The sequence below is a fragment of the Solanum dulcamara genome, chromosome 4 (assembly GCF_947179165.1).
Source record: "Solanum dulcamara chromosome 4, daSolDulc1.2, whole genome shotgun sequence".
Classification (NCBI taxonomy): Eukaryota; Viridiplantae; Streptophyta; class Magnoliopsida; order Solanales; family Solanaceae; genus Solanum; species Solanum dulcamara.
In genome coordinates, this window is record NC_077240.1 from 61,980,909 (window position 1) to 62,052,997 (window position 72,089).

A 72,089-nucleotide genomic window follows, 5' to 3' on the forward strand; every position below is an offset into this window, starting at 1 on the left:
ATCAAAAAAATAAAATCAAGTGTAAGCAATTTGCTAAAAATTGAACTGATCAGAGTGGAATATATGAATGAGGGTCCGTTATTTCCAAGGCCATTAATAGTGTAAAATAAAAATCGTAATCATTAAAACTGGGCAACATTGTTCTGTATTGTCATGCTGACCTGCTTAGCATCGTCTCTGAATTTGTCTTTTCCAACAGCCATCCCAACCAAGCTTATGCACTCCATGGCTTTGGCTCGAAGCATACGATTAGATTTATCATTCGCACTTACCAGGATGGTTTTCAAATATGGCATTACAGCGTCATAGTACTTCTGGAAGTGCTCCTGTTGTATGTAATTTATTAGCAATTCTAGTCCCAAATGGAAGTCAAAAAATAAATGGAATCAGAAAAGCTGTAACAAGTTAATACCTGTGATGAATCAGCCACTGAAGCCAAAGCAGTTAATGCTCCTTCTTGCACCATTTGTTTTCCGTTCTGCATTTCAGACAATAGCAAAGAGAAGAAAGAAATCATGAGCATCGTTTGCCAGTAGTAATTGATATGTGACACCATATATCTCGTGGGGATTACCTGTAGAAGAACAAGTAGTTTGCTAACTATTCCATCTAAATAAGGTGTCAAAATTTCTGGTGTGCAGTTCTCACTGAAGTTGAGGACAGCTGACGCAGCATGTGCCTGTGAATTAAGGAAAAGAAAAAGGCAAAACCATAATTAGCTGCATTGACAACAAAACCAAGCAATCACATGCAAAAGCACCATAACCAACAGTAATGCATAATGATATGTTAAGTAAGTTAAGACGAATTCCCAGATAAGTAGAAGCAGAAGAGAAGTTTTGGAGCTATGAAAATTAACCATCAGCAATGATTAAACAGGTACTGAAAACATTTGGTTTCAACAACGATTGATCAACTATAGTTGGATATAAAATAATAAAGAATTTATCATTCTCTCCACAAGTGACAACAATCAGTTGCAGCTGCCTAAGTGCCCCTGTTTCTTTCATCACTGGATAACCTGTCCTTAAGGCAAATTAAGGGTTTTCCAGAAACTAGAGGTGCCTTTAAGAATCACTCTATCAGTACAAGGGGAAAAAAGTGGCTAACCAGAAATTTTTAGGAAGAAAAAAAGGGAAAATAAACTTTTGATCCAGTGCAAGTGTAACAAATAAAAACAGCTATATCATAAAAAAAGGGCAGCCCGGTGCACTTAAAAACAGCTATATAATAATCTCAATTAATTGGTGTCATCTATTAGATCCTTTATTCCCATTGTGTTCTTGCTTTAGATGGCAACAATCAATAATAAATAATCCAAAAGGGATGAAAGCAATACTTTAAACAGTTAATACACTTTCTGCTCTCGTTATTAAGCATTATCTTGCAGCGCTGTTCAGGAGGGGAGGGGCATTTGACAAAGATATAGAAACTATAATGGGTTCACAAACCACTAGGACACACCTGTACTCGTGGATTTTGGAAATCATCCATAGCTGTTGCCAATGCTGGCAGTACTCTGCTGTGGTATTGTACTTGCAAATCTGGCCCCAAGTCAGTAGACAACTGGCCAATTGCGTTGATAGCTGCCCATCTCACTCGAGGATGAGGATCTTGGAAACAGCTCAAAACCATGTTTACGACTTGCTCCAAATTCTTAATCATTACCTATTAAAGACAAAAAAAGAAAACCCACTGAATTAAAAATCAACAAACAATATTTAAATTGACAAACAGACAGATTCGGACAGATGGCTGAATGAAGTGTCTTCAACTAATAAATAAATACTTGCATGATTGGCACCAATGAGCAGTTCACAATCAAACTCTAGTCCAATAACCCAGTTAAGCTAGTTGACTCTTGTAAAATTTACCAAAATGGCCAATGAGCAGAAATAATAAATTAGATAAGTAACCATTCAGCTGTGATAACAGAAACAAGTAATAAATGAACCGGCAAAAAGCACCAAACCTTTGCTACAATGTTCAATATAGATAAGTCGTCATCAAAATTCGCTCCCAATAAATACTACCTCCACCGTATTCTATAAGACACAAGTATAGAACATCTCAAAATGTTTGACACAATTCCATTTCTATACAATTTCAGCAATACATATTAATTATACTATTCAAAATTTAACTTTGACACTATCAGACTAATATTTACTTTACCATGTTCTTCCTCTGTCACTGTATGATGTAAACACAAAAGAATAAACATCGTTTCTCTTCCAAGGTGGGGAGTTTGATTTTCCCCATCAGTCTATTTGCAGAATTTAGTTAAAACTTATTTTTAAAAAAAAAACTATTTTTCCATAACAAACTAAACTTTCACATAACATTGAATCAAGAGAGTACAAAGACAAAAATGGAACTTTCATTAGTACCTTTGTGCAGCCTTCAGCAATCTGAGCAAGCGCAATGAGCGCAGCATGGTGCTTTTGCCATTCGGGAGCCGCCAAGTAAGGAGGCAACTGCTCTGACGCAACAGGAACAATTGTACTACCACCCAATGCAATGGACAAACGATCCAAACACTCCTGGCCAACACTGTAGTTACTTGTTTCCCCTGCATCCTCGTGCTCAACTTCAGCACTATGCCAATCAGGTTCGTCATCAATATCCAGCAACATTTTCATCAAAATGGCAAACAACCTACTGATAAACTGCGGCAGTTTCCTCATCATTCCAGGAGCCCTTTCCCTAGCCTCGGCCAATGTAATAACAAATTCAATAGCCAAATGTCTCGTTCCTTCTTCTAAACTCTCGGCCTCAGCTATTTGCAACATTGCACCCACCACATCAACAAGCTGCCTCCTCAAAAACCTAGGCTCAGTACCCGCCAATTCAATCAACAGTTCCAAAGCTTCTTGTGCGGTCGCCTCTTGTCCACTATTCAATGCCTCGGTCAAGGTCTTCATCATTGCAGGCAATAGATCCTGAAACCTATCCCTGTCATTTGAGCTTGATAAACACTGAATAAAATTAATCACAGCACTTAAACCAGCAATCCTCACATCAGGATTGGGCGAGTTATTCAATGTCTGCATAAACACTGAATGCAAGTCCTTAATGTAAGGAACTAACATCTCCCCTACATATTGAGCTAATAAAGCGAAGATCAAGAAGGCAGATTCTTGTAACTTAGGTATGTCTGAAGTAACACACTGAAACATAAACGGTAACAACTCAGGCCATTTGTTTTCGGGGAGAATTGAAGAAGCAAGTTCGGAAATGGTGTCGCAAATCTTCTTGATGATGGATTTTGATTCTTCACGTTGAATAGATGCGAGAAGCACTGATTTGATACCGGACTGAGTAGACTCGGTGAGGCGCGGCCAGATGAATGAGTCATCTCTGGTGAGCAACTTTCTGAGGAGGATTGTGGACATGGCACGGGCTTCGTGGTGAGGTGAAGAGGTGAGAATATTGGCGAGCTTGAGAGCGAGTGAATTGGGATCGTTTTGCTTGATGAGATTGAAGATTGACTCGGCCTGAGATCGTTGTTCGTTGGAAGCAGACATGAGATGGGAAATTAGGGTTTCGAATGGTGCTGAATCAGGTCCGAGGATTGCAGCCAGTTGAGCTTGCTCGGCAGCCATGGCGAAGGAGTAAGAGAGATGGATGTGTGGATATGGCTGTAGAGAAAGTGGCTGCAGAGAGGAGAAGGTGGCTGGCTGTGTGCTGTGTTTTGCGAAATTGGGGTTTCTCTTACACAGGGAATTGTGTGTCGCTATGAATATATAGAGGCGTGAAATACACACTGCCGCACTCCTTACGCGGAAATAGAGAGAGAGTGGGAATTGGGAGGGTTTTTGGTTTTTGAACTTTTTATTCATTAAATAAAAAAGAAAGAAAAAATATGTATATTATTGAATTATTGAATTAATGATTTTCTAATAATTTTATAAAAAAATTATTGGTTATTGATTCGATATTGATTTTTAATATTGGGTTATTGGGTAAATCGATAACACATTAAAACAATAGTATTTTACTACTTTACACCTAAATAAATATTAAATATTAATATTAATACCTTATTAATTGCTAGATTTACCCTTTAGCCCTCAATTCACATTATTGTGTTAGTTCTTTTATTTGTATTGCACTTGTAGAATTCTTTTCATGTTAGTTAGTATTGTTTCTATTTTATGAGCATTCCGTAAAGTTATATTATTCTTTTGTCGCACCAAATTGTTGAAGAAGTCATATCATTATTTTATGAGTATTTTCTTATTGGTTAAACCGAAAACCTAGCCGTTAAGGACCAAATTCGATAAATCAAAAATCGATAAAAAAAATATCTTATTGGTTTGTTATTAGTTTAGCATAATTCAAAATTGAAAATCGATAAACCAAATCGATAATACATAAAACCGAACTTAATCGACCGATGCACACCCCTAGTACTCGCTCTGTCCATCTTTACTTGTCCACTATATTAAAAGTAGATGTTCAACAATACTTGTCTAATTTATGAAATCAGGAGATAATTTACACTTAGTTCCTAATTTAGTCTTATCATTAATTAGTAATTATTTTCTTATTACTTTTGTCAAGATATTATATTTATTATATTTAAATGGTGATATGGTAATATTGCTCTTTTATTTACAGTTTCTTAAGAATTGTGCATAGTCAATAATAAACAAGTATTGTTGGACGGAGGAAGTATTACTTAAATATGTTTTTTTAACTTACTTCAATTAAATATTCATGCCCTCCAACTAAGAGCGTATATAAGTGGAGTTGGTTCGGTTTAAAATATTTCTATAATTACCTAAAGACTCCAAATTTATTTTAATAAGATTCATAAATCTTTCTAAACAACACAACATACCCGATGTAATTCTACAAATAAGTCTGAGGAAGATAGCATATACGCAGATATTGCCCTATCTCATAGAGACAATTTTTTCTAAAATACCGTTAATATATTTATGTATGTTACAATAATATTTTGATCTATAAACCAATCAAACTAACATAAAGTCAATTATAGTCAGTTTTTTTAATTTTTCTAAAATCACATGAGCATAGAAAAAGAGATCAAATATATTTTCACTTGTGATAGACTAGAACATAAAAAATCGTTAACTTAATAGAAATTTTTAAAAAGATTGTAAAATTCACATGAGTATAAAATACTTCTATTGAAATATCAATATTTAAAACACTACATTTATAAGATTAAAGATTACAATCAAATTGAATACAAAACAAAATATCTACAAAGTAGATTGTTAACTTTCGAACTGAAATTTATAACAATGTAATTGTAACTTACGATATGAATACAGAATAGAATATTTATAAGCCCAAATATATATTGGTTTTTCTATTAATACCAAAATAAAAAGAAGTAGGTTATTTTTTCAACGTCAAATCAAACCATAAGTCAGATTTTTTTCTTCGATTTGACTTGATGTCATGGTTCAAGCAAGGCCCTAAGCGTGACATGGTGATTAGAATTTCGAAAGACTTCAACCAAGCCTCTTAGCATATCCTACATGAGCATACATAAAGGTAAGTAAGAACAATAAGAGCAAATCATAACTGAGGAATAAAAGTCTCAACGTGAATATCTCGATAAAGGATAAATCAAACTCCGAGTGAACATGACAACATAGACATAGCCAAAATCTAACATGCCTCTACTAGATTAGATGGGGAATAGGACAAGCTCCTAGCTCACCAACATAAGAAATGAAGTCATGGGAAATATAGAGAAAACATAAATGTCACATCCTCAAAACATGAAGACTTACCGACGATAGAAACATAACACATACTTTTTCCTACATATCATAATATAGGATCCGACGATCATCATGCACTAAGTATGTGAGAAGCATGCATGAACAATGATAATCAGACATAGTCATATGAACGTGTGATGCATGACCAACATCTTGAAAACATGAGTAAAACTTGAAAACACTTGAAAATCATAATAATGTGGTCAATACATCGTAAAACATCATAAGAGCTTATAACAGCATACATATATATGGGATATTAACCTTAACCGGAATGTAAGACCATTTGAGCTATATCATAGAATTCGATGTAACTCTCACACAAAGAAGAGAGAGGCTACTTGCTAAGGTAGACTCCGTATCATAAATATAAACATGAGCTATATGTGGATCCACTAACTAAGCCATTAAGGCACCTATAGTGGCACGTAGTTTTGGAACTAAGGGTTGCTACTAAGATTCCCTCATGGATCCCCACCACAAAGTTCGCTCGGTGCTAAGTTAATCCTAATGGAATACGTAAAACAGAGTCATTATCCTAATGCTAAAAACTTTATCCTTCTACCTAATTTCTAAATGTATCGAAAAAGGTAAATCAACCAATCCAACATCATGAAAATACATCATAAGAATAGGTCCTTAAAAACTATGATCATAACTTGAACTTGTGGATACTTACCTTTCTATGCTCATATCTTACATATTGTGAGAAAGCCTTTCATAATTCATGGTTTTATACTTCAAAACATTCTTGAATCATAATACATAACTTTCATAAATCATACATGGTAGTTCATAAACTTCATGATCATATATTCATAAATTATACTTGAAATTGATAGCATAATGCATGGGTCCTTGTAAAACTTATTGAAACATGCAACTTCACTCAAATCATACATGAATAGACTATTGGAATTAAGTAGAAGCATAATTGAATTGATCCAATGCAATTTGATCAAAACCCTAGAATTTGTAGAATTGAAATTGATAGAGAAGAGAGAAAACTTTGGGACTCCATGGATGGAAAGGATCCATGGATGAATTCCCAACATACCTTGATAATCAAAGTCTTACAATAGTGGATCTTGAAGAACTTGAAGATTAAAACCCTAGCTTTACTTCCTTTGAACTTGAGAGAGGATTTGGAGAATATGAGTTGAGGAAATTTTGAGAGAATGGTGGAAAATAAGGAAAGATGGTATATTTCAAGGCAAAAAATGGTTATGGGTTAGTTATAGGTCCAAAACAAATAAGTATACATAGATTGAGAAATACCCAAAACTGTCGAAGTTGATCTACGATTGGGACCTACGGGTCGTAGGTCCTTCTACGGATTATAGGGAAGGGGTCGTAGAATCAGTGCTCCAAAAGTTGAGCTACTGAAAATTTTATATGGACCCTACGATCAGAGTCTATGGGTCATCACAAGTCTTACGGGTCGTAGAAAAGATTCGTCAAATGCCCCAACACCAAGCCAAAACCTTAAAACTTAGGACCCATCCTATGAGTGGGGTCTATGGGTCGTAAGACCCTCTCATCCTACTAACATTTCTAATTCCCAAATACTGAATTTCTGAACTTACTCTACGAGTCTATCCTACGGATCATAGGAACTCCTACGGTCCGTAAGAACCCCTTGTAGAGTGGGTTCACACTTAGTGAAATTTTCATTCCTCAGGACCTTTCCTACGGCTTGTCAAACCCTTACGGATTGTTAACTTCAATCATCTCAGAACTCAAGATTTTCCCAAGTGCTAGGCCTTCTACGAGTGCCTTCCTATGGCTCGTAGGACTTTTTACAGATCGTAGGTTAGCTCGTAGAAGCCTGCACCAGATCAGATTTCTGCAACATTTTTCTTTATTTTCCCTTCCAACTTAGGTCTTACAATATCTCCCCCCTTGGGAACATTCGTCCTCAAATAAAACTCAAGCTAGCATGAATAGAGTATGGAAAGAGACATAGCAATCAACATGAGCGTAAAATACATCAAAATGCATAAAAACATGAAACATTTTATCCTAAGCTAAAATATGACTTTAAAACTCATTTCATGAATATGTATGCATAGACAAATATGAAAAATGCTTCCAACGTATGAATTCGAAGGAGTGAATCATGAAGGAACTTAATACCTCAACTTGAAATGAAAAGAAATATATGAGGATATCGTGTTATCATACCGGCTTTGGCCTTCTATGTAGCACCTTCGACCTCTTGGTTCTTCCATAACACCTTAACGGAAGCTACTTCCTTATTCTCCAGCCTTCTAACTTACCGGTCTAGAATTTCAACCGAAATATCCTCATAGGATAAGCTCTCCTTCACACTAACATTGTCCAAAGGTACAATAGAGATAGGATCACCAACACACTTCTTCAACAATGACGCATAAAACACCGGATGCACCAATGCCAATTTCGAGGGTAAATCCAACTCATATGCCACCTTGCCAATCTGTCTCAAAGTTTGATATGTGCCTACAAATCGGGGACTAAGCTTCCCCTTTTTGCCAAAGTGAATCACACCCTTCATGAGTGAGATTTTAAAGTAAACCCAATCATTGACCTCAAATTCAAGTTCCTTTCTTCTCACATCCGAATAGGACTTTTATCGACTTTGGACAGTCTTCAATCTTCTTTAATGAGTCTAACTTTATCCATGGCCTAAATATTAAGAAGGGGGTGAATTAAAAATTAATTCCTTAATCGATTGCTCGAGCCTAAAGAGTCGATTATCTTGTAGGTTAGTCACAATAATAATAAACAAAAGATAAGTGCCGAAAAATAAAAGAGACAGAGATTTTATTCTGGTTCAGATCACCGATGTGGTGCCTAGTCTAGTCTCCTTAGGTTACAAGGGTTTCCCTTAGAGCTTGTGGTAGTATGAATGCGTACAATTGTGAAACTGAGTAACTTTGTCTAATTTGCATGACTTGATGTCACCTCTACCCGTATAACCTATGCTAGAGATAGTTCTTTCTCTTTTCTGTTACAATTATAAACTTAGACAAAATTCAAAGCTTTCTAAAAGATGAGAGAAAATAATAGTACAAGTTCAAGTGAAGTGCATGACTATCTAGCTAGATGAGGATGACTTTATATGGCCGAGGTGAGATTGCCATATCTGCTCTAAAAGGAAAACCCAAGGGATTTTTTATCAATCAAGGTTTTGTATTAATTCCTTGATTGATTTCGTGCAATATCTTCTTTCCTTCTTTGATTGGTTCTCTGCCTTATACAGAGGGCTTCTTGATTCTGGCTATCATCTTGATTGGCATCTCAGTCGATCTTCAATCAGTGAGTCTTGATTCTAGCGATCATCTTGATTGGCATCTCTCGTTGATCTCCAATCAGTAAGTCTTCTTTCCTTTCTGATCGTTAATTGATATCTTCAATCAGTGAGTTGTTTGGCTCCTCCTTAGTAGGCGATATTTTCTTTCTATTCTGGTCTTCAATTAGTGACTTTGTTTAGGTAAGTTATAATTAATTTCCACACATCTTCTTCCATGTATAGTTGTCATCTTTCATTTTTGATTTCCATGAGCTAATTTCCTTTGTGAGATTTTGTCCTGCAAAAGGTGGATCATTATTAAAATAACTTAGTGCTAACAATCTCCCCCTTTTTGATAATGACAACTAACTATGCAAGTTTTGCTTTTTAACTTCGTTGTTAACTTGCTCCCCCTGAGTTGTAGGTGGCTCCCTTGTGTTGTGGTAAAACTGTCTCCTCTGAATCGTAACTGGATCCCCCTGTCATAGTTATCTAATTTTTTTTCTTTGGCATAATCAAAAAGGAAAGTGCCGAGCATAGAGAGGCAAGTAGCACAGATATATGCACGTATATATGCAAGCAAAAATAATAGCAATCCAAAGTATGATGAGGCACACTCAATATTACAGGCCAAAAGTACGGAGGGACATATCCCTCTCAAAGAAAGTCTTAGCAAAAAAAAAAAGAAACAGAAATAGAATGACCAAGGAAGTACCTAAGGGTGTTGAGAACATTTATATAGAAGGTATTGTAGGAATCTTCAATATTTTTTAAGAAATTTGAGTTAGAGGTCTGGACAGAGATGGCAAGATCATTGTTGGAGGAGTCGGCTCCATCTCTGACTGAGTCAACTTGTTTGATCAACCTGTTGACAGTCCTGACCCCATCCTTCTTTAGATTGTCCAGTGACAGCCGCATCTTACTAACATCAGTACTCGTTTTCTTACTTAGCAGCAAAATTTTACCAACATATTTCTATATAGATTTCATACCAGATTCTAGAGTAGCCATGCATAGTTTCAGTTCCTCAGCTTTTTGGAGAAGAAGGGCGACCGAATCAGCAGTCACCCGAGAAACTCTGGGTGCATCCGTCCTTACCTTCATGGACTCTTTCTTGTGCCGTTTGTTGTCAACGAGAACATATCCCATGCTCAAGAAAGTTCTGGTATCATAGGTGGCTACAACCTCAATGGGCTTAAACTGAGAAAGATCAACCAGGGAGTCGACTATGATGCAAGAAACAAGTAACCAATATGATAGATTAGTAGTAGAATTAGGATCGTTGGTACTTTCCCACATGTACTCCTTAATTCAGATGGCCCAGTTGATTTTGTAATTTTTTAGAAGACAGTAGAGCATAAACACATCCTTGTTGGATATGCTACTGAGAGAACCTTTTCTGGAACCAGAGTAATAGCAATAATATGAGCCAAGATTCAATTTTCAAAATACAGAAATAGGGGACCAAAATCAAATAAGTCAGTATTTGTCTAAGAAACAGTTGATTTTGCTTCTTCCAGAGTAACCTTAAATTTATCAGGCCAGACACCATTCATAAAAGGAATATCACCAGAAAATTTAGATACAAACACTTCGTTAAATAACAGTTCATTGATGACAATGTGATTTCCCAAGACTAGGATTTCAAGATCCCCACTTTCTTCACAGACACAAAGATTAGCATAGAACAAATTAATAGGTTCCTTTTAGTATTCAAGACTACACAGCCTCAATAACAGAGAAAGCTTTTGAGTTCCAAAGAAGGAACCTCCCAAACAACGAGAATCTTCTAGTTATTCCAAGTTAACTACTTGTACAGGAACTACATGTCTTTTCTTGAAAGCCTCGAACTTTTGCTTCTGCTCTACACCCCAGAACTTACGCATGTCTTTAGAAACAAAAGATACTTTAGGATCAGGTCGCAACTCTTTGGATTACTTCTTTTTGATGGAAGAAGTTCTCTTCTTGGAAGTGGATGAAGGACTCTGCTTCAGAAGAATCAGAGGAAAGAGAAAGAAAATAGATCTTGAATGACCCAAATTTTCAGTGGAGGGTTCCTAGGAGGCCAAGGACCTTGTTCGAGTCATTGTGTGAGAGAAGAAGCTTGACGAGAGATGAAAAGAGGAGTTCTATTTAAGAAGAGGGAGAGGCAACAAAGAGTTTTTGAATAAAATGAAATGACAGCTTGATAGAAAGGACGGGAGTGGGAAGAGTTACTCTGAAAAAAGACAACAAATATCGAGGCCATAATTAAACATGAAGAAAAGGAAATATTAAATTTTAAAAAAACTCAATTTGGAAAAATAATAATGCCAAGACTTTTTCTAAGGAAATAAAATTTATCTTCAAGTAAAGGCTTAGTAAAAATATCAACAAGTTGATTTTCAGAATCAACAAATTCTAGTAAAAAACCACCATTTTCAACACGATTTCTGATAAAATGATGTTTAATATCTATATGCTTGGCTCTAGAATGATGCATCTTTTGATAAACTAATAGCACTTGTGTTATCAGAAAATTGGAACAACTTCATAATATAAATCATAATCAAGTAATTGATACTTCATCCATAATATTTGAGTGTCATAACTTCCGACAGCAAAATATTTAGATTCTATGGTTGACAAGGCCATTAAAGTTTGTTTTTGTTGTGCCAAGAGATTAAGGATAGTCCCAACAGTTGACATGTTCCACTAGTACTCCTTTTGTCATTCTTATCACCTGCATAATTAGCATCTGGACAACATATTAAATCAAAGTTTAATGAGTGAGGATACCATAGTCCTATCTCTGAGTTTCCGATAAGATATTGTATAATCCTTTTCACGGCAGTGAGATGTGATTCTCTTGGAGCGGATTGAAATCTTGCACATTTGCACACACTAAACATTATATCTGGTTGACTAGCTGTTAAGTATAATAATGAGTTAGTCATTCGGTGATATAGTTTTTTATCCATGTCTTTTTCAGTATTGATGGTTTCGAGATAAGTTGCTGGACTCATAGGCATTCCAAAGGATTTTCCTTTCTCCATACTGAACCTTTTGATTAGATTTTTTTCATACTTACCTTGAGTGATAAAGGTTCCTTTTAATGTTTGCTTGATTTGTAATCTGAGAAAGAATGTAAGTTCTCTCATAAGACTCATTTCGAATTCTCCTTTCATAAGATTTGCAAAATTCTCAAACAAAGAGGGGTTAGAACTTCCAAAAATAATATCATCAACATAAATTGAACAATGAGAAGACTTGAATCATGCTTTTTAGTAAACATGGTGGTATTAATTTTTGCTCGTTGGAAATTTTTGAGAAGTAAAAAGGAGCTTAATCATTCCTACCAAGCTTTAGGGGCTTGTTTAAGACCATAGAGAGTTTAAAAACGTAGTCAGGACAAGAGGGATTTTCAAATCCAAGAGGCTGTTTAACAAAGACTTCTTCATTTATAAAATCATTTAAAAGAGCACTTTTAACGTCCATTTGAAATAATTTGAATTTATTAAAAGAATCATAGGCAAGAAGGATGCGAATAGATTTTAACCTTGCAACAGGAGAAAACATTTTGTCATAAACAATATCTTCTTGTTGTGAGTATCCTTGAGCAACCAATTTGGCTTTATTCCTGATCACGTTTTCTTCATCGTTCAATTTATTTTGAAATACCCATTTGGTTCCTATTATAGAACAATTCTTTGGTCTTTTAGTAAGGACCCAAACTTGATTTCTTTCAAATTGATCATGTTTTTCCTTCATGTCTTGTAACCATGATTCATCTATTTAAGCTTCATCAACTTGTTTTGGCTTTATTTGAGATATTAGTGCCACCGATGCTTCATTCTTTAATGAGGCTCTGGTATGCATTTTCTCATTTGGATCACCAATGATAAACTCATTTGGAAAGCTTACATTGTACCTCCATTCTCTAGGAATAGTGATTTTATCTGTGTTGATAGTTGACTCATCTTTGGTGTTAGTTGACTCTATCTGAGTATTGTTATCAGTAACTGTAGAAGCATTTTGATATGATGAAATTTGTGAAGAAACTTCCTCTTCAGAGGTTAGTATATTAGAGACATGCATACTGGGGTTAGTATCATCGAAAATAACATGGATAAATTCCTCAACACTTAAGGTTCATTTATTAAAGACCTTAAAAGCATGGCTGGAGGGAGAGTATCCAAAAAATATTCGTTCATCACTTATGGGATCAAATTTTTCCAGATTGTTCTTACCATTATTATGGACATAACATTTGCATTCGAAAGGATGAAAGTAACTAATGTTTGCTCTCTTTCCTTTCCAAAGTTCATATGGGATCTTCTTTAATATGGGTATGATCAAGCACCTGTTCAAAATGTGACAAGAAGTACTTACAGCTTCAGCCCAGAACTGATCTAGGAAACTTCGATCGAGCAAGAGAGTTCTTGCAGTATCCTGGAGGGATTGATTTTTTCTCTCTACAATTCCATTTTGTTGTGGTGAGCAAGGAGGTGCGAAATTCTGAGTAATCCCATGTTTATTGCAAAATTCCTCAAAATATTTATTTTCAAATTTTCCTCCATGATCACTGTGAATGGTAGAAATAAAATAACATGATTCTCTTTGAATTTTTTTACAAAACACTTCAAAATTAGTAAAAGCTTCATGTTTATGTGACAAAAAAATAACTCAAGTAAATCGAGAATAATAATCGGCAATTACAAAAGCATATCATTTACCAGCAATGCTTGCAGTTTTATAGGTCCAAACAAATCCATGTGCAAGAGTTGAAGAGGTTTAGTAGTATTTACGATGTCTTTAACCTTAAACAAGGCACAAATCTGTTTGCCAAGCTGACAAGCATCATAGATGTGACTTTTTTCAAACTTGAGCTTTGGTAATCCAAGGACTAGTTCCAGCCATGACAGTTTTTCCATAGCATGCATACTTGCATGTCCGAGCTTTCTATGCTAAATCCAAGGATCCCTGAGCATGGCTGTAAGACATGTAAGTGTCGGCAAGTCTACATTATTCAACATATAGATGTTTTCTACTCTGTCTCCAATTCTACAATATTTAGCACATAGATGTTTTCTATACTGTCTCTAATGATTCTGATGTTCTTTTTTGTGTTACTAGTGATGCATTTAACAGCATTGAAACAAACGTCAAAACCTACATCACATAGCTGATTGATACTCAGTAGATTGTGTTTTAGTCCTTCAATAAGATAAACTTCAACTAAGTCACATGAAGGACTTATAGTAATTGAATCAATTCCAGTGACTTCTCCTTTAGTAGCACTGTCACCAAATCTAACATAACCTCCATCGATTTTCTCAACTTTATTAAAATTTTATTTCTTTCCTGTCATATGTCTGGAACATCCACTGTCGATTACCCACATTCTCTTTTTGTAGGTCTTCTTTGGACGTTCCTACAAAATAATGATTCAGTTTCTTTAGGTGCCCAAGTCTTCTTGGGTCCTGAAGGTTAGGATCAATATCTTTTGGGCGCCAGACCCATTTACTAGAAGAGTAGTTCTTATAGTTAAAGGATTTGTGTCCAATCTTTCCACAAGTAAAATATCGAGGTTTAAAAGAAGATTTAGCACTATAAAAAGATGAGTTTTGAGAAAGGTTTTGGGAAGATCTATTTTATCAAACTGGCTATGACTTGGTGACTTCTTACTGCTATTTAATAACATCTTGAGCTCACCAATTTCTTCATGGAGTAAGTCGGCTTCCACTTGACTTACTTCTAGAAGAATTTGCCAGTCTTTCTTTCCTTTAGCAAGTTTGTTATACTCTTCAATAACCTTTTGAAGTTCGTCAGTAATCATGTCTAAAGAATATTGTAAATTAATACAGTTTTGACAAATGAAATTTCTTACCTGACTTTGCTCATCTATTGCCATCAAATAGATGTTGGCTTTCTCTACGGGATCTTCTTTTCATATATCTTCATCGCTCCAGGCTCCAAGAGATTTTGGATTTTCATTTCTTCGATAGTTTTTCTTCTTTAACCTTGGACAATTTTGCCTGATGTGTCCTATTTTACCATAATGATAACATCTGTCATCGTTTCTTGGATAGTTGTTATTTCTAGAATCATGTTGAGGTCTTTGCCTTTTTTTGCCTCAACATTTGTTTGACTCCTTGATTTATGAGAGTCATTCCTTCGTTGTTTGTTTCATCAACTTCTTATTCAGTCTCATGAACCTCTGCATGGAAGGCAATTGTTTTCTTCTTTTTGTCCTTGTTTAATCTGTTGATATGGTTTTGTTCACATGCGATGAGATTTCCTCTAAGTTCATCATAGGTCATGTTCTGTAGATCTCCATCTTCAAGAATTGTAGACCGTTTGAGTATACCATACCTAGAGATTTGAGTTCACATACACTTTTGCTGAATCTGGAGAACATGCTTTCAACATTTTCATCTTCTGCCATTTTGAACAATTCATATTCATTCACTAGGGAGTTGATGCGTGCTTCCTTTACTTTGCTAGTTCCCTCGTATGTTACTTCGAGTTTGTCCCACTCTATAGTAGTCTTGTATATTGAGATCTTATCATATTTAGCTCCGCTAACTACACAATACAATAAACTTATAGCTCTATCATTAGTTTGAATTGCCTCTTGTTATTTTGTTATGTCAAAGGATTCAAGATATAGTTCCTTTCCAGCAATTTCCTTCTTCTTTAGACTTGGAATAGGTTTTGGTCCTTTCTTGATTACCGCATATGCTTAAAATTCATTTCATTGAACAAAGATTCTGAATCTATCCTTCCAGTGAGAGTAGTGTTGACCGTTGAAGTAGGGAGGGGCAATTTTATGAGCGCCTGTCTGGAAGGATTGCGCCAGGAATTTGGTAATTTTCCATGGATCTTTTCTCACTTATGGTTAAACACTTTAAAGTGTGAGACCTGCATTGATACCAATTGAAGATTAAGAGGGGGTGAATTAAAAATTAATTCCTTAGTTGACTGCTCGAGCCTAAGAGTTGATTCTCCAGCAGGTTAGTCATAGTAATAATAAGCAAAAGACAAGTGTGGAAAAATAAAAGAGACAAAGATTTTATCCTGGTTGGGATCACCGATGTGGTGCCTAGTCCAATCGCCTTAGGTTAAAAGGGTTTCTTTTAGAGCTTGTAGTGGTATGAATAAGCACAATTGTGCAACTGGGTAACTTTGTCTGATATGCAAATCAGACCTCTTGATTTGATGTCACCTCTACTCATATAACCTATGCTAGAGATAGTTCTTTTTTTTTTTTTATTACAATTGTAGACTTAGATAGACTACAAAGCTTTCTAAAAGATGAGAGAAAAAAATAGTATAAGTTCAAGTGAATATCTTCTTTCCTTCTTTGATTGGTTCTCTACCTTGTACAAAAGGCTTCTTGATTCTGGCTATCATCTTGATTGGCATTTCAGTCGATCTTCAATCAGTGAGTCTTAATTTGGGCTATCATATTTATTGGCATCTGTTGTTGATCTTCAATCAGTGAGCCTTCTTTCCTTTTTGATCTTTAATTTGTATCTTTAATCAGTGCGTTGTTTGGCTCCTCCTTGGTAGGTGATATTTTCCTTCTATTTCGGTCTTCAATCAGTGACTTTGGTTAGGTAAGTTATCACTAATTTTCGCACATTTTCTTTCATATGTAGTTGTCATCTTTCCTTTTTGATTCCATGAGCTAATTTCCTTTGTGAGCTTTTGTCCTGCAAAAGGTGTATCATTATCAAAATAACTTAGTGCTAACATGGCCTCACGCACCAACTCAGTTCCAATAAATTCAACTTCACCAACTTCTAACCAACCAATAGGAGACCTACATCTCCTACAATATAAGGCCTCAAATGGAGTCTTATGGATTATAGAATGGTAACTATTATTGTAAGCAAACTTGATTAATGGCAAATAATCATCCCAATTACCCTTAAAGTCAATGACACAAGCTCTCAACATGTCCTCTAAGGTCTAAATGGTATACTCGTCTTGACTATCGGTTTGATGGTGAAAATCAATACTAAGCTTAACTTGAGTACGAAGACCTTTTGGAAAGATATCTAAAATTGAGATGTGAATTGAGTATCTCAATTTGAAATGATGGATAATGGAACACCATGAAGCTTAACCAACTCTCTAATGTAAATTCTAGCATAATCTTCAGCTGAATAAGAAGTCTTAACAAGAAGAAAATGTGTCGACTTAGTTATTTGGTCAACAACCACCCAAATCGAATCATGCTGCCTATGGGTATGAGGAAACCCCATAATAAAGTCCATATTTAATTCTTCCCACTTCCAAGTAAGAATCTCAATATCTTGGGGTAAACCTCCCGGATTTTGATGCTTAACCTTCACTTATTGGCAATTAGGACATTTAGCCACAAACTCCACAATATCCTTTTTCATGTCATTCCATAAATACATTTCCCTCAAATCTCGATACATCATTGTAGAACTCGGATAAATAGAATATCGTGAACTATGAGCTTCGGACAAGGTCATTTCCCTCAAGCCATTAACATCAGGAACACATAAATGACCTTGATATTTAAGTACACCATCATCCCATTGGGATGGCTTTTTCGACAACCGCTTTCTTTAACTCAACCAAAGTTGGGTCATTATCTTGGTTTACCTTAACATCCGCTACAAGAGGTGATTCAGAATCATTTGGTATAATAATACTACCATCCTCTGAATCAACCAAGCGAACACCCAAACGAGCTAGCCTATGTACATCATGAACTAACTTTTTCTTTTCATCCTCAATATGGGCAACACTATTCATGGTCAATCTACTAAGAGCATCGGTAACCATATTCTCTTTATCCAGATGGTATAGCACACTCAGATCATAATCCTTCAATAATTCAAGTCATCTTCATTGCCGAAGGTTTAAGTCATTTTGGTTGAATACATATTGCAAACTCATATGGTCGGTGAATACATCAACATGGACACCATAGAGATAGTGTCTCCAAATCTTCAATGCAAAAACAACTACCGCTAACTCTAACTCATGAGTCGGATAATTCTTTCATGCATCTTAAATTACCTAGAAACATAGGCTATCACCTTACCATTTTGCATCAAAACATAACCAAGACCAACCCTTGAAGTATCACAATACACAACAAACCTATCGGACCCTTTTGACAAAGTCAACATCACAGTGGAGGTAACCCTATCTTTTAACTCTTGGAAGCTTTTTTCGCATGCCTCAGACTATTGGAATTTTACCTTGTTTTGAGCCAAAGTAGTCAAGGGCAATGCAATAGAATATTATCCCTCCACAAACCATCTATAATAATCGGCTAAACTCAAGAAACTTCGAATATCGTAAGGAGACAAAGGTCTAAGCCAATTCTTAACTGATTTGGTTTTCTTAGGATCCATAATAATATCTTCATCAGACACATATAACCAAGAAAAGCAACCGACCTTAACCAAAACTCACAATTGCTAAATGTAGAAAATAACTGATGTATATGCTCCACTTTACTCCGAGAGTAGATCAAAATATCATCAATGAACATAATAATAAACATATCCAAAAATTGCTTAAACACCATGGTCATCAGATTTATACAAGCTGCAGGAGCATTTGTTAGTCCAAAAGACATAACCAAGAATTCAAAGTGACTATACTGAGTTTTGAAAGCCATGTTCAAAATGTCACATTCCCTTATTCGAAGTTGATGATAACCCGATCGAAGATCAATATTTGAAAAGTAGCTTGCACGTTGAAGTTGATCGAATAAGTCATCGATCCTTAGAATGGGTTACCTATCTTAATGGTGACTTTGTTCAATTATCAATAATGAATACACATACGAAAAGACCCATCTTTCTTCCCAACAAAGATAATCAGAGTACCCTATATAGAGATACTCGACCTAATAAAACCCTTATCCAAAAAGTCCTTCAACTGATCCTTTAACTAATATTTCAATAGCTTGTACATTCGGAATCATAGTATGAAAACCCATAAAATTCACCATTTGAAATTGAGTTGTTAGGTTTAGAAAATACTTAGGCTCTATGGGTGGAAGAATCCATGAATGAGACTCACATACCTTAGGGAATAAATCTCAATGCAAGTTTGAAAATAGAGGCTTGAAGATCTTGGAATGAAACCCTAGCTTTCCTTCATGAAGAAGAAGACCTTGAGAGGAGTTTGAGAGGTTAGAGTTTTGAGTCTTAGGAGTTGAGTGAGAATAATGAGTTAGGAAAGGCTTAGGGTTACTTAGATAGGTTAGCTTCAGTCCATAATGACCTTACTTTGTGGATAAAACACAGGAAAAGACCAAACTACCCTTCTTAAAACTAGCTGGACTAAGGCTTCATGGAGGACTCTTCATGGTCTGTGATCATCACCACGACCCGTGGTAATGTTTTGTGATAACTGACTTAGAGGAAAAATCTTGGGGTTTGCAGGAAAAGTCTGAATACTTCCTACACGGAGACCTTTATGGTCCGTAGAGGGCATCACAGTTCGTGAACCATGTCGTGATGCAAGAATTACAAGAGGACCTACAGGAGTGACCATTACGAAACACACCATGGTCCATGAAGAGCTACATGACCCATGGTGGTCGATCGTGGTCGCTGCGTTGGAAAGTTTTCTGAGGTCCTTAGGAGAGGGGTTACCATGGAGGGAACTACGGTTTGTGATGCTCACCACGGTTTGTGGTCCCTTCCTTGTAGGATTGGTTTCAGAACCACCCTCACGGTGGCTCACCACGCGGCATGGTGTGGACCATGGCCTGTGATGGCCTTCGTGGTTATTTACTAGTGCCAGTTTTCTGGAATTTTATCCTTTGTTCTTCTTTTTAGGACTTTCAAACTTTTGAGGTCTTACAATATCTCTCTCTTGGGAATATTCATGCTTTAATGAGATTCCACCAGCATAGAAAGGACACGGAAGGAGGACTAGCAATCCAACATGAATAAAATGACACATAAACATGCATAAACCATGAAACTTTCATACTTATTGTAAAATATGAATTTAAAAATTCACTTCATGAACATGCATGCATATGAAGACTTAGAAAAATCTGAAATGTAGGTTTCTTAAACAATTCATGAATAACTTAATACCTTAGGCTTGAGTAGAATGAAGGAGATGAGGGTATCGCTTCATCTTATCCACTTCCACTTCCCATGTAGTACTTTCAACTTATTGATTCCTCCAAAGGACTTTGATGGATGCTACTTCTTTGTTCCTCAATCTCTTAACTTGATGATCCAAAATCTCAGTCAGGACCTCTTCATAGATCAAGTTCTCTTCAAGATTTACTATTTCTAAAGGCACAATGGAATTTGGATCACCCACACATTTCCTCAACATAGAAACATGAAACACCGGATGAACCATAGTCATTTCCAAAGGCAACTCTAGCTCATAAGCAAACTTACCAACATATCTCAAAATTCTATAAGGCCCTACATACATAGGGCACAATTTCCTTTTCCTACCAAACTGAACTATACCCTTCATGGGTGAAACCTTTAAATATACCCAATCATCTGTATTGAACTCAAAATCTCTTCTTTTTGTGTCGGAATAGGACGTTTGACGACTTTGCACCATCTTCAATCTTTCTCTAATGATTCTCACCTTCTCCAAAGCATCGAGCACCAAATCAGGACCCAACCTTCATGGGTGAAACCTTTAAATATACCCAATCATCTGTATTGAACTCAAAATCTCTTCTTTTTGTGTCGGAATAGGACGTTTGACGACTTTGCACCATCTTCAATCTTTCTCTAATGATTCTCACCTTCTCCAAAGCATAGAGCACCAAATCAGGACCCAACAAGGTCATCTCACCTACTTCAAACCAACCAACCAGAGACATACATCGTCTCTTATACAAAGCCTCAAATGGTGCTATCTCAATACTTGAGTGGTAGCTATTATTGTAGACAAACTCAATGAGTGGTAGATGATCATCCAACTTCCTTTAAACTCCAACACATAAGCCCTTAACATATCCTCTAATGTTTGAATTATCCGTTCGGCTTGCCCATCGGTTTGAGGATGGAATGCGGTGCTTAGCTTCACCTTGGTACTAAGAAAACTTTGAAATGATCTCCAAAAATGAGAAATGAATTCGGTACCACCATCCAAAATAATTGACAAAGGCTCACCATGCAACCTTATCAATTCCCGAATATACAACTTAGCATAATCTTTGGCACTATAAAATGTCTTGACTAATAAAAACTAAGCTGACTTTGTCATCCTATCAACAATCATCCAAATCAAATCATGATATTTTCGAGTACAAGGCAAACCCACTACAAAGTCCACGTTCACATCTTCCTACTTCCAAGTGAGGATTTCAATGTCTAGTGTAGGCCACCCAGCTTTTGATGTTCATCTTTAACTTGTTGGCTATTCAGACATTTGGCCATAAACTTTGCTATATCCTTTTTCATGCCACCCCAACAATAAAACTTTTTTAAGTCTCAGTACATTTTAGTCTAATCGGGATGAATATAGTATAAATAATTGTGAGCCTTCTTAAAAATCAAACCCCTTAGGCCATCCACATCCGGAATACATAACTGACCTTGGTAGTGAAGTACCTCATCTCCCCCTTGCGAAACAACTTCTACTTTTCTTTCTTTCACCAACTTGTTTAACTCCACAAAAGTCGGGTCAAGGTCTTGTTTTAAACATTTACCATCAAAGATGATTTGGACCCGTTATGAACAAACATACCACCATCATCGAAACCACTAAACTTCACCCCTAATCTAGCCAACCGATGAACATCCTTTACCAACTCTCTCTTCCCTTCATCAACATAAACCACACTCCCCATAGACACTCTACTAAGTGCATCGACATCTACAATGGCTTTATTCGGATAATAATGCACACTCATGTCGTAGTCCTTCAAGCCACCTCATTTGCCTTAGACTGAGATCCTGAGTGAACACATATTGTAGACTTTTTCAATTGGTGAACACATCCATATTTACTCCATAGAGCATGCATTGGAGCCGTAAGTATTCCCCTTTATGAGTCCTTCCACATTTCTTGCAAGCGGGAAAAACTTGAGCACCAATATTCTCTCATGGAACTATCGGGTTAACACTCTTTTCCTTGTTGAACATTAGAGAAGGAGAATTGGTGGAGCCTTTCCTCATCATTCGTTTCCCACCTTGGCCCTTTCCACTATCACCATAACCAGACTTTTGAGGATTGAACCCTCTACATCAACTCTAGCCTTCTTGAACCCTCTTGACCTCTTCTTCAACTTCTCTTCCATAATTTGTTCCGCATATGTCATGAGTTGGGAGATGTCCATCTCTTTGACCATTATGGCCATCTTGAACTCCTTGAACACCAAAGTAAAAACACAGAAATAAACTTGTTCATCCTTGCCCTTGGGTCGAAGACCGTAAAAGGAGCATACTTAGACAATTTAGCTCTAAAGAAAAGAAATAATCTTGGAAGGCACCCTTGAACTCTTCCCATTCTATTGGTTTCATTTCTTCACACCTTTTAATGGCCCATTGCTCATACAAAACCGTTGCCACACTTTTTAGACCATGAAAAGAGCATATTTGGACAATTTAGTGAACTTAAGGGCATATTCCCTCATACTCAAGCCCCCTTGGAGAAGATTAATGAACTTTTGGCTATTTGCTTGGAAATAAATGGTCTAGGAAGGCACCTTTGAACTCTTACCATTCTATAGGATCCATATCTTTACCCCTCTAAACAACCCATTGCTCATAACAAACCCTTTCCATGCCTTTGAGTTGATAGGCCACTAGCTCGGCCTTCTCATTTTGAGGCACTCCCATGATAGCCACAATATGATAAAATTCCTTGATGAATTTCATAGAGTCCTCATCTACTTTGGAACCATCAAACTTGGGCAAATTCATTCTCTTGAAGTCTTGAATCCTAGAAGATATAGTAGGAGCCCATTGGGATGGGCTTATAAGTTGGTCAAACCAACTTATAAGCCCTTTTTAGCTTATTGTGGTGTTTGTTAATATTAAATTTAAGCCATAAAGTTCTTAAAGTCACCCAAAAATAAAAAGTTAGAATTCCTAACTTTTTTTTGAAGTGCTTAAAGCCATTTTTTTTACCATGAAAATTACTTTTATATCCCTTATATTTCAACCAAATTCCCAAAGTACCCTCTTTATTTTTTAACCCTAAAATTCACATCTATTTTCCTCATTTCTTCAGCCAACGTCCACCAAGAACAGAGACGCCAATAACTATGGCAATTTCGATAGCAGAGAAAGTGTAAGGTGAGATATGTATCATAGATATAGACCACGAGCTTGATGCTTCCACAACCGCCATTGTTGAAGCAGCTGACATTGTGAAATCTGAGTTTTCTTTGTTTTTTTAACAATTTTCTCCTTTTTCAATCTTGAGATTTCTTTGGTTTGGGTGAGAGAGAGAGAAGGGGATTGAATAGAAGACGGAGACCAACGTCTGGAATTCTCCCACCAACAAGATCCCTCTGCTTCTTCCTTTGTCACTCCACAATCTCTCCATTGTAGATCTCAGAAATCCCCTTTTGAAGTAAGTTAAATCTCTGTATATCTTCATATTTGAGCTTCTTGTTCCCTTTTTTTGTTGAATGGTATGAAAAGAATCATTTTTAGATAATTTTGGTTTGAACCATAATTTTTCTTTAAAGGATTGTTCATTTCATTGTTTAATTACTGCTTCTGTTAGTGGTACTTTATAGTTTCATATTTGAGCTTGTCATTCCATTTGTTTTGTTTTTTTTGAACGAAACGGATCAATTTTATTGATACCAAAAAAGTGCAAATTACAAAACCAAGTAAGTATTGGCCACTTACTTGTCATGCTCATACAAACTCCTAGTAAACACTAGTAAAATAAACAAATTACATCAACCTCTAACAACTTCAATATTGTCGATCTTCAGTAATGGCTCCTTTCCCTGTTTTCTTGCTTGCCAATCTGTTAGACCAATCTAACTCAGCTTGCCAACTTCCAATAGCTCTAGTAATTCCCAACCATCGTAGTATCCTGCTCTATAGGGAGTTAGTGACAGAGGAGGCAAAGAAGAGATGATGGAAAGTCTCTAATGTTTCCCCTAAGTACGCACAATCAGTTGGGACTTGAATACAATGAACTTTTTTTTGGTAATAGTTTTTTTATTGTCAACTGCCTGAATAAAAAATAGAACATCCATTCACAAGAGTACATGCTCCAAGTAGCCACTTGTGAACATATATATATATATATATATATATATATACATATATATGTGTGTGTGTGTGTGTGTGTGTGTTCTTAATTAAGTCTCTTGTGTGATCTGTCTTTGAACATTTTGTTGCAAATAGTCACCAATACTGGCCATATCCTTGTTGTGTTGCCGTTGCTCCTCCAATTCCTCATCATCATAGTTTGTGGTCTTCATAGTTTCATATTTGAGCTTGTTCCATTTTTCTGTAAATTTTATGTAAAGAATCAATTTTAGACACTTTTGATTAGACCCCAGAATTTTTCTTCGAAGGATTTATTCATTTGTTTATTTAACTTCTGCTTCTTTAGTGGTACTTCATATTTTCGAAGGTCGATATACAACTCAACTAATATTCCAATTTTAAGCTTTTCAATATATGTGCAAAATCAAATTAAGGCATATAGTTTGAAATAGAGAGTTAAACAACCATTTTTTCATAAATATGTGCAGATATCAATTAGAAAAATATATTTTTTACATGTTATCATCTAAACAGTGATTATGATTAATGAAGTTTCTTCTAAAAATGTATTCTTTACCTGCAGCAATAAAAATAAATTCAATTATGCCGAAAACTAGTAAAGCATGAAGTAATTCTAAGTTGGATAATGATGCCAACATTAAATTTATAGATTTGTGTGAAAATGAGATTAGACAAGGACGTAGACCACACACTCATTTAAATAGGGATGGATGAAATAATGTTGTTGAAGGATTTAATAGAGCCACGGGAAAAAACTATGATAAAAAACAAATAAAAAATTATTGGGATAACATAAAAAAAGATTGGATTCTTTTTAAGAAGTTGATGAGAGAGGAGACAGGTTTAGGATGGGATGCCACGAAAGATACAATTATGGCAGATAATGATTGGTGGGAGCGAAAAAATTAAGGTACATCTCTTACATTTTTCTATGTCTTTCTTTTTTCTTTCATTGTTAAATTGCTTGGTTAGTTTAAAGTAGTTTTTGATTTTTTTGTTACAGGAGGATGATCGATTCAATAAGTTCAGAAAAACAGATCTTTCACTTATATGGGATTGCTATGATGCGTTGTTTTCTGATATTGTTGCTACTGGAGAAGAGCTCGTACAGCGAATCATGAACAAATGTTTGGCATCGGAGTAGATCTTGATGAAGAAGGAACAAATAATATTGGTGTCTATAACAAAGAACACTTTATCAATCCTAGTGATGAAGGAAATGATGAAAGTAATGATATATAGAATGTGGATTCTAATATATTTTCTAAGCTGTCACTTAAAAGACGAGGTTCAATTGATGATACTGGCACTTGCAATCAAGTAAAAAAAAAGGCAAAATCTGGTGCGACATCATTGAGAGAGGATATACACTCTTTAGTGGATGTCTAGTAAAAGTACAACTACATCCCCTTCGATAGATGATCCCGTCATCGATAAGTGTATGAATATGTTGGCAATTTTTTCTGATATTCCTCCTGGGAGTGGAAAGTACAACTATGTTTGCAACATGTTTCTTAAGAAGGATGTACGTCAACTGCTTTTTAAGATGGAAACTGATGAAGCTCAGAAATCTTGGTTGGAGTATAACTATCAGTTACACCTTGAGAAAATGGGATGATTGCATTGCTATGGTTAAATATTTTTATTGTTTAATATTAGAATATTATAGTTGTGCATGTAAACTTTATGTATCGTTAATATTGTGTTGACGTTGTGGTTGTACGTGTAAACTTTATGTATTGTTAATGTTGTGTTGACGTTGTGGTTGTATCCTTAGATCTTATCATTATTGTTGTCGTATTGGCTTTAATGAATGTGGGAACTTTATGTATTGCTGTGATTGTTTTTCTTTGATGGAATAGTAATTTGAGATTTACAATGTGATTTTTCGAAGATAGAAATGAGTGCAGTGAAATGATGGAGTTTCTAAAAAATCTTGAATTAGGTTGTTGGAAAAACTTTCATTCTTTAGTAATTTGAGGCATTTCCATTTTCAGTTAAATGGAAAGTTGGGATATTAGCAATGTGGTATCTCCTCATTTAAGTGATTTGTTAGATGACGAAGATCAAGAACTAGAAGAGATTCCGAGAGACCAGAAGGATTGGATGGCTTTATGTCATATAACGGGTAAATACATTTTGATGTATTGTGAAAGATACATATGCAAAGAACCTTGTCGTACATCAATGCGCTCTGGAAATGAGTTTATCCAAGAGATATTACGAGGAAATGAGACTCGTTGTTATAAAAAATTTTGCCTGAAGAAGGCGGTGTTCATTGATCTATCCAATGACCTAACTGATAAATATGGGCTTAAACCCACTCGTGGAATGTCTATACATGAAATGTTAGGCATATTCTTGATGAATTGTGCACATGGAGTTGGAAATCGAATGATACAAGATATCTTTCAACATTCTGGAGAGACAATTCATAGACACTTTTATAGTGTTTTAAAGGCCGTTTGCAAGCTTGCAAGAGATTTCATTCAACCACATCTAAATTATAATGATGGTTGCGATGCTCATAAGCCATGTGAACAAAGATATCTTCCTTTCTTTAAAGTAAGTAACCCGTTTATGATAATTTGTTATTCTATATTGTAGCTAATTTTAATTTTTTTTATAGTGCATACCCCTACTCCCGACCAAATCCCTTTCCTCAACCAACATGACGTATGTACACCCTTACTAGTATTGAATATATATAAATATTTTTTTCTACCATCAAATTGTCAATATATAAAATTAAATTCATTTAACTAAGATGCTTTACTAGTTATAGCTACTAGCCAACTGTATTAAATTTCATTTAACTAAAAAGTTCATGACATACCAACTAATTAACACAGAACAAAATGCACCATGCCTTACTTAAATTAGTAGTTTAAATATTAAATATTAAATAAATCAAGGTCACATAATTTGTTGAAATGTTGTGTTCAATCTATCTCGTCTATAAACATCACAATTTTTCTTTGACTCAATCAATTCAATTAATACCCTTCTAAACCTTCTTAATATATTTGCATCAAGTTGACCAAAATATGGCATTATACTAAAAATCTCTCTTAATTTACATTAACTTTTTGTAGGACTGTATTGGAGCAATTGATGGCACAGATGTTAAAGCTAGATTTCCGCAAGGTCAAGAGATACCATATATTGGACGTAAAAGTTATCCATCTCAGAATATTCTTACCGTTGTTGATTTTAATATGTGTTTTACATTTGCATGGGCTGAGTGGGAAGGAGCAGCTCACGATAGTCGTATATTTGCTGAGGCCCTTCGTAGAGAAGAGCTCAACTTTCCACATCCACGCGAAAACAAATATTATCTAGTTGATTCAGGATATTCACACATGAAAGGATACATGGCTCCATTCAAAGAAAATAATGTAAGATATCACCTAGCTGAATTTCATCGCGGTGCAACTCGACAATTGCGAGAGCCAAGAGGATGCATTGAGAAATTTAACTATTTACACTCTTCTTGTAAAAATGTATTAGAACCCACATTTGGCATTTGGAAAGCAAGATGGTCTATTTTGAGAGACATGCCATACTATCACATTGACACACAAAGGGATATCGTACTTTCTACTATGACCATTCACAATTATATTAGAAAAAAATGCAATGTGGATGATGCATTCCAAACAGCCGAGAATGAGAGCTATATTCCATCGGTTGATTCTAATGATATTGACACAACTTCAAGAGCTAACAATGTAGATGTCGAAGATGTAGGAGAACAAAATGATCTCTATTGGATGGGGTTTCATGATATGATTGCTAGTGACATTTCTAATGCTTGATGCTCGTATTATATGAATATTTTCCACTTCTTGTATTTATAGTGGAGTGATTTCGATTGGAAACAAAAGATACTAAAGCAACCACATTACTCCAACAAACTTCATTAGAAAGTGTGAATGAGACATGTATTTATAAAAAATATAGTGAAGTGGTTTCGGTTGGAAACAAAAGATACTAAAGCAACCACATTACTCCAACAAACTTCATTAGAAAGCGTAAATGGGACATGTATTTATAAAAAAATTAACTTAATAAATAAATATTTTATAGTGGAAGTGATTTTACATTATAAATTATTTTTGATTAAAATCAACTTTAGAGTTTAAAAATCTTTTAAATCAACTTATTATGGTGTTAATAACTTTAAGGGTATTTCAGTCATTTTGACAGAAAATAAGTGCTTAACAATACTTATTTTCCAAACACATCAACAACTTATTTTCAGTATAAGCACTTTTATCCAAACACTCAATTGCTTATTTATAAAAATAACTTTCAGCACATAAAAGTTCTAAAAGCACTTCATACATAAAAGTTACTTTTTTAAGTCCATCCAAATGGGCACTAGGTACTTGAGGAGGAGGCGGAACAATGCCTTGGTTAGTTTGGTTGGCCACAACTTGGGCCAATAAAGTTATGATGTTGCAAAATTCCGCATAAGTCACTCCTTCTTTATGATGGGGAGCTTCAAGAATCGAAGGAGGCTGGTCCTCATCATCAACTCTTGCTCTAAACTCGTCTTGGAGGAATGATATAAAAGATATTAAAATGATTTGTTAGTTAGAGGAAGTCTTAGGACACTCTAGGGAATGACATGAATCATGAAAGAAGTGAAGACTTTCTTAAATATCTCATAGTCTCCTATTCATAGTTGTAGTGTGCTTCATAACCATGAATAATACCCTATTCGATGTGGTATGTTGGACTCCGAGAACCATTCAAAACCTCAAGCTCTGATACCTAGTTTGACACAACCCAATCCTAAGGCCTAGACGCGACACGACGAATGAGACACTCGACTCACCCAAGCTTCTTAGCATTTATTTAACTTTTCATAGATATTGACATCTAAGAATAAACGGAAATAAAAAGGGAAAATGGGACTAAGGGAAGCATTTAAATGAGAACCAAAGTAGTCAAACCTTTCTTATACATGTCCAACAATACTTCTACATCATAGACTTTGTGGGGCCTAAGACATGTCCCTAGCTCACCCTTGATTAATATAAAGTGAAAGTCAAAATATAATATATAGAAGTCTCAACATTTAATAAGCTAGAATACATAGGATTATTGTTCCCAAAACATGGGAACTCACCCAAAAGTTGCCTTCAATGATCTTTACTAGCCACGTAGAGGAGAATTAGGAGGAACGCCTCCGGTCCCTACATGGTGATATCATATAGACAAAAGAGTATGCGCCAGTACTTTGAATGTACTAAGTATGTAAGAATGCATTAACATTGAAGAAAACATTAGAGCATTTACATAGTATAGAACATAGTGCAATGTATGTGTGATCAATCAAGTAAATAACATTTAAAATGTTAATTTGTGGGAGAATGACCATAATCGACATTTAAGACCATGCAAGCTATTATATGGAATCCAACATAACCCCCTACGTTGGAACAGAGAGACTACTTGCCGGGTAGAACTCCGTTAACTTCATTCATTCCTTTAATATTTAGGGCTATTTTTGGATCCACTAGCCTAAGCCTACAAGGGCTCCTATGTTGATACATAGTTAATGAGACAAATGATTGCTACTAGGAATCCCTTACCAAATTCTACCTCAATGCGTCATTCGGTGCTAAGTCAATCCCATAGAATAGTTTAATATACATAAGAACGTAATCATTCATATAGCTTTAAATCATCAAGCATCATTAGGTAGAATAGCTCATTAAAAACTCTTCTTTGATTCACACAAGTGAGAATTGGCCTTTCACAAGTGGAATACATCATTTCATAATGATTTAATCATTCTTTCATTTCATAATGATCTCATCATTCTTTCATTTTATAATACTCCCTTTGATCATAAACATTTGCTTTCATAAATATTCATTTTGGAGTTAAAGCTTTCAATTCAAATTTCATTTAAACATAGTGAAACTAGGTGGGTTCTATTCAATCAACTTTCAAATCATTTAAAATAATTATAGCATGAATGAGAGTAATGTAATGCATCAATTAAATAAGCTTGAGACAACCCACCAACTCATATTAAAATCCTTTTCACGCTTTCGAATAGGGATATTTGATATATCAACCATCTCATGAAATTAAGAGGCAATATGAGCTAAGATAGGTAAATAAACTTCAAATAATTCAATAGCTTGTACATTCGGAATCATAGTATGAAAACCCATAAAATTCACCATTTAAAATTGAGTTGTTAGGTTTAGAAAATATTTGGGCACCGTGGGTGGAAGAACCCATGAATGAGACCCACATATAATTGGGAATAAATCCCAATGCAATCTTAAAAATGGAGGCTTGAAGATCATGGAATGAAATCCTAGCTTTCCTCGGTAAAGAAGAAAACCTTGAGAGGAGCTTGAGAGGTTAGGGTTTTGAGTCTTAGGAATTGAGTGAGAATAATGAGTTGGAAAAGTGTTAGGGTCACTTAGATAGTTAGATTCATTCCCCAAAACAATTTCACTTTTCTAATAAAATATAGAAAAAGACCAAAATACCCCTCTTAAAACTAGCCGGACTAGGGCTTCACGGAGGACTCTTCACGGTCAGTGATCATCACCATGGCGCATGGTAATTTTCCATTATAACTGGCCTAGAGGAGAAATATTGGGGTTTTCTTGGAAAATCTCAGTACTTCCTCCATAGAGACCTTCACGGTCCGTGGAGGACATCAAGGTTCATGAACCATGGTCGTGCTGTAGGGCTCACAGGAGGGCCTGCAGAAGTGACCACCACGGAATATACCATAGTCTGTGAACAACTATATGATCTATGGTTGTCGATCATGATCTCTTCCTTGGAAGGTTTTTTGAAGGCTTTAGGAGAGGGTTCACCACGTCCGTGGTCCCTTGTCATGGTGCCTTCCCTGTAGGACTTTGCTTCAGAACCATCACCACGGAGGCTCACCACGAGGCATGGTGTGGAACGCAACCCCTGATGGCCTTCGTAAGCATCACTTGGTTCCATTTTTCTGGAATTTTATCGTTTGTTCTTCGTTTTAGGACTTTCCAACTTCTGGGGTCTTACAAGACCAAAAAGGTTCTAAACAAATCTCGGGACTAAAAATAAATTTCATAGCAAGATAAAATGTAACAAATGATAGAATAGTACCTGGATCTAAGAATTCATAAACATAAAACTCATAGACTTTCAACATACCAGTTACAAAATTTGGCGAATCCTTTAATTATTGACGAGTCTACAAGGTATAAAACCCATTTTGACGCTGACCGCCCCCCGATGTAGTACCATGCTGAGTCGGTCGGCCTGTAGTAGCTTGAGTCTTGGGTCAACCACTTCTACCTTTACAAGAACTTGAAGGAAAATCCTTTACTTGGCTACCCATCTTACCATATCTGAAACAAGCGCCCGATCCCAAACACTCTCTTAGATTCTTCTTCCCACATTTCTTACATAGGGGAATAGGTTGACCACTTGGAGCTCCTCCTTGAAACTTAGGGTTAGACACCCTATCTTTGTTGAAATTTGGAGCCAGTGTGTTAGAATAATTTTTCCTGGAGTACTTCAAGTGAATTACAAACGACTACCATTACCCGACTTGCCATGAGATAATCTTCCACCATATGTCTGATCCCTCTTGGACTCTCTTCTAGACCTCTCCTTCAACTTCTCCTCCTCTATTTGCTCGGTATGTGTCGTGAGCCTTGAGATGTCCATCTTCTTGATTAGCTTGGCAGTCCTATATTCTTTGACCACCAAGTCTGACATACCCAAAACAAACTTGTGCATACGAGCTCTTAGGTCGGCAATCATGAAAAGAGTATATTTTGACACTTAGGTGAACTTGAGGGCATACTCCCTCACACTCATATTGCCTTGCCTCAAATTGATTAATTCTTATACCTTGGCTTCCCTCAACTCCAGTGGAAAGAAGCGGTTAAGTAAAACATCCTTAAACTCTTCCCAATCAACTTAACTATCATCTCTAACCCTTTCACTCATTCATTGGTCATACCAAACTTGAGCCACTCTTTTGAGTTATATGCTACCAAGTCCACCTTCTCGACCAGACCAATGCCCACAATCTTACCAATGCCCTCAATGAACTCTTGTGGTTCCTCGTTTACCTTAGAACCATGGAATTTGGAAGGTTTCATCTGAGTGAAGTCACAAACTAGGCTAGCTGTCGTACCCACATTTGGGTTCACAGGAGCAACAACTTCCCTATTAGTTTGAGTGGTTATGGATTGGGAAAGCACTTGAAACACTGCCTGAAACTCCTTATGAGAGACTTGCTCATTCAAAGGGTCATTGGGAACTTAGGAAGATCGTTTCCCTTCATTGATATTCCTTTGCAAGAGAGATCTTCTTAGAGGCATGATTCTATAATCGCAAATATAAAGCGTTAGAGAGAAAAAACCTTAGGTTTCAACACTATCGCACGACATAAGAATGATGAAAAAAGTGAAGTTTCCTAAAAGCCTCATAGCCATATATTCATAGATGTGGCACTCTTCACACCCATGAACAATAATCTACTTGACATGGCATGTTAGACTCTCTAGGACACCTTAAACCTTGTACTCTGATATCAAATTTGTCATGACCCAAGTTAGGCCCTAGGTGTGATACGGTGATTGAAAATCCAAAGGACTCCAACCAAGACCCTTAACATATCCTACATGGGCATACATAAGGTAAGTAAGAACAATAAGAATGAATCATAAATGTGGAATAAAATTCTCAACGTGAATATCTCTATAAAGGAGAAATCACACTCCGAATGAACACGACAACATAGATATAGCCAAAATCTAACATGCCTCTACTCGTCAGATGAGGTATATGACAAGCTCCTAGATCACCAACATAAGAAATAGTCATGGAAAATATAGAGAAAACATAAATGTCACATCCTTGAAATATGAGGATATTCACCGATGATAAAAATAGTAAATCAAACTCTAGCCATGAGCGGGATATGCGTGATGATCATCGGACCCTACATTATGATCCAATATAGGTAAAAGTATGCGTTAGTACATGGAATGCACTAAGTATGTGAGAACCATACATGAACAATGATAATCGAACGTAGTCAATATAAATATATGATGCATGACCAACTATCACGATCCAAATCCAAGTATGATGACACTCATTTTAACCCACCGAGAAAAGTTATCTCAAAACCCAAAGGAACACAAATACGGAAATAAATGAAATAAAATAAGGTTTAACTTAATCAAACAAGTAAATAATCTCAAAAATCCCCCAAGACTGATTGTCATGTGTACAAGCCACTAATACATTATTAAAATAAGTAAAGGAAATACAGTCTCAATGTTTTTATCTTTAGAATAGGACTAAAAGATAATAAAAAATTAAGAGGCGGTCGCTGGATAGATACAACTACCTCAACACTAGAAATGACAACCTCAGATATGTAGGAAAACTAGAAAATCTAGCAAGTCTGGGATCACAACTATAGAAGTGTAGAAGCAAGGAGTGAGTACCAAACAACACAATACTCAGCAAGTGGACAATTAAAAAGGCAAAGCAAAATAGATACAAGTACTTCTGTCATCCCAACCGAACCTCGTCAACTACAACCTGTATAAAAACCAGCCTAACTCTACATTTTGTACTGTAATAAAATGCAGTTCATGAATACTCAGCAATAATATCAGAAATTGAATCATATCAAGTCAAATTCAACAAACACGAAGCAACGAGTGGTAAACACAATTCATAAATATTAAAAAGGTGCGATACAATGCAATAAGATTGTAATTACCCTCCAAGTTATTTCTTTCATCTTCTGAACTTTTCAGCTTTTAGATCTTTCTTATAGTACCCCAAGTCATTTATAATTTGCTGGCACTAACTATTAGGTCACCTAGTCGTTCATTTGAGTTGTAGGTCTATTTCCCTATTTTAGAGCTTTTATAATATAAAAATATGACTTCGATCATAAATATAGGTAAACAACCTCAGAGTAGAATTTTGATGGTTCCATTAGCTCCAAAATGGACAAATTAGGCTAGTAGCATGGCCAGCATGAGTATCGAGACAATTTGTGCGAGTTTGAGGCTATTTGGTGCTTTAGTCTTTGAAATTTGGCCTAAAATTTACTTTGGTCAACATTCTTAGAAAATGTACTAGGATTGAAATTCTATCAGCCGATTAGCTTTAAAATATCGAGTTTGGTCTAGAACGACCTTTCATTTGCTTTTTGAGGCTTCTGGTCTAATTCTGAGGCTCGTTGTGGAATTTGGCTAAAAATAACACTTAGGTGTGGGACCCACTTTTTGTTGAGATTACCTTAGATGGAAACTTTGACTATGCCGTTAAGTCTAGAATATCATTTCAAAGTGGTTTTATCATTTAGACTCCAAATGAATTCCGAGGGTTCGTTTGAAGTTTGGGACTCTTATCTTAAAAGCTGGTGCAAGACTTCTAGTGCCATGTCGCTTTAGCGAACATTTGTTGGATTTAGCGAACTCTGCTTTTGTGAACATTGTTATCTTTAGCCAACTCTGCTTTTGTGAATATTTTTAGATTTAGCGATGTTCTTTTTAGTGAATATTTGTTGGCTTTAGCAAAGTCCTCATTAGCGACCCCTGGGGTTCTTTTAAGACCCGTTTTCTAGACATTTTTCCCAACTTCAAATATCCATAACTCAAGTTCTATATGTCCGATTTTGGCGATTCAAAGGCCTAAGTTCAAGAGAATTTTGTGGAAAATCCATTAGTAAGGTTGGAATTTTGATCGGAGCTTCGTTTGAGGTAAGTTTGTGACTTTTACTACTGTCTCTTATCATATTTGGAAAGGAATTGTGGTGAATTTTGGAAAGTTATTTCTTTGTCAATTTAGGTCTGTTTTATGTGATTCAATTGTCCATATTGTGGGTTTTCTACAAGGATCATTGTGGGTGATTTTTTTCATTCATCGAAGCATCGTTTGAGGTAAATTCTGTTCCAAAGGTACCGCCCTCTCTCTTATTGAAGTTTTAATGGTGAAAATTATGGGGTAGAGAGATTCATTTTGGTAGATTGAGAGTGCGCGTGTTCGACTTTGATGTAGGCTACGGTCTCCCCCTTTCACTGAAACCTACTAAATAACATTTAGTATATATTGAATATGATTTAGGTTGGTATTGGCCGGGTTTAGGCCCCTTCTCCTTTTATCTTATTTCTTTTACTCCGTATAGACCTTAGACTAGCATAATCTCTTGAGATCCTTATTTTAGGCTTGTGGTTTCAGTTGCATTATGGGGGAGTGAGATTATCCTTCTTAGGATCGGTATTGATGGCCTTAGGCTAAGTTGAGACTTTGATGATTTAGTTTGTCCTTAGTGCCCTTATAGATAGGCGTAGCTTTCGGTAGGGCTTGTGATGGTTGGTGTGACTTAGTGCTAGTGCTGGAGACCATTGAGGCTCATCATAGCCGTAAGTTGGGCTTAGCTGTGCTCGTTGGGAGTTGAAATTGCACATTTTGTGGTAAGGCATCATTCCTAGAGATGTTTCTCTCCCTATATTATTCCGAGCCATGTCTCGAGTGTTTTTATTTTGTTTAGTGGTAGGCTTATGGTGCCTCTATATCTATTATCTATTTATTGGACCGAGGCCGTGTTTGAGGAGCAATTGGATCCCAAGTTAGTCTATTTTTTCCTTGATAGTATGGTTTAGCTTGATATTACTATATGGATTATGTGTTTCTTGTTTGGATGCTGGTGATGGCATAATTGTATTGTTTGAGCATATTCACTTATTTTTTAGTACGATCTTGGTATTTTACTGGATTTTAACTACTATTTTTAGAAGGATTTCTTTCACTTTTATTACTTTTAATCTAGTTTTAAAGGGAGTCATACCACCTAGGATATTGGATACTGGTTTTGGTATCTATAAGGTGTAGGGGATGTGCTCCTTTTATACTGACAGTTTCAGAGGCATCAAGGATGTGCTCAGTCTTTATTGACATCTGGCGTGGCATCGCGCTTTTATAATTTGGCTGCATCCGAGATGCCTTTAGCCTATACTTGATTATCCGGCACAGCGTCGTCTTTTTCTACATCGACTTGGCCACTCACTCTCCGATAACACTAAATGGACACTATATGTCTATGTAAGACCAGGTTTGGGCCTAGACAATATATACAGACTTCCCATATACCCTATGGGCCCCTCTGGTCAGTGCACCACGAAACTGGATAAGGGAGCTACATGGGTCCGATGGCTGGCTGAGGGCCAGTGTGGGTCTATACACTTGTTGTTGTTGATCTATGAGAGCCACCGATGATGTCACCATACTACAGACTTGTATTCATCAGTATCGCCCATCACTAGTATACTTGTTTACTGTTTGGTCCCCCAATTTTATAAGGGTTGAGGGTATGTTTTTAATTGTTTGTACCTTCCAGGGGTATGGACGTTCAATCGGTTATTATTTGATCTTACTTGTTTTTACCTTTGGTTGTATTTGTAGTTGGTTTACGTGGTATATGAGTTGGATAGTGGTTGGTAGTTCCTACTAAGTTTAGTCGGATTAGTTCCTAGGTAATTATGTGGTTAGAGTTGCTTGTTAGCACTATATTCTCGTTTAGTAGACTCCTATGATGCCTTTTTCTTGTCAATAGGTTGTTGAATTGTGTTTCAGGTGTGTTTTTTAACTCTGCTCCTTTATCTATGTCTCTAGTCGCTTTGTATTATTTACTATCATTATTGTGATAATTCGTGATTAGTTACTTGTGCAATATTTACCTTATTATATGCTATTTATACTTGCTTTATCTGTGGAGCTCAGTTGGCCTATGCCTACTGAGTACCATTCGTTTGGTATTCATACTACACTTCTGCCCATGTAGAATATAGTACGAGTTTTCTCCGTTGATTTGGACTGGTGCAGAGTAGTTTCTAGTTTGGAGATTTGGTGAGCTCCGAGTGGTGACAGACTAGGACTGGTCTTTACTTGATTTCGAAGATTGTTTGTACTTATTTTGTATTTCAAAAAGCCTTGTATTCTTACTTTGATTTAGATGCTCGATTATCGACGATGTCAGGTTTTGAGGTGATTCGTTGTGATTTATTTTAATTGCTCTCCTTCTTCTTAGTACTTATTTTCCTCTTGTTGTTCATCTTCCACTTGATAGCACATTACCTCTGATTTTGGGCTATGGATAAAGGTTTAGGCTTACCTGCTGGTCGGTGTTAGTAGTTATAATCACGACCTAAGAAATCTGGTCCTAACAAGTTTGTATTAGAGCTCTAGGTTTATCGGCATCATTGGTATGAGGGCAATGCTTAGTAGAGTCCTGCGGATTGGTGCGGAGACGTTCGTATCCTATCTTTAGGAGGCTGTAGGGCATTTTTAGGGAAATCTATTCTTGACTCCTTATCGTGTGTCCCCACTTTGAATAACCTCTAAACTAATCATTTGGAATCTATTCTATCTTGGATGGATAGCATGAGTTTTTCGGTGGACACGATAGGAGCATCAGCAGGTGCTACCAGAGCTTGGACAGATGGTTCTCAAGCCAAAGATGGGTTGGTGGTTTCCCAATAGGGTTCGTTCTTAGTATTAGAGTATGTATGGAGTTTCTTGAGTGGGCTGGGCACAACCCTATACTGGTTGTAAGATAACAGAGAAAAGGGCAAGGCAACACATAAAGACTAGTGAGACGACGCTAAGATACATTTTGGGCTAAGTTGAGTGCCCCGCACATTATTGCAAGGATTACCGTGAAACGCGACATGAGGACTTCCCAAGGAGGTCACCCATCCTAGTATTTCTCTTGCCCAAGCACGCTTAACTTTTAAATTTTGGTGGAATTTAGTGCGATAGTGCGGGTGTGATCGCGCGAGATGGAAGAATCTAAACTAGCGGCGGAAAAATGACATGAGATTATGTTCCTAGAATACTATAAGTTACGTTGAGGGTATTGTAAAAAGGATTTTAGCTAATTGATAACTGACGACACACTCGAATGCCACAGTTCTTCAACATAGTACCAGTTAATGAGAGACAAACCACCGAATAGCTATATGGGACAGTGGGCTAGGAAAGTTCGATTCAACTTGGCAGCCAACTGTGAGGGCGAAAAAGCAAAACCCAAAAGGTAAGGGTACAAGTTGATGTAATTTACGGAAGACAGGAAGTAATACCCGAGGTCGAAAATTCCACAATATGACCAGGGCTACAAGACTCACTTCGCACTCTGTCGACAGATGACTTGGGAGGGAATGTTACCTAGGGATTAACAATATTAGCCCATGCTCCTTCAATCAAAGGCTACCTACTGAGCCGAGAAGGTATAAAATTATAGGGTAAAAGAGTGGTAGGACCTTATGGAGTCCCCATAGATATTATCCCAAATGAAGGAGCCCAAGTTACAGTTAACTACCAAGGATCAGTCCGCAAAGAAACTGGGAAGACAGATAAGTCTTTGTACACTAATTTACCCTCCAACCTGATGAACAGGCTAAAGCGTACCACTTAAATGCTAGAAGATATGTCATGAGCTGGTGTTGTTGACTTCGAAGATAGTTGGGATGATTATCTATAACTTATCAAGTTGCCTACAATAATAATTACTACTTCAGTATCCCAATTTCCCCATACAAGAATGGTAGAGCAAGACATGTAAGTCCCCTATTGGATGGGTCGATGTTAAAAAGACTAAGCTAAAAAGGCCCTGACATGATTAAGAAATCTATTGACTAACAGCCTAGAGTCAGCAAAAATGATATACAGATAATCGCCATTAATATACAGAGTTCAAATTGATGATTGGATGTTCATAACAAGGTCACCCAGAAAAGGAAACTTAACCCAAAATACATTAGACGGTATCAAGTTGCTCGTAAGATGGGCAAAGTGGCCGGTAAGTTGAGCTTACCACCTTATTTTTTAAACTATACGCCCAATCCATTAGATAGGGATGCTTCACAAGGGTACTGACGAGCCACTCGGGGTATGTTCCATAGATGATGTCCAGGAAATGGAATCTTGTGAGGAAAAACCTATCGCCATCTTAGATCGGCAAACTAGAAGATTGTAGACTAAAGATGTGCCTCCCGTCAAGATACTGTGGCAAAACCAAAACCAGAAAAAAGGATGACCTGAGAAATTGAAGAGGACATAAAACACAAGTATTCATATCCATTCCCGATTTTTACAAGTAACCCCAACTCCTGAAACTCGTATATTAATTACTTGGATGAAAATATGTGTGATCGCAATAGAAAACAATCTCCCTACAATCGATATAAAGTCTTGAGAAAAGTTTTATTTAACATTCGGGGAAAATGTTCTAACGGGGGGAAGGATGTTACACCCCACACTCTTGAGATCGGAATGTCTCTTAAGCTTCTTAGAAGTTACTATGTGAGCCGGATAGTCTACAACGCTATTAAACAACTCCAATGAAGGGAGAATGAGACACCCCATGAGAGGGAAGGTTGGAAATAGAGTCGTGAGAATCCGGAAAGAGTTAGAGGCCAAGAAATGAGTCATAGGACTTGGTATACCTAGGTAATCTATTGATTTAGAAGTTTTATACACTTGATCTACTTAAGGATATACCAAGCTTACATAGAAAGGATTACACGGGTTCTTAAAATAAGACGAGATTACGAACCCACGGGGAAGAGGAGAAGACGACACATGGTAGCAAGAGGAGGTGCCATGTGGCAGCCTAGAAAGGTGCCACATGGCAGAAGGTGATCCACCTACTTGGGTTCAAGTAGGTGATCTACCTACTTGGGGGTGGGCCTCATCAAGGACATGTGGCAGCCCCTAATTGGTTGCCTAGCTATGTTGGTACAATAAGGGTTGGACACATGTCACCCTTAGGGGATGACACATGTCACCTCATAAGCCCACCTATATATGCTTAATATGTGACTAAGGAGTTCATTCCTTATTCAAAATTTCAGCTACGAGCTGAACAAAAGGAAAAAAAGGAAACCTAAGCCTAAGAGAGAGTACTATGGCGGCAACAAGAAAACCAAGGTAAGTTTCCAAGTTTCTCTTCGTGAATTACTTACCTATGGTGTTCCTTAATCACGGGGAGATTTATATATGCATGTTATGATGTCTACGGAATCATTTCTTCAGCTTTATACCTAGAAAACTGAGAAAGGAAAAGAGAAAAATGCTAGGGACATAGGGAGAGAGAGCTACGAGTTTGCTTCAAGAAAAAGGTAAGGTCCGAGTTTTGTTCTATGAATTAATTATTTATGGTATCCCGTGGTTATATAATGATGTTTAATAACAAGAAATTCCAATTTGGAGTAGTGAGGAAGTCATACAATCAGTCCACTCAATTTCAGTGCGTCTAGAGAAGTTCCAAGGCGCGTCTTGATGAATTGTGGCCAATTTTGGGTAAGGTAAGGTTCCTTCTTCCAATTTGAGCCTTATGGTGTTTTCATGGAGTATGTTACTTGCCCTATAGGTGGCTGGAAATGTGGAAATATCATAGGAACGCTTATAAGCTATTTGGCAATATTTTGACACATGTCTATGGTTCCTGACGCTTCATACAGTCCTCCGTGACACCTAGCAGGTACTTTAATTAATTCCAAGTGACGGTTCACTTGATGACTTCATTGAGTCTCCGATAATGATTTAAACTGTATTTTGTTTCTCACTACTCTACTCGTGTATACTGTAACACTTCTTTCATCATGCTCGAGCCAGGAATAGTAATCGTGCACAATCCACTGCATTATTCATTGCACCCTCACTAGAGGGCCAATTACGTATGTATATATGTGATGATATGATAATGTGTTGTAATAAGGAGGTAATGGTACTACATATATGATTCACTGGATCCCTGATAGGGCCAGCTATATTGAAAATTTGAGCATGCATGATTTTACTTTTCCAGGTATAGGTTTCTGATTTGATATTTTATCCCCTGCTTCTCTATTTCAGATATACCTCTAGTCATATTGTGTTATGTTTTACATACTCAGTACATATGTCGTACTGACCACCCTTTTCTTAGGGGGGCTGCATTTATACCCGCATGTACATATACAAGTTTTGGAGTCCGTTAGCTTAGGATTCTGCTCAGCTCAGCTGGAAGAGGCTCCATTGTATCAGAGCCTAGCTTTTGGTATTGACCACTGATGTATAGAACTGTTTTGTCTATTCAGGGGTATGGCGGGGGACCTTTTCCGCCATATGTTGTCATTAATATTATTAGAGGTCTATAGACATGTATATGTGGGTTGTGTATGTCAGTTTGATTCAGCTGGGTCTACGTGATATATAATATATGTTATTATGTTATGGCAGCCTTGTCAGCTTGTATGTCCTTTTATGAGGTGATACAAATGAAAGAAGCTACAGGTTTATAAAAGTGTTATCATCCAATAGGGCTCTGATGCATGGCATCGTGTTGTTTATAGTTCGGTTCGACTACACTTGATTTATATAAATTGCATGTCTATAGTTTGACTTGACCACAACTGATAGACTTATGTACGGGGGTTCAGAGTAGACCCCAGTAGCGGCCTATGGGGTTGGGTCGTGATAAAAGGCCACTTTATTAAGGAGCATCGCAGGGCCCCGGTGTAGTCAGCTAGGGGAAGGGATACCTATGATAGCCCGCCCTATCAGGGTGGCCCTAGTGTGAGAAAGTGCTCGAGGGGATCAAATTTTCTCCTTTCCTATTTAGGTTGGGTTATTATAAGGCATTCAGCTTTAGGGTATTATGACTGTGGTTCACTTGACCACTGGTCCTAGGATTTCCCCAAGCAATATTCGATATTTCAGATATTTTAGAATCCTCATACTCACTAGACCAGAGTTGTTGGGACTTGTCGTACCTGTAGAGAGCTTGGACATTAATTTAGAGATTGTTCCTGGTGTGGGAGCCATGTACAATTTTCTCAGCTAGGTTAGTATCATGGTTTTATGCCACCTCCATTTAGGGATAGTGCTCAAAGTGTTGCTGGTGGTGCTTCAGGTGTTCAGATCGAGGTTGGTCATAATCTATTCCATGCTTCTATGAGTCAGCCTGAGGCTAAGGATCCAGGTATCGATGGTATTTTCTTGATTTCCTTATTCTACCTTATATTTCTCATTCTGTGTGGTTTTGGGATTTTCATACCCATACATATCTATTTGGCTTGTTAGTTACTTCCTGACTGTTGTGGCCGCCTTATCTAGGCTTATGTGTATATGTTTTGGCTCAGTGGTTGATTTCTTTTAGTAGTGGATCGACTAGGTCGAGTTCCTATTTTGAGTAGTGGCGGTTGAGCAACTCTCCATGCCTTTGCCTAGCTGGCTTGATATGAGTTTGCAGTCAGGCTAGTTAGTTGTTACCTTTTTGTCTCTCTTATCATCTATTTTGCTATGGTGTTGATCTTTGTTAGATAGGTGGCTAGACCAGCTATGTTAGTTTTGGAAGTTTTGATATTGAAGGATCTAGTTGATGTTAAGGGTCTCCTTAGTTGCATGTTGTCCCATTGATTTAGTGGTTGAAAGGCTCCTCGTACTATTATGCATAGCTAGTATTGCTATTGTGGGTGGTTCTTTGCAGCTGGGTTAGTAGCTCTCGAGAGTTTAGTTGTGTTCTGGGATAGAATGGTAGTGTCCCTTGGCGAGTTCACACTTTAGCTTTGGTTGGAGAATTAAAGGTTGCTTAGACGGTTTATCTATAGGATGGGTCAAAGTAATTTGTGGAATCAATAATTCTGAATTTGTTCAGGATTTGAGGTTTGCCTTTGTCATATTCAGTAGCTTATAGTGTTGTGAGTGGGAGATGGTTCCCTTGGACCATTACCAATCAATTTTCTATGTTTGTGCATCGCCTATCAGCTTGGTTTCTCTTGGACTAGGATGGTTGGCTCAGATTTGAGGTGGTGGAGTGATTTGTGGGCATATAGTGTCGGAGTTTTGTAAGTTCCTATGATAGGAGTAAGTCAGCGAAGATGGACTCAGTGCAGCCTGGTCATTTGCGGGATAATCATCCTTTGGGGTGGAGTGTTCAGTTTCAGAAGATGAGTTTTGGCTTGTAGTCTTGATTTTTGAAGTTGAGATTGGGATTTTAGGGTTTGCCCTAGTTGGTTTCCTGGCTTTGTTTGTTGTCACCCCTTGAGGTTCAGTGGAAATATGTGGATTTCCTGAGGTTTGTATGGTGTGTTTAGTAAGCAAGTGTTAGATGGCGTTGAGGGTTTTTAGGATAGTTAAGGACCGACAGAACACCCTTAGTTGCTTGGAGAAAAGGATTTAGAAGCATAAGACAAGTATTTGAAATTTTGAGTGAGTTGTATCTACCGTGGTCCTATATTGCTCATTTAAGTGGTTTTGGTTTAGTTTGGTCATCCATAGTTGAAATTCGGTGTTTTTGGTCAAGTTCGGGCTAAACGAGCGAGAGTTGAAGCCCAAGAAGGAATTGGAGGAGTTTATGGAGTTGGAAGTAAATTTGAGGATTTTCCTCTCAGCCTGGCTTTTGGAATGGCATTGCTCGATCTGAGAGGGTGTCCGAGGGTCTAGCAAAGCATGCGGGCTCGGTACCCTCATCCTTTCATCTCCAGGCTGTGACTTTACTTTACTTTTATAGGTCAAAGTTCTTTTAGTAGTGGATGTTGTAATGATCCTCTAGGTTATTTCTTTTATCTTCTAACCTTTTCAGCTTTTAGATCTTTCCCATAGCGCCCCCAAATCATTTATGACTTACTGGCACTGACTGTTCGGTCGCCTAGTTGTTCTTTTAGGTTTTAGGCCCGTTTCCCTTTTTTGGAGCTTTTATAACTTAAAAATTTGATTCGAGTTTGAGTTCATTTGGTGCTTTAGTCTTTGAAATTTGGTCTAAGGTTGACTTTGGTCAACATTCTTAAAAAATGCACTCGGATTGAAATTTCATCAGCACGGTTAGCTCTGCAATGTCGAGTTTGGTCTAGAATGATCTTTTGTTCTCTTTCTGAGGTTTCCGATCTAATTCCGAGGCCCATTATGGAATTTAGCTAAAAATGACACTTGGATGTGGGACCCACTTTTTATTGAGATGACATCGGATGGAAATTTTGATTATGCCATTGAGTCTGAAATGTCGTTTCCAAGTGGTTTGCATTGTTGATTTGCATCGTTTAGACTCCGAATGAATTCTGAGGGTCCGTTTGAAGTTTGGGACTCTTAGCTTAAAAGCTGGTGCAAGACTTCTGGTGCCATGCCTCTTTAGCGAACATTTTTTGGCTTTAGAGAACTCCACTTTTGTGAACACTTTTGGCTTTAGAGAACTCTAATTTTTTGAAATGCACATTCTCTATTTTACTCTCAAAATATAGACAATAGGTAAAATAGGGATGGGTTGGAGATGGTCTAAACAAGTTGACATGTCCAGTGTTCTATGGTAACGAAAATCAGGATTTATTAACTGGTGTTGGCAAAAGCAAAAAGCACAAAAAAAAACTCCAAGGCCAATTGGACCTTTAAGTGCAAAAATGATTGTTTCGTGTCGTCTCTTCAAGGAACACTCATTCGCAAGGAAAAGTTTGTCTTTGAGCCTTCACTAAAGCGCTCAATATGTTTCGAGCCTTGCTTTCATGGCTTAAATATTCCTTTGACAACACTATTAAAAACAAAACCCACGCAAACACAAATTGCCTTCTCTAAAGCAAGACATTCTTGGAGTAGTGAAGTGGAGAAGACATCTTATACTCGGCCGAACAAGGCACTTAGAGATGATAATCAAAGAAAAAATAAAGCAGGCACAGTGATTCTTACATTTTGAAGACAATATGCAGCTGAACATTGTTGGCTTTAGCGAAGTCCCCTAGCAAGCATTTGTTAGCCTTAGAGAAGTCCGCTTTAGCGAAAATATGTTGGCTTTAGTGTCCCCTGGGATCTTTCCCATTTTTCAGACATATTCCCCAACTTCAAACATCCATAACTCAAGTTATATAAGTCCGATTTTGGTGATTCAAGGTCTAAGTTCAAGAGAATTTCGTGGGAAATCCATTGGTGAACTCAGAATTGTGATTGGAGGCTTTGTGTAAGGTACATTTGTGACTTTAGCTGCTGTCTCTTGTCATATTTGGAAATGAATTATGGTGAATTTCAGGAAGTTGTTTCTTGGTCAATTTAGGTCTATTTTCTATGATTCAAGAGTCCATATTGTGGGATTTTTTGCAAGAATAGTCGTGATGTACTTTTTTCATCCATTGAAGCGTCGTTTGAGGTCAGTTTCGTCCTAAAGGGACTACCCTCTCTTTTATTAAAGCTTTAATGGTGAAAATTATGCATGAGATGCTTTTTGTGTTTTTTGAGCATGGAATTATGTTAAAAGTTGGAACATAAGTTTATTAAGCTCAAATGTACCTTTTAACAGAGTCAAATTTGAAATTCCCAGTGCAAGTCCACAATCCAATTTTAAACTTGATTTTGGGTCCGCCTCCAAAAAATGTGAATTTGGTGTCAAAACGTCAGTATTGATGACCTGATCATTATTTTGTTAGTGTGGAGGTGATTAGAGGTGATTCGGAGGTTGAAAGCTTCATTTTGGTAGATTCGGAGCGTGCGTGTTCAGATTTGAGGTAGGCTACAATCTCCCCCTTTGCTTGAGTTCTACTTGATATCATTTAGTATATATTGCATATGATTTAGGTTGGTATTGGCCAGGTTTAGGTCCTTGCTCCTTTTATCTCATTTCCTTGACTTCGGTTTGACCTTAGAATACCATAATCTCTTAAGATCCTTATTCTAGGCTTGTGGTTTCAGTTGCATTATGGTTGGGTTAGATTATCCTTCTTAGGATTCATATTGATGGCCTCAGGAGAGGTTGAGCCTTAGATGCTTTAGTTTATCTTCCAGTGCCCTTATATTTAGGCGTAGCTTTCGGTAGGGCTTGTGATGGTTTGTATGACTTAGTTCTAGTGTCGAAAACCTTTAAGGCTCATCATAGCCATAGGTTGGGCTTAGCTGTACTCATTGGGAATTGAGATTGCTCATTTTGGGGTAAGGCATCATACCTAGAGATATTTCTCCACCTATTTGATTCTGAGCCATGTCTCGAGTGTAAAGCTTTTATTTAGTGGTAGGCTTATGATGCCTATATATCTATTATCTATTTATTGGGACTAAGGTTATGCTCGAGGAGAGATTGGATCCCAGGGTCCCTTTTTACCCTAATAGTGTGGTCTAGCTCGATGTTATTGTGTGCACTGTGTTTTTTGTTTGGATGCTGGTGATGGCATGGTTGCATTGCTTAAGCATATTCACTCATTTTGTGGTACGATCTTAATATTTCACTAGATTTTAACTACTTATTTAAGAAGGATTTCTTGCAATTTACTATTTTTAAACTAGTTTTAAAGAGAGTCGTACCACTTAAGATATTAGATACTTATTTTAAGATCTACAAGGGCATCGAGCATGTGCTTCTTTTATACTGAAGGTTTTAGAGGCATCAAGGATGTGCTCAATCCTTATTGATATTTGGTGGGGCGTTGCCCTTTTATACTTTGGCTGCATCCGGGATGCCTTTAGCTTATACTTGATTATCCGACATGGCGTCACCCTTTTCTACATCGGCTAGGACACTCACTCTCCGATACCACTATGGAGATACTATATGTATATGTAAGACCTGGTTTGGTCCCAGACAGTGTATACATACTTTCTGCGTCCCTTATGGGCCCCTCTAGATAGTGCACCATAGAACTGGATAAGGGAGCTATATGCGTCCCACCGAGAAGGCCGAGGGTCGGGGTGAGTCTATACACTTGTTGTTGTTGATCTCTGAGAGCAACTGATGATGTCACTGGTTTTTACTACAGACTTGCATTTATCAGCATTGCCCATCACCAATATACTTGTTTGCTGTTGGTCCCCCAGTTTTATGGGGGTGGGGGTATGTTTGTTATTGTTTGTACCTTTCGAGGGTGTGGGCATCCGGTTGGTTATTATTTGATCTTACTTGTTCTTACCTTTGGTTGTATTTGTAGTTGTTTTACATGGTATTTGAGTTAGATTGTAGTTGGTACTTCTTGCTTGGTTCAGTCGGATAATTCCTAGGTAATTATATGGTTTGGTTGTATTTGTAGTTGGTTTACATGGTATTTGAGTTAGATTTTGGTTGGTACTTCCTGCTAGGTTCAGTCGGATTAGTTCCTAGGTAATTATATGGTTAGAGTTGCCTGTTAGCACTATATTCTCGTTTAGTAGACTCTTATGATGCCTTCATCCTTTCAATAGGTTGTTGGATTGCGTTTCAGGTGCATTCTTTGACTCTTTTCCATTATCTATGTCTCTAGTTGCTTTGTCGTATTTCCTGTCATTATTGTGATAATACATGATTAGTTACTTGTGCAGTATTTACGTGATTATGTGCTAGTTATACTTGCTTTGTCTGTCGAGCTTAGTCGGCTTATGCCTACTAAGTTACCATTCGTTTGGTACTCATACTATATTTATTTCCCATTCAGATCATAGTATGAGGTTTTGGCATTGATTTGGACTAGTGCGGGACGGTTCCTCGTTCGAAGATTTGGTGAGCTCCTGGCGTTCAAATTTGCCGATTTCTATTTGTAACAGACTGGGACTAGTCTTTACTTGCTTTCGAAGACTATCTGTACTTATTTTCTATTTCAGAAAGCCTTGTATTTGTACTTTGATTTAAATCCTCGATTACCGACTAATGTCAGGTTTTAGAGTGGTTCCTTGTAATTTATTTTAGTTGTTCTTCCTCTTCTTATTACTTATTTTCTGCTTTATTGTTCATCTTTCACTTGATAGCTCATTTTCTTTGGTACCAAGCTATGGGTTAAGGGTTAGGTTTATCTGTTGGTGGGAGTTATCAGGTGTCATCGCGGTCTGAGAAATGGGGTCGTGACAAGTTGATACATGTCTGTCCTATCGGTACACATCCTCTGAATCACAGTCCGAAACCCATAGGGGACATTTAAATCCATATAACCTTTCACGGAGCATGTGGCTCATCCCCTCAATATACATATTCTGCCACAGAGTGTGTGGCCCATCCCCTTTGTTTCATAATACTTGCGACGGAGCATGTGGACAGACCCCTTCTGTTTCATATCATTTTCAGTCTCAGCATAGTGAATCAGAACCAATGAAATCAATTCATGTTCATATAATTCATGATGATAGCATGATATCAATAATAATTTTCACATCTCATATCAATATAGTCATTTCACATAGCCAAGATAAGTCAATAATCTCATCATATTGATCACACTAATACACGTCATTATATTGCCATTTTATACTATTTATTTTCATTTTAAAGGTAAATTATATAATCAAATAACCCAGTCCACTTCCCTTTACTCCCCATCGCACATAACAAAGGAATACTAGCTTTTACAAGCTTAAACAAAGGTATGGAAGTTCACTTGCCTCAAATAATCAAGAAATCACTCCAGGACTTGAGCTTTCTCCTTTCGTTGCGCTTTCAAATTAGTGTAATCTAGGCAAATAAATAATCATAATAAGATTTCGAAACTAACAACACTCATATTACTATATGTCTAGCCTAGACTCAAAAATTCACACAAATCTATACTCAAGTTCCTAATCTTGATGTCACTTAACATATCAATACCATATTTTCCAAATTTCAAGACTAGGGTTAAGTTCCAGTTTCTCTAATTATCATAAATCTAATAGTATTCATATAATACAATACACATAATATTTTATTTCCTATAGTACCGTGTTAACTCCAATCATAATCTCATAATCATAAGGGAAATAAAACTGAAACAGAAGCAAATATAACCTGCAACCTTAACCACGGAAGAATAAAAACAAAGGCATAAGCTTCTAAATCCTATAAACACAGAAAATTATAAGTCAACAATATATCATTTTGTCCTAACCAATAATTACTAATCATTATGCCATCATTACCTCTATATTATTTAGACAATTATGGTGCCACAAATAGCCATCACAATTAGGCTTAATTGTTGGCCGCCAAAAGCCATATTCAAGGTTTGCAAATTCCAATCTCTTTTCAAAAACCCATAATTTAATACTATAAAAAATTATCTTCTTCCCTTTTCTTTCCCAACCCTTCAGGAATACAAAATTAAAGGTGTATATCTGAAGCAATTGATCATCTTCGTGTTGTCGTGCAGGTACGGTTCTCACCTATTCTCCCTTTCATCTCTTTTCTATATTAATTAAGTATTAAAAGTGACAAGTCCATCACTTATTTTAATATATTTGGTATATGGTATTAAATAAATTAATAATTTAGCCCACCAATTAAATTAGTTATTTAAAATCACCAGTCAACTAATTAATCATAGTTACCGAATAGTCCAAATTTTCCAATTTAAATTTATAGAAAGGACTTTTATAAAAGAGAGAGGACTCGTTATCTAAAAACCTAACGGGTCATTACACCAACATCTTGAAAACATGAGTAAGACTTGAAAACACTTGAAAATCATAATCATATGGTCAATACATCGTAAAACATCATAAGAGCTTATAACATAGCATATACATATGTGGGATATTAACCTTAAACCGACATATAAGACCATGTGAGGTATATCATGGAATCCGATGTAACTCCCACACCGAGAAGAAAGAGTCTACTTGCCAAGGTAGACTCCGTATCATAAAAATACACTTGAGCTATATGTGGATCCACTAGCTAAGCCGTTAAGGCACCTATGGTGGCACATAGTTTTGGAACTAAGGGTTGCTACTAGGGTTTCCTCGTGGATCCCCATCATAAAGTTCGCTCAGTGCTAAGTTAATCCCAATAGAATACGTAAATAATGAAAATAGATCATAAGAATGGCTCCTTGAAAACCATGATCATAACTTGAACTTATGGATACTTACCTTTCCAAGCATCCACATCATCGTATCTTGCATATTGTGCAAAAACCTTTCACAATTCATGGTTTTGTACTTGAAAACTTACTTGAATCATAATACATAAATTTCATAAATTATACATGGTAGTTCATAAACTTCATGAGCATACATTTATAAATTATACTTGAAATTGATAGCATAATGCATGGGTAAAACTTATTGAAAACATGTAATCGCTCAAATCATGCATGAATATACTATTGGAATTAAGTAGAAGCATAATTGAATTGAACCAATGCAATTTGATCAAAACCCTAGAATTTGTAAAATTAAAATTTATAGAGAAGAGACTAAACTTTGGGGCTCCATGGATGGAAAGATCCATGGATGAATTCCCAACATGCCTTGATAATCAAAACCTTACAATAGTGGAGCTTGAAAAACTTGAAGATTGAAACCCTAACTTTTCTTCCTTTGAATTTGAGAGAGAATTTGGAGAATATGGGTTGTGGAAATTTTGAGAGAATGGGGGAAAAGGAGAGAATAGGGTGTATTTCAATGCCAAAAAGCGATATGGGGTTAGTTATAGATCCAAAATAACATAGTTTAAGGGTACATAGGTTGGGAAATATCCAAAGCACCCTTCACTAAAAACTGTCGAAGTGGACCTATGACTGGGTCCTATGGGTCGTAGGTCCTTTGACGGCTCATAGGGAAGGGGTCATAGGATTAGTGCTCCAAAAGTTGAGCTACTGGAAATTGCATATTGACCCTACGATCAGAGTCTACGAGTCTTCACTAGTCTTATGGGTCGTAGAAATAATTTGTCAAACACCCCAACTCCTAGTCAAAACCCCAAAACATAGGACCTATCCTATGAGTGGGGCTTACGGTCCGACAATATTTCTACGGGTCGTAAGACCCTCTTGTCCTGCTAACTTTTCTGAATCCCAAATACGGAGTTTCTAAACTTTCTCCATGGGTCCATCCTATGGGTCGTAGGAAATCCTACGGTCTGTAGGAACCCCTCGTAGAGTGGGTTCACACTTAGTGAAATTTTCATTCTTCAGGACCTTTCCTACGAGCCTTTCATATGGCTCATCAAATCCTTTATGGATCGTCAACTTCGGTCATCTTAGAACTCAAGATTTTTCCAAATGCTAGGCCTTCTACGGATGCCTTCCTACGGCTCATAGGACTTTCTACAGGTCGTAGGTTGGCTCATAGAAGCCTGGACCAGATTAGATTTTTGCAGCTTTTCTGCAACATTTTCCTTTGTTTGGCCTTCCAACTTTTGGAGTCTTACACTTGATGATTTGACATATACACCGCAATATTCAACTTTATGTGTGTACAAGTAGAAACTTAAAACTTGTATGATTTGAACAAGAACACACGTGTCATTTGTGACATAATACATGTATGCCATCATGTAGGATGTCACATAGGATGTGAATTACCACGCATGACGTCAAGTAAGACGTGTGTGTCTACTTGTTCAACTATATACAAGTTTTAGTGTCTATTTGTGTACATCGAGGGCATAGATGTTAGATGAGACCAAGTTAAAGAGGACATTTATGTGTTATGTCAGGATTAAAGGGTACTTCATCAAACAACTTGAGTTGATTTGATCAATGCCAACAAAGTCAAAATTAAATATGTCTGGCGATGTATAAATTAGTGCGTCTATTTTTATTAACTTAAAATCACAACCATGAAAAGGCTTTAGTATTTTGGAGTCATACATTTAAAGAAATAAAGCTTTTTCTTTTACTAAAATTAAGTCATGTGGCTTGAATACTTTTTTCAATTTAGTTTATTTTTTTCTATTGTACCAATAAAATAAGGATTGTGTTGACAATAGAGGCGGGTGAATGGTTTGGGAAAATTCATATTTTTAATATTCAAATTATGGATATAATTTTTAATTTAATTCAAAATTTTCAGATTTGATTTTGGATTACGAATTTTGGGATAAATATTTTTGTAGCATGTTTGGTTAATTGTTTTGGGAAGTCAAAAGTAGGGCTGGGCATAAATACCAAAAAATCAAAATATCGGACTAAATTGAATTTTTTCTGTTTTTTGGCTTTGGTATTTCAATTTTTGGTCCATATTTTTTGTAACTTCGATTAACTTGATGTATTTATCACTGTTTTTTGATACCACGTTCCTTATCAACTGAATATTTTGTTATTACTATTCTCATTTGTTATTTTCATTTGATCAAACTGTTATTCTGTTCATACTCCCTTCACTTGGAGTTCCTCTTTTCTGATAGTGATTGTGTGGTTTCATGATCACTACTAAGTGATGCAAATCAAGATAGCAAGATTAATATCAAGAAGGGGGTGTGGACTATATTGGATATGAACGTTTCCAATCACCCACAAAGGGAGCTAAGTGTCATGGAATTAAAAGAAATTTTAAAGTTCATAACATGTTCAAATAGATTTATGCGGGAATAGATGACAACCACATAGGTCATCAGGGACTTTTGAGATTTCTTCCAACCATCATGATCTTGAAAGAGTTAAAAGAAGCATGGAAGGAAGACTCCAAGGACACCAATATGCTCAAATAGTTATTTTAATAATTTAGTCATTATTGTAATTTGGCTATTTTTACTAGACTAATATAAATAGTCTTTAAGGTCTTCATTTAGGTTAGCTAACTTTGAGCATAGATAAAAATAATCTTTATGTGAGCTTATGAGATTCCACTTTATCTCTTCAATGAACCTCTCTTGGATACTCCATATATGAGTTAATTTTTCTTTCCCCCTTAGATTTATTCTAGTAATTAATGTTCTAGATTATCCTTTCTTTCTTCTAAATCACATCCCTTCTCTTTCTATTTATTAATCATATCCTAGTTATCTTGTCTTACTTGTTTGATTGTGAATCAAACTACTTGTTGTGATTCTTGATGCATGAACAATATTTTGAATCACAATCAAAAAAGTAAGACAATAACGAGGATATGATTAAGAAATAGAAAGATAAGGGACACAATTTAGAAGATATAAAGGATAATCCAACACATTAATTACTAGAATAAATCCAAGGAGAAAAGAGAAATGAACTCATATATGTAAATCTTACTTAGAGTATCCAAGAGAGTTTCATTGAAGAGATGCAAGAAATCTCTAATAACACTCAACTATACCTCATACTCGAGGCATAGGCAACCGTGTGTAAATATAATACCCAACTTTTGAGGTCGGGGTCAAACAACAAGGACCGAGAGAGAGGATTATTCTCCAAATGATTTATCAATCCAATACTAACTAGCACAAAGTATTCTCAAGGAAGTGTATAAAAATGAGAGGATTTAGGAACACTAAAACTAATCAATAACAACATTGCAAAGAGTCAAGACAAATGAGTTTTCACCAAGATGAAAACGACTAGGGGTGTGTGCATTACGATGGGGTTTTAACACAATATATCTTGTAACACCCCAAAATATTCTAACTCAAACCAGTCCAGAAAGCCCCCTAAAAGACTTCAGTTTTTGATGAAGTCTGACTTGTACAGATGCTATCTATAGATTGTAGAAGGTTCCATGGGCCGTAGATGGGCTTATAGAGTCAGACTTCTGAAACCAATTCCAAGGTTTGAGATCTATGGATCAAGTTACAGACTATAGAAGCTTTTACGGGCCGTAGACCTAATCCATAAATCAAGTTCAGAGCCTTGAAATTTCTAATTGTACAACACGAACCCCTGTACGAATTGTAGAAGGGTCTACAGAACATAGAAAGGTCCCATACACCCAAATTCAGAAAACTCCTTCCCAGTTCACTTTCTACGAGCCTTCATACAACTTGTAGAAGGGTCTATGGACCGTGGAAGGTCCTGTAGACCCAACCTCAAAGAACCAGTCCTAGCAACCTTTCTATGAACGTACATGATGGTCTGTAGGAAGGCCTACGACCCGTAGAATGGTCCATAGACCCAAACTTTAGAGACCCAATTGTTTTGGTCAGTTTCCACGAGTGCTTCTTACGGACCGTAGAACATTATACAGACTGTAGATGACCTTCTGTAGATGGCTTCTGTCAGATTTAATAAATGGTATTTGGGTCTTTTCCCACCCTTTCCCAGACTAAGCTTCGATATTTTGGGACCTAATTAAGTCCCTTATCAGTGTCATTCGACATTGTTTCCCCTTATAATCACTCTCAAGACTTTGTGCAAGGTTCCAAGAGAAGAAAGCTAGGGTTTCAAGAGTGTTCATCGAATTCACCAAGTTTCTCCATGAGCGTTGTTCCTTTAGGTATGTAAGGTTAATCATAGTGATGGACTGAGTCCAGCCAGTAAGAGTTATCCTAGGGTTTTCAATTCAATCCTTTTATTAAAATTCAAGTTTCTATGATTCCTTGTTATTGAATTCTATTCTCCATCGTTGAGCTATGATTTATTCTATGACTCTACTTATTGATTGTTGTTCATGCTATTTATCACATGAATCCTATTTGAGTTGTTGAAGGTCTTACATTGCTTTACATGATGCATTGTTTTCACTTAAAGTAAAAGTGTTTCAAATGACGAGGAAAATAATAGTTTTAAGGGTAACATGAGTATCCTAAGTACATTACTTGATTTTGAGACTTTTTTTTTGCATTAATATTAATTATGCATGATTTATAGAGTTTAAGTTAGTTAGAGTTTTTATGAATTTTACAGAGAATGAGTTTTACGAGATATTAAGTAGCTTCCAAACATATTATTTAAATTGAGAAAAACATATCCATTTTAAAGAAAGTATAAAGAGTTGTGGAAGAGTTTATAGTCAGTAAAGTAAAATACATATTGAGAGGAGTGTTTTAAATATTAACTCATAGAGATTTTAGTATATACATGATCATTGTTGCATGTTTTTGGGAGTAGTATTTATCACCGATTTGGGTTAGGGTTTAGATAACTCAAATCCCATAAACTACATAGCTAGAGTAGGATAGGACCGTAATGTTGGATCAGGCGACTCCTCACTTCAGTCCCTGATAAGGACTTTTGGATGAATCCATGAGTTGAGTTTCCCTCCCTTATCTTAACAAAGTAATGGACGGCTCTGGCAACATGAGAAATACATTGTATCATCAAAAGGCTCTTAGTAATGGTTGTCGGTTAGAGAAACTCCCCAAAATGAGAAAATACTATTTTCAAGAGTTGTATTATTTACCTTATTTTATTTCTAAAGTGTTGAGGTTTTCATTGTGCTTGCATACTTTTCAGTTAAGTTATATTCAAAAATTTTTCTAGTTGAGTAGTTCATGCAGTTGTGGTTACTTCAGCTATTTTACATATCGTACATTCAATGTACTGATGTCTTTTAATGCTGCATCATTTCTTAATGCAGATGCAGGTACTCAGGATCATCAACATGTGCTCTTTCACCTCAATGCTGCCCAATGGAATAATAGACCTAGGATCACCAACAAACTTCCTTAACAAAGACACATGAAATGCTGGATGCACCGATGCCAAATCAGAAGGCAAATCTAAATCATAAGCCACCTTGCCAATCCGCCTTAAAATCTGATATGGGCCAACATAGAGGGAACTTAGTTTCCCTTTCTTACAAAAATGTATCACACCCTTTATGGATGAAATTTTTAAGTAAACTCAATCATTAACCTCAAACTCAAGTTCCCTTCTCCTCACATCCGAATAGAACTTTTATCGTCTTTGGGCTCTCTTCATTCTTTCTCTAATAAGTCTAACCTTCTTTATAGCCTCAAATACCAACTTGGGTCCTATCAAGGCAACTTCATCAACGTCAAACCAAACCATAAGAGACCTACACCTCCTACCATATAAGGCCTCAAATGGAGCCATCTGAATGCTGGAGTGATAACTATTATTATAGGCGAACTATATCAATGGAAAATGATCATCCCAATTACCTCCAAAATTATAACATAGGCTCTATGCATGTCCTCTAGACTCTGAATGGTACTCTCAGCCTGACCATTCATCTGCTGGTGAAAAGCTGCACTAAGCTTCACCTGGGTACCAAGACCCTTTGGAAAGAACTCTAAAACTAAATGTAAATTTGAGTACTTCGATGCAAAATGATAGACAAAAGAATACCATGAAGCTTAAGAAACTCTCGGATATTTAACTTAGCATAGTCCTCGACTGAATTTAAAGTCTTAACAGAAAGAAAATGATACTGCTTAGTCATTCAGTCAACAATCACCCAAATAGAATACTGTTGCCTACGAGTTTGAGGCAAACTTGTAATGAAGTCCATATTCAAGGCTTCTCATTCCTAAGTAGGAATCTCAATATCTTGAGCTAAACCTTCTGGTTTTAGATGCTCCACCTATACTTATTAAAAATTCAGACACTTAGCCACAAACTTCGTAATATCCCTTTTCATGCCATTCTACCAATATACTTCCCTCAAATCATGATACATCTTTGTGGAGCTTGAATGAATAGAATATTACGAACTATGAGCCCTGGTTAAAATTATTTCCCTCAAGCCATCTATATCGACAACACATAATCGGCCTTGATATCTCAAAAGATCATCTCCCCCTTGGGAAAAAGCCTCAATGGCTTTTTCGACAGCCCTTTTTTCAACTTAACTAAGTTAGGATCATTATCTTTGTTGGCCTTAATATCCGCCACAAGAGACAATTCAGAACCATTTTGAACAATTAAGCGACCATCCTTGAAATCAACCAATTGAACACCTAAATAGGCTAATCTATGAACATCTTAAACCAACTCTCTTTTCTCATCCTCAGCATGGGCCACACTGTTCATGGACAATCTACTAAGAGCGTCGGCAACCACATTTGCCTTTGTCAGATGGTATAGTACACCATATCATAATCATTCAAAAATTCAAGCATCTCCTTTGTTAAAGATTCAAATCCTTTTGAGTGAACACATATTGCAAACTCTTATGATTAGTGAATACATCCACATGGACACCATATAGATAGTGTCTCTATAAATTTAAAGAAAATACCACAACCGTTAACTCCAAGTCATGGGTCGGGTAGTTTCTCTCATAAACCTTGTGTTACCTAGAAGCATAGGATAACACTTTACCATTTTGCATTAGCACACAACCAATACCAACTTGTGAAGCATTATAATAAACAAAAAACCCATCAGAACCTTCCGTTAAAGTCAACACCAGAGCGGAAGTAAGCTTGTCAAACACTTCTCACATTTCTCAGACCATTAAAATTTCACCTTATTTTGAGTCAAAGTAGTCAAGGGTGATGCAATGGAAGTGAAACCTTCCATAAAATATCTATAATAACTAGATAAGCCCAAAAAACTCCAAATATTGGAAGGGGACAACGATCTAGGCCAATTTTTAATCATTTTGATTTTCTTGGGATCAACCATAATTCCTTCACCGGAGACGATATGCCAAGGAAAGAAATTGACCTCAACCAAAATTCACACTTATTGAATTTTGCAAACAACTGACGGTCCTTGAGAATATGTAATACAATCCTCAAATGATCGACATGTTTTTCCTCACTTCGAGAATAAATCAAAATATTATCAATGAACATAATTGTGAATATATCCAAATATTCCTTAAACACCCTATTCATCAAATCCATAAAAGATGAAGGGGAATTCGTTAGTCCAAAAGACATAACAAGAATTCAAAGTGATCATAATCGAGTTTTAAAAGCCGTCTTTGGAATATCACTTTCCCTTACTCAGAGTTGATGATAACCCGATCGAAGATCAATTTTTTGAAAAGTAGATTGCTCCTTAAAGTTGATAGAATAAGTCATCAATTCTTAGAATGGAATACTTATTCTTAATTGTGACCTTGTTCAATTATCAGTAATCAATACATATTTGGAGAGAACCATCTTTCTTCCTAACAAACAGAACCGTAGCAACCCATAGAGAGATACTTGATCTAATAAAACCCTTATATAATAAATCCTTCAACTGATCTTTTAAAATTTTCAATTCTACTGGAGCCATTGGATAAATATGCATAGAGACAGTCTGAGTATCGGAGACAAGATCGATATCAAAGTGTATTTCCCTTTCGGGAGGAATGCCTGGTAGGTCATCGGGGAAAACTTTTAAAAACTCATTAACAACTGAAACTGACTCAAGAGTAGGTAGCTTCAAAATTAGTATTTCTAACTCGGACTAGATGATAAATACAACCTTAGAATCATTTTCAAGCTTTAAGACATGAGATGAATTGACCCTTAAACACAGAGTTACTACCTTTCCATTATAGGATTAGCTAATTAGAAAACTAAAACTTGACCACACGGGTCCTATAACATATCGAAGCATAGCATGCATGAAGCTAATCCATACAAAAAATACCATCAAAATCAATCATATCAAGCTCTATAAGATCAACTGAGGTGATATTATAAAAAATTGAAATTAGGCAATTTAATTATATAGACTTTTTTAGCCACAACTGAATCACCAATAGGAGTATAGCCGAAAAAGGCTCTAGCTAGATCTCGAGAGTAAGAATGAACCTCATAGAAAGATAATGAGTAATGAGTGATAGAGTAGCACCTATATCTAATAATGCAAAAACATCAAGGTCAAAGACTTTCAACATACCAGTCATAACATCGAGGGAATCCTCTAATTCCTGATGTATTTGAAGAGCATAAAATCAGTTTTTGCGCTGATCGTCACCCGAAGTAATAGCACGTTGATCTGGATAACCGGTAGCATGAGTCTGAGTCTAGGGTCTAGCACCAATCCTACACTCCTTTGCATGATGGTCCCTGTTACCACACTTATAGCATACATCCAATCCCACTAAGCATTCTTCTCTATGATTTTTCCCACCTTTTCTATACGAAGAAATAACTTGACCACTCGAATATCCTCCTTATGCCTTAGGATTAGGCACATTATCCTTATACAATTTTGGTGTCGAAAGGTTAGATTAAGCTTGGACAGAATACCTTTAACAAAAATGAGGATGACCACCATTATTGGACTTACCATGAGAGAAGTTACCACTATCGGTTCAAGCCCTCTTGTACTCCCTCTTAGACCTCTCCTTCAACTTTTCCTCCTCAATTTTCTCGACATGTGTCATAGGCTTTAAAATATACATCTCCTTGATGAGAAAGTCGGTTCTATATTCTTTGACCACTAAATCGGACATACCCAAATAAACTTGCTCATACAAGCCCTTGGATCTGCAACCATGAAAGGATAATATTTGGATAATTTAGTGAACTTGAGGGCATACTCCCTCACAATCATGTTACCTTTGTGAAAACTGATAAACTCTTGACCTTTGCCTCCCTCAACTCTAAAGAAAATAATTGATCAAGAAAAGCCTCCTTGAACTCCTCCCAATCAACAAGAACGCCATCTACACCTCTCTCACTTTTTCATTGTTCATACCACACTTAAGACACTCATTTAAGTTGATATGCTGTAAAGTCCGCCTTTCAACCAAGCTAACACCCATGATTTCCACAATATTACCAATACCTTTCTCGAACTTCTATAGATCTTCAACCACCTTAGAATCATGAAACTCGAGAGGATTCATGTACTTAGCTAGATGTTGTACCCATATTTGGGTTCATATGAGCTATCACCTCACGGTTCACTTGAGCCACCATGGCTTCAGAATAACTTGGAAGCTGGCTTAGAACTCCGCATGAGATACTTGTTCATTCAAGGGGTCCTTCAGATGGGGTATCTTCGTGGAGGCATGATTCTGTAATCGCAAAGAGAAAGCATTAGAGGAGAAAACCTTAGATTTCAACTTTATAGCACAATAAGATCACGAAAGAAGTGATATTTTTCCTAAGACATCTCATAGACTGCTATTCATAGATGGGGCACACTTCACACCTATGAACAAGACTCTACTCGACGTGGCATGTTAGATTCCTTAAGTTACTTGAACCTTGTGCTCTGATACTAAGTTTGTCACTACCCAAGCTATACCGTAGGAGCTACACATCAATTAGAATCCCAAGGGACCATGACTAAGCCACTTAGCATATTATTCATGAGCATACATATGGTAAATAATAAAATAATATAAGGCATTGACATGGAAACATAGTCTCAATATGGAGCATAAGTCTCAGATTTCGGAATAAAAGACACAATAGACTCTAAACATTCAACATGGATCTACTAACTCGATGGAGGAATAAGACAAGTTCCTATAATATAAGAGAATAAGATAGTCAAACGATGATGAAAATAAGAGTCATGTCCTAAAATTATGAGGACTCACCACCAATACAAATGTAATAAGCTCTAGCCACAAACAGTAGAATGAGCATGATCGCCAGACCCTATATTATGATACAATATAGGCAAAAGGTATGAGTTAGTATATGGAATACACTAAGTATGTGAGAAGTATGCATGAATAATAAACATAATACATAATTGATGTAAAACATGGGATGCAAGACCAATGTCTTAAAATATAAGTGAAACCATGAAATCATTAAAATATTAAACTCATTGATCAATGCATCAAACCATCATCATCATGAAAACTTTATAACTTTTGTTCAATTGTGTGGGATAGGACCTTAATAGACACTTAAGATTATGTGAGCTATTACATTGAATCCGATGTTCTCTACATCAAGAAGGGGGAGGCTATATTGCCAGGATATACTGCATCATGGTATTCTCTTTAACTTTGATATATGTGGATCCACTAGCTTCGACATACTGACATTTTTAAACCTATGCTGATAATATAGTTAGGGACTAAAGGTTGCCACTAGGATTCTGTTGGGTAACCACAATGGCTACCATACTGAACCCCACCTTAAAGTCCTCTCGGTGCTAAGTCCTTATCCCAACAGAATTTTCATAAACATAATCATTTACATCATTAGGAAATATAATAATAAATATCAATCAATCTTTATAAAGATAACATAAGAATAACTCATCTATCATCATCATAGTAAAATCATAAGAATAGATCATTAACTTAATTGATTCATAAGAATCCATGAGTTGGTGAGAATTGTCCTTTCACCTCTTTTAACATAATTGTGCAAAAATTATCCTCATTGAACGATAACTTCTTTGCTTATAGCATAATTAAAACATCATTCATAAATTCTTGCATAAAGCATCTTTGAATATCATTCATAAATCTTTCATTGAAATAATTTGAAAATCATGATCATAACTCATAATTCATACTTGAAACTTGCATATAGAATAGGTCTTTGAAATTCATCTTGACATCATTCAATGCAATATGAATTATGCATAATTAGGCTAATAACATTGAAATATATCATAATTAAGAAGACCCAATGCAAATCATGAAATTAAGGTTTTTTAGACGAAGAAATCATTAGAGATTTGAGAAGAAATCTTTGGTATTCCATGGGTGAAAAGGCCCAAGGATGAATTCTCACATATCTTGACCTTTAAAAGCCCTAGAGTTTAGAGAATTGAAGCTTGACTATGAAGAAATTCTTAGAACTTGCTTGAGGTAGAAGGAGACTTGGAGAGTTCACTTTTAGAGAGAAGATTTTAATTTAAAATGTTAGGGTGAGAATGAGAGGGTTAGGAGGGCTTAGGATAGTTAAAATGTTAGAATAAACTCCCCAAAACTATCTACATTCATTAATAAAAATATAAGTAAGGACCAAAATACCCCCAACTTAAAATTGAAATTGCACTTGTACGGGGACCCACCATGGTCCGTGAACCTCACCACGGCCCATGGTGATGATCATGGTTTTTGATTTGGATTTTGGGAAAAGTTGGATTTTGAAGGAGTCTTCCACTGAGAAAACTACGGTCCGTGGAGGGAAATAAGGGTCATGAACATCCTATGTGGTGGGGACTCCTCAAGATTGTCGAGGGTATCGGACCACGAGATTCTAACATGGCTCGTGGTGCCTCTCATGGTTAGTGAACCCTCTCATGGTCCTTTACTTCTGAGTGACCATTGCGACGGCTGGACCACATGAGCCTTCCATGGTTGATGAACCTTTTCACGGCCCGTAAAGAGCATCGTGAAGCCCACCTAGTGACAAAAACTAGGATGTTTTTGAGAAAATTCCTTTGGACCTCATTTTTATGACTTTCCAACTTTTGGGGTCTTACACTAGTAATAATTTTTGAGTACCATCCACGCATAGGGTGTAGGTAGTGACATTCTTTGTATTAGAGCACAAAGTTCTTGTATCATAAGATGTATATGAAGTGGTGTATAGTAGAGTCCTCCTTATCCATATGAAGCACACCACATTTATAATGGAGAGGCTACAAGATTTGGAGTTTTCTCGCTTCTTTCATACTCTAGATTCGTGCGATAGAGTTTAACTCTATAAAAGTTTTGTCTAACTCGTGCATTTACACATTTACAAATCATGCCTCCAAACTGTACTGTCAGTCAATACCAAGGTCCTATCTACTACTATGCCTCCACTCTTAAGGATGAAAATATAGAATAGAGCTCGTATAGCTAGTCAAGGCAATGATAATGGAACTCAAGAGGTGCCTGGAAGCACTACAAGGGTTACATAGACACCTTCTACTCAACCTTCCCCCATATTTGAGGTAGAGTTTAGAAGAACTATTACTATGCTCACTCAGTTGATGGCTACTCATTCAGGCCACCAAAGCACTCCATTCATTAGCTTTTGTTCCCAAGAGTCATCAGTTGCGACTAGATTCAGGGATTTCTTGAGGATGAATCCACTATTGTTCACCGGGTCCAAGGTAGAAGAGGATCCCCAAAATTTATTGTAACATTCCTCAAAATGCACAAGTGCCTTAAGAAATTCCTTGGGAATAGGCCACTCATGTAATGCGTTATCCTTAATCTTTTTGAAAAATTCGAGTTCAAAATATTGATTAGGGGGTCAAAAACTACAAGAAAATGGTATTGGTGGATTGTTAGGACCCGTATATCGAAAGATAGATTTTCGAAGAAATTCCCAAAATAGTAGGATCCGCGACAGGTCTGCGTCGCGGACCTGGGAGTGTTTTCTAGCCGAGTTGAGTTTTTTTTAAGGGCATTTTAGACCTTTCCCATATTATTAGTGAATGAACCTAGACATTTTTAGGGCCTAATCCGACTCTATAAATTTACCTAAACCCCTAGTTCTATTCATTTTTCTACAATTCATCTATCAAATATTTCTCTCTCTATAAAAAGGCTCTCAAGGGTTTCCATTGAAGAATTCAAGTAATCTACTCAATTTCTCCATCAAAATGTCAAGTTCTTCCAATTATTTGGTGTTCTCACTTAAGGTATGTGGGTATTGATTCGTGGATTCTTTCATCCATGAAGTTCAATCAATTTCTCAAGATTTTCTATCAAATTAAAGTATGATATTTTATGAATTTTATGATCTCTATTCCTATTGCATGAATTATGATTTAAAGTATGATCATGAGTCTATTTTGATATAAATTGATGGTTATTACATTGAATTGAAGAGTTTTTCCATGAATTCTCCTATTTTGATCTCTAGGGTTCATAATGTAAATTATGAGCTTCCAAAGGATATTATCTATATGAATTATATATGGGTTGATATAAAGTTTATGATCATGCATGTTTTCAAGTGAATTACATGATTTTCAAAGTCAATTGATTATGCAATTGAGTTTTACTCTAAGTTCAAGGTACGGATTTCATGCAAGTTATGAAGTAAGGTGACTTAGGGCCCTATGTGGTGACCTAAGGCCTAAAAGGTGACATAGGGCCTTGTGTGGTGACCTAAGACCTAAAAGGTGACATAGGGCCCTATGTGGTGATCTAAGGCCTAACGATATGAATTATGAAAATATAATTGTAATGATGAAAGGACAATTCTCAGATTATAAGTATGTTATAAAAATGAGCTACTATATGATTTCAAACCTATGATCATCACTATGATATATGAAATTATGATTTTATATTATATATGTATTTCGTGGGATTTGACTTAGCACCGAGTGGACTTGAGGTGGGGGACCTACCAAAATCCTTAGTAGCAGCCTCATGTCCCATAAACTACGTGCCACCGTAAGTTGCCTTCATGGCTTAGACATTGGATCCATAGATAGCATATGTATAACCCACCTAGCAGTGTAGAGTCTACATTGGCAAGTAGATTCCTCTTTTCTTCTATGTATGGGGAGACAATGAGATTCTATGTTATAGCTCGCATGGTCTTATTATCAGTTATGGTTCCTATCCCTTATATGTATGATCTCTTAAGTATGCTATGATTTAAAATTTATGCTTTTAAATAGTTTGGTTAATATGATTTTCTCATGACTTTACTTATTCCATCTTATCATGTATTTTACTTGACCTTTGTATTCTATGATTTACGTTGTATGTCACACCCTCATACTTAGTACATTCCAATGTACTAAAGCATAATTTTTGCCTACATTGTCTCATAATATAAGGGTTGAAGTTGAAGATCCTAATTGTCCACGTAACTAGTAGGCATTCTCTATCCGGCTGTATTGTGGTGAGTCCTCATTGATCAGAGACTAGTTTTCAAGTTGGTTACTATTTTCTTTTCAAAAGACTTTTTTTATGTTTCATATTGAGGGTGAGCTAAGGACATGCCTTATCCCCTATTCATACTCATGTTTAGAAGCATCTAGTTGGATATATGTTCGAGTCTATGTTGTCATAAGACATTTTCAGATTACTATTCATGGTTTAGACTCTCTTATGATGTTTCTGCTTTTACTTTACCTTATGTATGCTTATGATATGTATAAGAGTCTTGGTTGGAGCCCTTTAGGGTTTCGATCTCCGTGTTACCACTAGGCCCTAGGTTGGTTCGTAATATTTCATTGATGAGCTGTGGAAGATCTTGAAGGCTACTCATGCTACGGATATCAAATGAGTTGAACTTATTTCTTACCAATTCAAGAATGTAGCTAATGTTTGGTATAACTAGTGGGAGGAGAGTCTTGGTAAGGATGCTTAACTGACTGTTTGAGATGATTTTGAGCAGGCATTCTTGAACCATTTCTTTCATTGAGAACTAAGGGAGGTGAAGGTGCAAATTTCATGAATTTGAAGTAGGAATGGCTAATAGTGAAGGAGTACAACCTCAAGTTCATACATTTGTATAGATATGAGATCTAAGATGAGAAAGTTTGTCTCTAGTCTAGGCAAACATGTAAAAAAGAAGTGCAACGCCACTATGCTTATTTCTGCTATGGATATCTCTAGGATTATGGTTTATGAACAACAAGTTGAGGAGGATAATAAGAAGGATAGAGAGGAACATCACAACAAGAAGGTAAAGAGGGCAGGACATGAGCCTAATCACCAAAAAATGGTAACGACAATTGGTCCAAAAGAAGTCTTCTAGTCATATTCCATCATCAGCAAGTGCACCTGTACCAAATAACATATATAATTAGAGGTACCAAAATAGTTAGAACTTCAAAGCTCAGATTTCTCAATCCCAAGGTAGTGTAGCTCAAGGTTCTTCTTACAAGCCTCCTTGTGGTAGATGTGGGAGACTCCATCTAGGAGAGTGTCTTGATGGCCTAAGTGGTTGCTACAAGTATGGAAAGATGGGTCATTTTTAGAGATATTGCTCGATGGGAAATCAAGTAATGAGGGCAATAAAACCCAGTCTTCATCAGCGACACCATCAGGCAAGCTTACCTAGAGGGGTACCACTTCAATAGTAGGTGGTTTTTCAAACTGCCTGTATGATATGACAAGTCGCCAAGATAAGGAAAACTCACCTAACGTGGTCACTGGTATGGATACAATATTTTATCTTGATGTTTATGCTTATTTGATCCTGGTGCAAATTTGTCTTTTGTGACTCTGTATATAGCCATGAAGTTTGGGATTGATCCCTAACATCTTTTAGAACCTTTCAATGTGTCTACTCCAGTTAATGAGTCTGTCCTTTCTAAGAGAGTCTATTGAGATTGCACCATCTTAGTCTATCATAAAGACACTATAGCTGACTTAGTCTAGTTAGACACGGTAGATTTTTATGTCATTTTAGGCATATATTGGCTTCATACTTGTTATGCCTCCATTGATAGTAGAACTCGAGTATCAAGTTTCAGTTTTCTAACGAGCCAGTCTTATAGTGGAAACAGATTCCAGTAGTGCCGAGTTGTTTTATTTTATACCTTAAGGCCAGAAAGTTAGTTTCCAAGAGAAGTATCTATCACATTATTTGAGTTAGAGACTCTAGTGTCGAGACACCATACCTCCAGTCAGTTTCAGTTATGAATAAGTTTCTTGATGTATTTTCCAATGATCTACCTAGAGTCCCTCCTAATAAGGAGATAGACTTTGGGATAGACGTTTTTCCTGATAATCAACCTATCTTCATTACGCCATATAAAATGGTTACAACTCAGTTGAAAAAGTTAAAAAATAGTTGAAATATCTGTAAGATAAGAGTTTTATTAGGCCGAGTGTCTCACCTTGGGGCGCTTTTTATCCTTTTTTTTGTGAGAAAGAAAGATGGTTCCATTAAAATATGTATTGACTACCATCATTTGAACAAGGTCACCATAAATATTAAGTACCTTTTTCCCAGAATTGATGACCTATTTGACCAATTTTAGGGTGCTACTTGCTTCTCCGAGATAAACTTCAGATCCAACTATCATCAATTGTAAGTGAGAGAAAGTGAAATCCCGAAGACAACTTTCCAAACTAGTTATGGTCACTATGAGTTCCTTGTCATGTTATTTGGTTTGACTAATGCTCCAACAATATTCATGGACCTCATGAACTGAGTATTTAAGTAGTATCTAGACATGTTTGTTATTGTGTTCATCAAACATCTTTATCTACTCTATAAATGCAGAAAAGAATGCCAACCATCTCAAAATTGTTCTACATACTCTCAAGAATCAGGAGTCATATGATAAGTTTTTGTATTGTGAGTTTTGGTTAGCATTTGTGGAATTTTTGGGCCATATTATATCTATAGAAGGTATTCGGTTTGCTTTACAAAAGATTGGACAATAAAGAATTGGCCTAGACCCACATCCCCGATTGACATAAGGAGTTTCTTAGGTTTGGCTAGTTACTATAGAAAGTTTGTGGAAGGATTCCCATCTATTTCATCTCCATTGACTATGTTGACCCAAAAGAAGGCTAAGTTCCAATGGTTTAAATCTTATGAGAAAAGCTTTTAAGAATTGAAAACTAGGTTGACTATTGCTCCGGTGTTGACTCTACCAAAAGGTACTGATGGTTTTGTTATTTATTGCGATGCATTTAGAGTTGGACTTGGGTGTGTTCTGATGTAGTAATTTAAGGTTATAGCTTATGCCTCCAGATAACTTAAGATTCACGTGAAGACTATCCGACTCATGATCTTGATTTGGCGGCTTGGTATTTGCTCTAAAGATATGGTGTTACTATGTTTATGGCATGCATAAGGGTATGCTTACTGACCATAAGAGTTTTCAGTTTGTCTTTAGTTAGACAAAGCTAAACCTGAGGCTGAGGAGGTGGTTTGAGTTGCTAAAACATTATGACATGATCATTCTCTACCATCCAAGTAAAGCTAACATTGTTGATGATGCTCTTAGCAGGTTATCCAAAGGTAGTACTACTCATGTTGAGGGAGGAAAGAAAGAGTTGGCTAAGGAAGTGCATAAGCTTGGACGTTTGGGAGTTCTCCTTGTGGACTCAAATGAAGGAGGTGCTATTGTTTAGAATGGGGATGAATCATCATTAGTGGGGGAAGTGAAGGAAAAGAAAGACAAAAAACCCACCTTACTTCAATTAAAGGAATATGTTCGTAAACATAAGGCGATGGATTTGCTTAAGGGGGAGATGGCGTGTTGAGATACCAAAGTAGATTGTGTGTATCGAATGTTGATAGTCTCCTAGATAGGATCATGGTAGAAGCCCATAGTTCCAAATATTCTATTCATCCAGTTTCCATAAATATGCACTAGGACTTGAGAGAGGTCTTTTGGTGGAATGATATGAAGAGGGATATTACATATTTTATGTCTAAATTCTCAAACAGTCAACAAGTTTGAGCACCAAAGGCCATGTGTTCTGGCTCAAAATATAGAACTTTGAGAGTGGAAATGAGAGATGATCAACATGGATTTTATTATAGGCTTATCGTGATCTCATCAACAACTTGATTCGATTTGGGTGATTATAGATTGGATGACTAACTCATCCTATTTCTTTCTAGTTTAGACTACTGATTCAGCAGAAGACTATGTCATATTGTGTATTTGAGAGATAGTCAAACTTCATGGAGTTTTTTTTTCTATCATTTGAAATAGAGGTGTTCAGTTCACCACCCACCTTTGCAAGTCTTTCAGAAAGGTTTAGGTTTGAAGGTGAATCTTAGTACCATATTCCATTCTCAGACCAATGGTCAGGTAGAGCATACGATTCATACTCTATAGAATATGTTGAGGGTATGTGTTATTGATTTTAAAGATAATTGGGATGACGACTGGCCTCTCATAGAGTTTCCATACAATAGTGACTAAAGTATTCATATGGCTTCTTATGAGGCTCTTTATGGACGAAGGTGTAGATATCCTGTGGGTTGGTTTGAGGTTGATAAAGCTGAGTTAATAGGGATTTAGTTCATCAGGCTATAGAGAAGGAGAAAATCATCCAAGAAAAGTTGAAGACCACGCAAAGTCATTAAAAGTCCTACACTGATGTAAGGCAAAAAGATTTAGAGTTTGAAATGAATGATTATGTGTATTTTGAAGAGAGCTGGTAATGTATCTTTTGAGTTAGAGCTACCATCAAAGTTAGTGGTTGTTCATCTAGTATTTTATATTTCTATGCTTAAAAAGTGCCTAAGAGTTCCTTCCTTCATTTTTCCTACCCCATGCATTGGTGTGAAAGTCAGTTTGTCTTATGAGGGGATTTCAATTCAAATTTTTGATCTTCAGGTTTGAAATTTGAGAAAAAAAAGAGGTTTCATCAGTCAGTTGCATCAATCAAAGTTCTACAGAAAAAATTGTTTTTTGAAGAGCCTACATGAGAAGCCAAAGAAGATATGAAAGCTAGATAACCTCATCTATTCATCCCTTCTAGTGTTGATGTTGAAGGTAATACTTATTTCCCCCCTTCAGATTCAGTGCCTATTCATGTGCTTGAATGTTTCACACTATGCATTATATTCGTACCTTAAGTAATTTCCTAGCTTGGTCATCGTTCGAGGATGAATAATCCTAAGGGGCAGATTATGTAACACCCTAAAATATTCTAACTAAGATCAATCTAGAAAGCCCCCTAAATGACTTCAGTTTTTGCTGAAGCCTCACTTGTACGAATGCTATCTATGGGTTGTAGAAGGTTCCAAGGGAGGTAGATAGGCTCATGGAGTCTGACTTCAAAAACCACTTCTAGGAATTGAGATCTATGGATCAAGTTATGGATTGTAGAAGCTTCTAAGGCCGTAGACCTAATCTGTAGATCAAGTTTAGACCCTTGGAATTTCTAAGTGTACATGTAGAACTAACGTACAAATCATAGAAGGGTCTATTGACCGTAGATAGGTCCCATAGACCTAACTTCAGAGAAACCATCCCCCAGTTCATTTTCTACGACCCTTTATATGACCCATAGAAGGGTATACACACCGTAGAAGGTCTCGTAGACCCAACTTCAAAGGATCTTTCCTAGCACCCTTCTTACGAACGTTCAAGATGGTCCATAGGGAGGCCTACAGCCTATACAATGGTCCATAGACCCAAACTTCAGAGATCCAATTGTCTAGTCAGTTTCTACGAATGCCTGTAATGACCCTATAGGTCATTTTTGTATAAATGCCTTCTTCTCAAGCTCTAGAGCATTTTATAGAGTTCGTAAGTCATTTATGACTTACTAGCACTAACTGCTCAATCGCCTGATCGTTCATTTGGATTTTAAGCCTGTTTTCCTATTTTGGAGCTTTTGAAACTTAAATAGTTGACTTTGGTCAAAATATCAGGTAAACAATCTCAGAATAGAATTTTAATGATTTTATCAGCTCTAAAATGGTCATTTTAGGCAAGTAGCATAATCTGCACAAGTCTCGAGGTTTCTTGTGTGAGATTGAATCATTAGGTATTTTAGCCTTTAAGTTGTGGCCTAAGTTTTACCTTGTTTAACATTCTTAGAAAACATACTTGGATGAAAATTTCTGTCAGTGCGGTTAGCTTTGGAATACCTAGCTTGATATAAAATGACCTTTTGTGCACTTTCTTAAGCTTCTAGTCTAGTACTAAGGCGCCTTGTAGAAATGTATAAAAATGACACTTGAGTGTGGGACCTACTATTTGTTGAGATAACCTCGGATAGAAATTTTGAATGCACCTTTGAGTCTGAAACTTTGAATGGTGGGGTAGCATACTCTGCTTGCATGCATGGGGTCCCAAACAAAACCCGAGCACTCCATCAGAAACTTTTGAAATGCCAAAATTTGATATTGTAGAAGTTGCTGGTGTAAGGTTATTTTACCCTTTATGTTCATAGAGCCCAGCTCTATTTCTCTCATATTCATGGGCCTTAGGCCGCTTTCATGGAGATTTCTCCTTCTTCTATGTGCTGTGGTCCTGGTGTGGCTTTCATGGTAGTCTGGCTCCTTCATTCCCCATTTACAGGCCACTTTGGCCACTTTCACAGAGGTTAACTATACCTCATCTCTTAATAAAAGAAAAACGTGATTTTAACTCATTCATCAAACTTCAAAGTGCGATAACTTGATGTGGCGATGTTTTGGAGTGCTTGAGGATTGTTGGTGTGGTGATGTTTTGGAGTGCTCAAGGATTGTTGGGGGACATCCATTTGAGGTAGTGTTTTAGTATTAGTTGCTGCCATGTCTGTTTTCTAAAGCTTTAATGGTGAATTTTTGCATGTTGCTCATCTAGGTTGTTCCGAGATCGTGTTCCATTTTGGGATAAACGTTCAGCGAGATTATTATGACATTTATACAGAGTCAATTCTAAAATATTTGGCACGGGTCCTACATTCCTATTTTAGACTCTGAAAATGGCCCATCTTTATTTTAAGAGATTCTAGTGTCTAAATAACCATATCAATGTTGTGCTTCTATTTTTGATAGCGTGGTAGAGTTTTGAGGCCGTACTAGAAGTTAAAAGATCATGCGATCAACCAAAAGGTAGGCTATGACTTCCCTCTCCTTCTGTTTGTTGATTTGTGTGAATTTAGGGGTGCTAGCCGATCATGTTCAGATTATTAGAATCCATGTATTAGGCCTTTTTTAGGTTTTTCAAGCATCAATAGCATGTTCGTTGCTTTAGTTAATCGTCCTTACCTTGTGATATGACTTTTATATGGTTCGCGACTATTATTGAAGCATTTTTTGCCTTACTGTAGGCTTATATTAGTGATCGCATAAACTTGCATAAATTGTAGCCACTAGGCCTTTGAATCTCTTCGACCTTACTTTAGACGACTTAGCCCTCTGTAGTGATATAGCAGACTTGAGTCTAATATTTTGAGCTTTAGCTAGCTAGTATGATAATCCCCTCCTTTTATTGGTTCCTATGTACTAGGTCCTTATTCAGAGACCGATCACCGATTTAGGTTGGATTTGGTTCGGGATTAGACTAATTAATAATGGTACATGATTTAGGGTTCTCCCCTGATGCTCGTCTCGCTGCTGATCCCAAATCTAGATGACTCATCTCTATTTGTGGTTCAAGTCCCCAATTCAGTCCACCAGGTTAAAGTTAAAGTGCATGCCTCGGTTTCTTAGACTTGGTTAGAGTCCTTAGCTATCTTCATCCTTGTTAGAGTCCTTGGATATATTCAGCCTTGATTAGAATCTTCGGCTATCTTCATCTTTGGTTAGAGTCCTTGGCTTTAATGAGCCTTGGTTAGAGTCCTTGGCTATGTTCAACCTTGGTTAGAGTCCTTGTCTATGTTCAGCTTTGGTTAGAGTCCTCAGCTACCTTCAACCCTAATTAAAGTCCTTAACTACTTTTATCCATGGTTCAAGTCCTCGACCCCTTATTCGCTTTGGTTCTAGTCTTTAGCTCCTATTCCATTGTGATTAAA

At 36.6% G+C, this 72,089-nt stretch overlaps 2 protein-coding genes and 2 pseudogenes across 2 annotated transcripts in view; 2 read left to right on the forward strand and 2 right to left on the reverse strand.

The window, feature by feature from the left end:
* The window catches only part of LOC129887479 (uncharacterized), a 12,223-nt gene extending 8,450 nt beyond the window's left edge, over nucleotides 1-3,773 (reverse strand). The window contains exons 1-5 of the mRNA XM_055962592.1: nucleotides 2,391-3,773; nucleotides 1,465-1,668; nucleotides 575-679; nucleotides 413-478; nucleotides 162-326 (exon numbers count right to left, since the gene is read on the reverse strand). Of these exons, the coding sequence (XP_055818567.1) occupies nucleotides 162-326; nucleotides 413-478; nucleotides 575-679; nucleotides 1,465-1,668; nucleotides 2,391-3,605 (1,755 nt within the window). The 5' untranslated portion in view covers nucleotides 3,606-3,773. The remainder of the gene's footprint in view (nucleotides 1-161; nucleotides 327-412; nucleotides 479-574; nucleotides 680-1,464; nucleotides 1,669-2,390) is intronic.
* A 20,194-nt stretch (nucleotides 3,774-23,967) lies between these two features.
* On the forward strand, nucleotides 23,968-25,890 carry LOC129884295 (L10-interacting MYB domain-containing protein-like; annotated as a pseudogene).
* A 383-nt stretch (nucleotides 25,891-26,273) lies between these two features.
* LOC129884296 (uncharacterized) lies at nucleotides 26,274-28,090 on the forward strand. Its single transcript, XM_055958615.1, has 2 exons — nucleotides 26,274-26,837; nucleotides 27,368-28,090. Exons 1-2 carry the CDS (start codon nucleotides 26,274-26,276, stop codon nucleotides 28,088-28,090), a joined length of 1,287 nt encoding a protein of 428 aa, XP_055814590.1.
* A 9,911-nt stretch (nucleotides 28,091-38,001) lies between these two features.
* Nucleotides 38,002-38,121, reverse strand: LOC129888044 (5S ribosomal RNA; annotated as a pseudogene).
* Between the last annotated feature and the right edge of the window lie 33,968 nt (nucleotides 38,122-72,089).

Excerpts from the sequence above, each read along its gene's own strand:
- LOC129884296 (XM_055958615.1), top strand. The coding sequence starts at position 26,274 with ATGGAAAGTTGGGATATTAGCAATGTGGTATCTCCTCATTTAAGTGAT. Across the intron at positions 26,838-27,367 it reads GATATCTTCCTTTCTTTAAA|GACTGTATTGGAGCAATTGA; the intron begins GTAAGTAACCCG and ends AACTTTTTGTAG.